At 46.6% G+C, this 72,089-nt stretch overlaps 1 protein-coding gene across 2 annotated transcripts; it reads left to right on the forward strand.

Moving 5' to 3' along the window:
• Positions 1-18,858: 18,858 nt before the first annotated feature.
• Positions 18,859-54,864, forward strand: CARNS1 (carnosine synthase 1). Of its 2 annotated transcripts, XR_008596495.1 has the most exons (11): positions 18,859-19,138; positions 30,108-30,127; positions 31,112-31,364; positions 32,261-32,350; positions 38,880-39,367; positions 39,559-39,760; positions 40,303-40,388; positions 40,927-41,158; positions 42,825-43,096; positions 45,151-47,003; positions 48,110-54,864. XR_008596495.1 is itself a non-coding variant. In XM_054970653.1 (10 exons), exons 2-10 carry the CDS (start codon positions 30,122-30,124, stop codon positions 46,381-46,383), a joined length of 2,862 nt encoding a protein of 953 aa, XP_054826628.1. In that variant the 5' UTR covers positions 18,859-19,138; positions 30,108-30,121; the 3' UTR covers positions 46,384-48,070. The 2 variants fall into 2 exon arrangements, 1 of the variants encoding a protein (XP_054826628.1); XM_054970653.1 differs by lacking the exon at positions 48,110-54,864 and having other exon boundaries at positions 45,151-48,070.
• The last annotated feature ends 17,225 nt before the right edge of the window (positions 54,865-72,089 follow it).

Genomic DNA, 72,089 nt, shown 5'->3' on the forward strand with positions numbered 1-72,089 from the left:
TTTACACTAGCAAAGTCTCTCTCCTTACAATGCCAAGTGACCACAAGTCCATTTCCATTCCATATGGGTTATTTGCCCAGGGTTCAATGCTCTGGGAAAGCAGAATTTTTCATGCTTCCATATAGCATTGTGGTATTTTTGTACTTTCCTTGGCTTTTCTCCAATCAGTCTCAAACCTGCTTTCCTGCAAAGTTTTGTGAAATATCACAGTAAGGCCTGGATGGCTGCCATGTGGGCAGGAAAGTTTGGATTTTCACACACACACATGGCAGCCATTTTTCTGACCATGTCCTTTTGTTGGCCATTTCCTTCTCCCGCCTCTAAGAGGCTTTCTCTAAAAATTGGCAATATTATTATATTTGTATAACATTATAACATTACATAACATTATAAGAACACGAGAAACAAGTTCTCTGAATTCTCACCATTCATTTTTTTAAAAAAGTAAGTCTCTGGCACTTTTCATTGGAGAGATGAAAGGGAAGAAACACAATGAAAGGGACAGAGACTTGCTTTGCTTTTAAAAAAAAATGAAAGCAGAGATTTCAGTGAACCTGATATACAGGTTGTTATAGCATTATATAAATTATATAGCATTATATAACAATACTCAATTGCCAATTTAAAAAAAATAATAAAGGAGAGGGTTGCCAGCCATTGTTTGGCACTCAGAGGGAGTCAAGGACATGGGGTAGGGCACCATTGATGCAATGTCATGATATCACTTCCAGGGAAACCCCAGATGTGATGTCATGATGCTCTAGGAATTTCTGGAAACTCTAAACGTGGAGTTTGTGGCAATTCCTACAGCAGTGTGATGTCACTTCCAGGCTTTCCTCCAAAGTGATGTCACTGTGTCACACTGCTGGCAGTTGTAAAATTTATTTTTCTCCTGCTGCCTGATGGAGCAGTGGCAGGAAGCAGGGGTTGCCGATCTCCCACCTATAGTGGGAGCTCTGTCAACCCTACTGAAGGGGATTGCCACTGCTGGGGGACTGGGACAGGGAAACTCCTGGGAAACCTACCTTGTGGAAGCCACATTGCTGCTGACCTGTATCAGAGGCCTCAGAACAACAGGAAAATCACATAATGCTGGGGATGCTTGGAATTACTAGAACAGGGAATGAAAATGAAACAGCCAATTTTATAATGCCCCTGTATGTATATATGGTGTGGTCTCATTTGGAATACTCTGTGCAGTTTTGCTCACTGTATCTCAAAAAGGACATTGCAGAGTTTGAAAAAGTACACAAGAGGGCAACCAAGTGGATTAAGGGGTTGGAACACCTTTCCTATAAGGAAAGGCTGGAGAGGCTGGGACTTTTCATTTTAGAAAAGATACAGCTAAAGGTGGGGGGATGTGATAGAGTTTTATAAAATTATGCATAGGGTATACAGAGTGGACCGAGATCCAGAACAGTTAGCTGTGTTAGTCTGTAGTTGCAAAATAGTAGAGTCAAGTAGCACCTTTAAGACTAAGCTTTCGAGAACTACAGCTCTCTTCATCGGATGCAGAGTGGACAGAGAGAACTTTTTCTCCCTCTCTCAAAATACTAGAACTCAAAGGCATCCAATGTAGTTGATGGGTAGTAGATTCAAGACAGTCTAAAGGAAACACTTCTTTACACAATGAGTGACTAAAATGGGGAAATTGCTGCCAAAGGATGCAGTAATGGCCACAGGCATAGGCAACTTTAAAAGGGGATTAGACAGAGTCATGGATGACAGATCTAACAGTGGCTTCTAGCCCTGTTGACTAAAGGGAACCTCCACATCGAGAGGTAATAAACCTCTGCATACCACTGCCACGAGGCAACTTCAGGGGAAGGCTGCAGCCTCTATGCCCCGTTGTTGGCTCTCCATAACAACTGGTTGGCTTCTGTGTGAGACCGGATGCTGGACAAGATGGACCACTGGTCTGATCCAGCAGGGCTCTTTTTAGGATCTTACATTCTTATATTCTTAAGCCTGTCCCATCCAAGTAAGGACTGGCTAAAAACCTTGTACGTGTACAAATTGGCCTTACTCTGCAGTGTGTTAGCCGACTGAGACCTAACCATGTATCACTATCACATACCCTGTTACATGCCTTGAGTGCATTCTCTGTAAGGAGCGGCAGTTAGAGGATGGTCCTTCATTTGGGCTGGGGATGAACCAGATGGGCTTTTGGTCCCTTCCAACTCTTACAATTCTATTATCATCATCATCATCCTATTTAGTGAAATAACCCCTATTTTAAACGAGCTCTGTCCAATGGGGATAACTAACAGAGTCACTGTAAGGATTAAAACAAATATATGGGAACTTCAATTACCTGTAACACTCTGGCTTTAAATACATGCTGTGCCTTATTGGAACTATTTCCCGCCAACTGAAGGTTTGGCCTCACCTCTCCAAGAGGACTGTGCCAATTGTGGAGTGTTTCTCTCTCACTGGGTGCATCACGGGAAGATGATGGGGCCATCCTCTGTTAGGGCTTCCTTTAATCCCTTTGCTTGTTTACAAAGTTAGAGAGGAGAGAGTGCACAAAGGAAAGAAAGGAACACAGGCTGTCAGAGCAGGGCCTGGTGTGTAATGAAACAAACGACAAGTGTTTCTTCAAACAAAGAATAAAGGCCATTCCCAGCCAATGGGGCCCACAGAGCTGCCTTTGTATGCAGGGCCTCAGGTGCCCCCGCTCTACACAGCTCGCTGCAGAGAGCAGCAGCACATGAATCCCAAGAACTGGAGGCAGGAGGGAATTACCCAGAGGAAGCCTGGCCTATAAAGGGCCCTGAAAATATTCAGGTATGTCGTTCCACTTCTGGCATAGAAAGAAACAGGAAGTTATTATCAAGTGAGCATGAAGAGTTTATTTTTGAAGCCCTAGTATACTTATTAAAGATCTGACTATTAACAACCATTAGCTTATCAGAGAGTACTTTCTCCAATATGCTATGAATAATAGAGGTGAATGATCAACATATGCAATGATCAGTTGATGCATAAAATATTGGTAACTTTGAAGAAGATGCTTTCCAGTCAGCATCTTCTCAATTGCTCTGAAGTGGCTCTGTACTGGTGAATACCAGAGAGCTTACAGTCTTCCACTTAGAGATGGTTGTGAAAGTTCTTGGTACCTCTTTAGTTCGTCCACAGATGCTCCAACTGAAATCCACTAGCCTATTCTTTACATGGATATTCTAAGCAGTTAGGCCAGGATAATCACTTCACGTTCTCAGCATCCCTAGTGAACTGGGCCATTTTCTGGCAAAGGTTGATAGCCATCTGGCATGCAGTGTTTGGAAGATTGCTATAGGCACATGGGTCTGTCTTCATCCTCTCACTTCTTAATCATGTGTTCTCTGCAGTGCGCTAAGGTAACCCCGTATCCACATGAAAGATTATTATTATTCATCAGCAGCACATCACTCAACTCTAGGGAATCTTGTTACCAAATCTCTCTGCTTTTACCTTGGTGCATCTTCTCATTTTGTTCCAATTTCCACACTGAAAGCAATCATTATTAGGGGAATGACAGGTGTGAAGTGAGGAATAAAGAGAACTCAGTACAGAGAAAAGGGATAGCCACAACAAGAGAATTGCTAGTCCTCTTGGCTAACATGAGCCTGTGCAGATGGATTAATTACTCTGAATCAGACCACTTGCCCAACACTGATAACTCTGCAAGTTCCCAGGCAGATTTTTTTCCTCACCTTATTCTTGTCAAGTATGGCAGGCTGTGGGACAGAGATAGAGCCAAGGGAGCTTCATGGCTGTGCAGGGATTTGAACCCATGTCTCCTTATTCCAAGTTCAAATTCTACTTGCTACCCTATACTGGTTCTTGAGGACCACCTCTACAAAGGGACAGTCCAGATTCATTGGGACTGTAAGGTATGAGGATAGCCAATAGGCTACCTCTGGCTCAATCACACAGTCTTCCCAAAGCATCAGATATAGCAGCACATGGATCTTCCTGGGCTTGTCAACATTTAACTAGCCAAAGAAGCTCAGCATGTGCCTTTGGCATGGAGAATCCAGTTTATGGCATAGTCTCTGTTTTCCCATGACATAAACTTATTTCTCCCTAACTCCACATACACAGAAATGCCTATGGGAGCTCATTACACTTGCAGGCAAGCAATGGTGATGAGGTTGCTAAGGACAGTAGCTGTTTGCCCTGATGGTGTTCCTAAGGTTACAATATCTCTAGGGTTGCTACTTTTTTTCTAACAGGGATCCAGTGCCTCTAACAGTTGTGTGCCTACAATTTCAACAGTGCATTCTTCCCTGGTCCGGAGGAGATGCTGCACCTCCTAAATGCTGGATGACCATGAAACAGCTAAAGGCTCAGGTCCCTTGCAATAAAAATATGGCAACCTAACACATCACACACGGTCCTCCTGTGCATGTTTACTCCTTCCTGGTGCCATTGATGGGACTTACTCCTAGGTATTTATTTATATCCTGCTTTTCGCCCTGAAGGGAGCCCAAAACAGCTTACAAAGCAGCTCCTTCCCTGTTAGTAAATTAGATTGAGTGACTGGACCAGTGTTACCCAGGGAGCTTCTATGTCAGAGTAGGGATTCAGATCTCCTAGTCCAACACTTTAATCACTTCACTGCAATAGTAAGTGTGCATGAGACGCCAACATTAGTCTGAAGCAACTGTTAATAGCCACATGAGTTACTTCATGTTGTAGAATCCTATGTGAGTATCATGCCCAATGAGTAAATTTCTCCGAGCTATTTCACCATGCTTTAATGTCCTCCAGGAAACAAGAATGAAATCTTTGGTACCCGATGGACCATTGTGATGCCTCATTAGTGTGATGTTTGTACACAGCTCAGAAGGTAGTGCTGTGCTAATTATTCTTAATAATCCCTTCTTCCCAAACAGGGAGGCAAGGCAAGATGGGTTGTAAAATCGTTTGATTTTGTTTTTTGTTTTTAAATAATTTATTTTTTAAATAAACCAACAACTACTGGGGCAACACATTTCAAAACAAGCAGAATCATGGCTCCTGAATATTACCATCCTATTTTAGAGACCTGATATAAATATAAGCTCAGTTAAGAAAAAGATAGTTCAGAGTTTTCAGGAACTCCATGTGACAATTTCATTTATTTCAAAGCAGACAGCAACCGTTACAATGCATGGACTGATCTTGTTCTTTTTATACATGTATTGTATAGGTCTGCATCCATAAAAGCAAAATTATTATATTAGTTAAAGAAAGGAATTCTTTTTGCCCATGCCATTTGCTTTCCTTAGGGACTTTATGGCTGCTCACTGACTAAAGTCGGACATACATTTGATTAAAACATGCATAGATTTGCACTCCAAATATAACGATGGGAGACAACTGCATTAGATATAGGAATTGGATACAGGAATACAGTCCATGTAGCTGTCCTTTTAACAGCCTTTGATCTGATGACAATGTTGACAGTAATACTATGAAAAGCTTCTCCTGCTGGTCTCTGCACAGCAAACCGCTTTTAAACGTATAGGAACAAGCAGGGCAGGTTTTATTTCTGGCTAGTTGCCAACTCAGCTGGAATCATTGTGTGGTTATGCCAGGTTATTTTTTCCCAAGAGGAACATGAAAGAAAGTGAGACCAGACAAAAGGAATTAATTTGGCTCTGTCTTGAAATCAGCATGGAAGCATCAATACATTCCCAGGTGCCAGCCAATGGTATTCTCCACAATATATCATGAAATCCTGTAAGTCTTGGATGAAAATCACACATGCATTGTAAAACACAGGAAGGTTGACATGGGATTGTAAATTAATCTTCCCGAATGGCCATCAATCGAGTTAGAAAACTGAGACGTGCATATTTAAAACTGCCTTTATGTTTTTCACATGTGCACATCAATGACAAGAGAGGGGATGAAAATTGCTAAAGATGCATGTGCAAATTTAGCCTAGGGAACCAAACTCTGTCTTAGAGAATCCTTGGAGATTTGGGGGTGGAGTTTGGGGGAGGAGCTTAGTAGGGTTGTGGTTCCATAACCCACCCTTCAAAGCTGCCATTTCCTCCAGAGAACTGATCTCTGTCTCTTGGAAATCAGCTGTAGTTGTAGGAAAGCTCAAAACTCCACCTGGAGGTTGGCAACCCTAACAGCCTTACTTGCCTTATTCTTTTGATATATCCACACTACAGGCTTAAGTTGGTTTAACAGACATCCCTTTTCCCCACAGAAATCTGGTGATTTTACTTTTATGAAGGGAACATTGGTTATCTAAGAGAATTCTCATAATCTCCACTCAACAAAAATTAGTTTCCTAGGATTGTGTGCAGAAAGCCATGACAACTATGCAGGTATAAGCTGGTGAAAGTATGAGAGGTAATTATGGGGGATAGTGCAATGTCATGGCTAGAGTATCAGGCGAGGTCCAGGGGGACTTGGGTTCAGATCTGCACTCTGCAATAAACTTCCCTGGGTGACCTTGGGCCAGTCACTCTTTTTTCACCTATCTTACTTCACAGGGTTGTTTTAAAGTTAAATTGGAGGTGCGGAGAACTGTGTATGCTACTCTGAGCTCCTCAGAGGAAGAGCAAGATAAAAATGCAAGATAGTTTCAGGTGGATAGCTGTGTTGGTCTTTAGCAGCACAGCAAGATTCAAGTCCAGTTGATCTCCAAGATGCAAGTGGGCTTGAATCGCCATCTTCTGGGCATGGAGCAGGGGTCACTGGGGCAGTTGGGGGGGGATAGTTGTGAAGTTCCTGCATTGTGGAGGAGGTTGGACTAGATAGCCCTAGAGGTCCCTTTCGACCCTATGATTCTATGAATAAAAATGCAAGAGGCAGATACACTGTTTTTTGTCTTTGCTGCTATTAATGGACACTGTTGAAATACTGGAATCGTACTCTGGATATTCATATTTCAGATCTATTTTTAATTTCCCAACTGTTACCACTCTGATATTACATAAATGCTTCATCAAAAAGGAGCCTTGTGGTACCTGGAAGACCAACAGATTGATCAAAGCATAACTTTTGAGGGCTAGTAAAGACTACTTTGTCAGTTACAGTAAACCAGAGGAAATGCAAGACATTAAACAAAACTAAACTAACTGAAGCTTCCTTTGACTCATTTAATCCATCACCAATCAGCACCACAACTCTCAACCATTTTCAAGCCTGTTGAAGCTGCCTAATATGGCACGTCCTCACTCAGGACTATCTACTTTGATGGGCAACACCTCCCAAGGGCCCATAAAATGGCCTTTCTTAGCATCTGCTGTTGGAGATGTTTTTATTTGGAGAATCTGGGCCCTTCAGCATAATAAAGCATGTGTTCCAGCCACAACCTCTCCCTTGTTTAAATGCCATGGCTGTTGGCCCAGGAACCTCTCGTGGGATGTAAAAAAAAGCTGCTTTTCTATGTGTACATAAAACAGTGGAGACTCGCGTTTGAATCCAAGTAGCCATGAAATTTAGTAGTTGACCTTGGGCCAGTCACTCTCTCTCATCCTACTTCACAAGTTTACCATTATGTAAGAATGGCTGGGGAGAACCAGCACACTGCCCTGGGCTCCTTAGAGCAGGTCTAGGATACAAATGTGCTAGATCATTAGCGTTAGGCTAATTTGGTTAAGGTATGGACAGATGTCCTCCGGCCCTTGACATTTCTGCTTTGACAAATGATTGATTGGTTTAGATCCATTTAGAAACAAAACGGTGTATCTCACCCTTGTAACACATACTAGGCTAAACTGTTCTTCACTTTTAGTATGCAAAGTGTTTTTATGAGCGTCATCTCATTTTTACAACAGCAACCTTGTGAGATGGTTATTACTCCCCCCCCCCTTTTTATGGATATAGCGTAAAGTGTTTTGTGTCAGGCTCGAGGCAAAGACTTTACTGCAGGTCTTCAGGGTTACTTAGAGCTCAACAGTTTCTTCATTGGACCACAATGATTCAGCTGGTATACAGTATACAGAAGGTAGTATACAAAATATAATCTGTGGAGAAAATGGGTAAGTTACTTGTTCAAGGTTGCCACTCAGCAAGACAGAAAAAGAGTCTTGTCTCCTGTGCCAGATACTGAAACTGAGATCCGAATTCCTTCCAGACCACCTCTCACTAAGAGAACCAGCCTCCACCACACTCCCACACCAGGAATAGAGCAGAGGAGTCTTGGCTTGTCATGATTCTGATATCATGAATCTCAAAGTAGAGCCATGTGCCCTCCCCCCTGTGTCTCCCACCCTCTCCCACACCCCTTCACTGGGTCCAGTTCAGTTCCCAGCAGTATCCCTTCTGATGCTGATGATGTTGAATTCAGGAACACACAGATTTATGATGGGAAGAAACTGTGCCTCAGTTGGTGACATTACTTTTCCTTTTGTCTGTATCCAAGACTGTCATTTGATAGCCAGCATAGCTGTATTCCAATCTTCCTAGCACACACAGGTGGCCTGGCTGGGCATCTCTTGCCAACATTCTGACCTATATGGAAACTGGAAACTTTTCCTAGGGGTCCTGTCCATCCGTGGTCCTCTAACAATTTTGTACAGGAAGCAAATACACATAAAAATAATAATTTAATATTTTTGTACAAGATGGGAGGAGTAGCTTCCCAATATACTTAGCTGCACTTGGTATTGGTTACTGCATTTTTCTTATGTCTCTTCTACAGCCAACAACTGCATTCTTGAAAATGCAGGTATTTGGGCCATAATCCTAAACTGCAGGGGCAGGGGAGAGACAAGAGCAGATGCAACCAGAGGTAATATGAAATTTATTGTTGATCCTGTGGCTGAGAGCTTAAGCCACTTTCCACATTCCCTTTTCCCATTCACCACAGAGCAAAGTGTGGCCTCAGTGTGTGTGTGGGGAGAGTATCTCATTTTATTCTTACATTTTTGTAAGAAAGGTTAGACTAAGAGATTAGGAGCAGAGCCAACCAGCGAGGGGGAATCAGCCTACCCAAAACCTATACTATTTATCCTGTACTCCACAACAGTCCTTTTAAAACCAGCTTGTAGGTTCAGCAGGGTGACTGCAGGGAGATCTCTTTAAACTCCTGCCTGAGCATATGGGACGAGGGAAGCAATCCTAAACAGGTCTTTTTGGAAGGAAGTTTCATTTTAACCAATGGGCCATACCCTCAGGGAAGTGTTCTTAGGATTGCAGCCTTAATCTTTAATTGAAAAAAATTAGGATTTCTCACACAAGCTGGAATTCATTTGGCTTCATTCCTGCCTTCTTTTCTGCTGGGGAAGTCAGGCCATCTTCCTGTCACAGTGCCAAGAACTTCTTACCTAGTAAACCATGCTTGCATTCTTGTCATAAAAGGGACCCAGACTCCTGCTGACCCAAAATTGATTAATTAAAAAGCAGTTTAATTCTGTCTCTGGTCAGACCAGAGTGCAGAATTACTATGGATGCAGATCTGCAGCTGTGCCCTGGCAGACATGCTCCACTCAAGAGGTCCAGTAGCAGAAAAAAAAAATCCTTGGCAGCTTAATCTCTCCTGCTTGCTTTCTAAAGGACCCGTTCCTACACACTTAAACAAGTAAGCTCTTAATAAATCTGAGGACTTTGGCCCAATGATTTGTCTTAATTTGGATCGTATTCTGTTTTGAGAAAACACTGCCCCCCATATTTTCCATTCACCTCACAAGAAGACTCATGTGATCACTGTATTAGTGTTTGTTCAGTCTGTGTAATAAATGAGCTCTAAAGCAAGTGTGGATAAAAGCACTGGTTGGATAGGAGAGGTTCCAACTTTGTGCAAAAGCAGGATGCAACTAGAAAGTACTGCAAATCCATAAGCCTTATTCCCATGGTCAATGTGATTCTCAGAAAGGATGTTATACAATGGTCTAAACTGTGAAAGCTGCCCAGCATCCTGTCTTCCACAGTGGCTAGTCTTTCATAACACAATTCAATTCTGAAATATAATTCATACATACAGTACTGTGTGACTGCCCGGGTCCAGGTCATTCGTGGCACTGTGGTCAAGATCAAGTCTCCTAGTCCTCAAAACCAACATAAATAAGCTTCCACTTGCTCTCCCCTGCATATTAGCACTCTGACCAGCTGGTACCAGAGGCAAGCAAGGTTTTCTTACAGTTTTCTCAGCATTGCATTTATTTTTCAGTAACTCACAGTGATGTCTGTTCTGAATTCAGAGATTCGTATATAAAAAATTTAGTCAAATACTGGCCATTTTCACACTGTCTATAAATCGTGTGAGACTCACGGAAAGCTGCCGGCTTCCTCACGCGATTTTTAACACCGATTTATAGACAGTGTGAAAACAGCCACACTCTGCCTCTTAAGTCAGAATCATCAGAGTGGATAAATTCACTTCAGTGTTCCATCTTTATAGGGACTTGTGACTCATGTAGAAGATGCCACGTTCATCCCCTGAAATCTCCAGTTAAAGGACCTCAGGTATTAATTTTTTTCAAAAATATATATATGCCACCTCTACAGAGTCCTGCTTGAGGGAGCACACAACATAAAACAAGAGAAAACCATAAATGAAAGCAGGGCCATTTCCACACAGCTTACCTTGTTGTGGAAAATAGCGAAATCTCACGCGAGAAGACGCTGTTATCGTGTCTTCTTTTGCAATAACAGCATCTTCTCGCGTGATAACAGCGTCTTCTCGCGAGATTTTGCTATTTTCCACAACAAGGTAAGCTGTGTGGAAACGGCCCAGGTATTAGGAAAGACTTTTCTCTGCCTGAAAACCAGAACAACTGCCAATGAGAGTACACAATATTAATGGCTTTTTTGCATGCTTGCTTACAGCAGGTTTTTTGGGTATTCAGCCTACAAGGGTCGGAACCGCTTTGAGCTTCTGTAATTCTGCATTTCAGAGTGTTGAACCAAATTGGTGTCTGGTTTTTATTTCTCCAATAAGAAAAACGCTGCATTTCTGCTGCAGGCTTTTGGAGGGAAGACATCATCAGTGGTTTCAACAATGTGTTTGCATGCCGGTTTTTTGCACATGCATTACAATGTTGTAATGTTTGGACATTAGAGGGGGTTGCAGTTATCCTCTACCTCACCTTGTACTTGTCCATCAATGACGGGACACTGTTATTTGAGCTCCAACTTTAACAAAATTCCTGTGCATTGATTGGCTGAGGTGTTCTGGGGGGAAACTTTAAAATATTAAGCGGAATTCAGGGCTCTTTGTAGATTTGTTTCTGTTAGCTATTGCATTTCCCTCCCCCCAAACATTGCAAGGATTTTTTTTTAAAAAGGAACTTTGCAATGTTGCAACATTGTTTTTTTAAAAAAAATTGGTCTAAAACTACAGGGAACACAGAGACTACTAGACAAGGATGTCGTCCTAAATAGCTTGTGTTGGTGAGAAGACAATTTACTTCATACAGCTGAGGTTAGCATGCACGCACAACACATAAAAACAATAACATTTTATTTTTAAAAAATGGCATGCACACAGAACACATAACAAATGATGATATTTTAATTTTTTTTTTAAAGGATGATGGCCGAGATTAGTGGGAGAATGGAGGGAAAGGTGTGGTACACGCTGCTGTTCAACCAATCAGGATGCAGGGGGATAAAGGGGAGGGCAAAATGCAGGGGCAGGGCTTACACCAAAGAAAACAGTCTGCATTTCAAAAACCCATTTTTAAACTTTGCTATAAAAATAAATGGGGTTATGTACACATAAAAAGATAAACTGAAGAAAACCCAGGGAAAAATCGATTCTGCAGTAGATGTAGCCTTTCACTGTGCAGAACTCAAGAATATGGAAGCAATTTGAAGACTGAACTAAGGTATTTTGACCAATTGTGCAGAACTCAGGGAATACATTGATGCTATACAGGGTCAGAACCGATGAAAAAACCACATGTGGAAAAGTCCTGAGCTACGTGCACCAGTGACCTGACTCAGTATAAAGCAGGTTTGTGTATATACACACCCCTTCATAGTAAGCCAATGAAGGTGTTTCTTAAGGATACTGATGCCTGAGGGGAAAATTGATAGAGATACAGAAAAATGGAACAGTTGCTCAGTAAACTGTCCACCCTGAGCCTGCTATTGGGAGGGTGGAATATAAATAAAAATAAATAAATAAATAAATGAACAAAAAATTACATGAGCAGCATTTCTATCTTATTGTTGACTGCTGGTTAAGGATGCTTTAGTTACTCTAGAATTCTTTTTCATCACCAAGGTACTCACCTAAGCATATACCCAGGGCTGGATCTAGGGTTCCTGGCACCCAGGACAACCCAAGTCCGGCCGCCCTCTTTGTGACGTCATCATGCAAGGAAGCACGCCGCCAGCGGAGTGGCAACAGCGCCGGCGGCTGGGAGGCCACCCGCGCCACTCGCCTGCCCGGCTGAGGGGGCAGCCAGCTTGCCACATGCTCCCTGTCCTGCTGGGCAAGTGAGTGGCAAGGAGGGCTGGGAGGCTGCCTGCGCCATTCGCCTGCCCCGCAGGACAGGGAGCACACAGCAAGCTGGGTGCCCCCTCAGCCGGGCAGGCGAGTGACGTGGGTGGCCTCCCAGAGCTCCATGTCTTTCACCTGCCCAGCTGAGGGGGCGGCCAGCTTGCTATGCCCTCCCTGTCCTGCTGGGCAAATGGCTCAGCCGCTCGTGCTGCTGCTGGCGCACTCCCGGTGGCTGGCAGCTGTGCCTGGCGCCTCTTTGGTGTCACCAGGGGCAGACTAAACCCTCTGCCCCCTTGATCTGGCCCTGCATATACCCTGGATACGCAAATTCTTTCTCTAATTGTTGTGTTTATTCCTAAACTTCCTAGTCCCTCCTTGAGTCAGAATGATAGTCTCTTTGTCTAAGAAATGTCTACTGTTACTATCTGTTCTTCACCCAACCAGCTCCATATAACACTTCCTTTGCTCCCCTCAAACATGTATTATGGTAAGTTGTGAGCATCAACTTTTCCCATTGATACAAAGACTTACTAGACAATGGAGGCAATCCTAAGCAGAGTTACTCCAGTCTAAGCCCATTGAAATCAATAGGCTTAGACTGGAGTAACTCTGTTTAGGATTGCACTGAATATCAATGAATAAAGTTGATACTTCCATCAGAACATCAAGTGTATTGAATCAGGGTTGACATGTGGGTGGAGATAGTCAAATCCAAGTAAGTAAGAGGGAGAAAACTGGATTAAATTAGATGCTGGTGATTTTTTGTTCAACTGGTGACAAATGCGTATGACTATGCACGTGGAGACGTTGTAGGAGAGATTAATCCACATTTTTACCCTTAAAATTTTCCAATTTTTTCAGAGGATTACCCCTGGTTTGTTGATCCTGCCACTGTGGATTGATTGTGATCCATATGGAAGGGCCATCCATCGATATTAATTGTATGTGACAGTATACCACCAGCATTTTAAATCCTGTCAGGAGTGCATATATGCTTATCTGCCCAGCAGCCCTTTTCAGAAGAAGCATATTACTGATTACCAGGCATTAGAGACAAATGACGGAGGATGTCTTCCTCCATCATGCCTTGCCTGTCAGAGGTACGCAGTGACCACTCCACACCATAACCCAAGAAGTTGGAGATGAACTCAATGGCTTCTGCGTGCCTAACAGGAAATTTTTCTTGGAGCAGTAAAACCTCCTCAAGTGTTGCAAACTTCTTCATGAAACTCTCCTGAGTTTGCTACGTATCATTGAAAGGGTGGGCAGAGACTATTGTTTGGAGAAGAAATGCCCAAAGCATCCCCGCTTTTACCTTAGCTAATCATGATCTGGATTTTGGCTCTGTGGAAAGGTCAGTCAGTAATGCTAGGAAAACTAGAAGGCAATAGGAAGAGAGGAAGACGTAAAACTAGATGGCTTGACTCAATAAAAGAAGTGACATCCTCCAGTTTGCAAGATCTGAGCAAGTCTGTTAATGACAGGATGTTTTGGAGGTCTTTCATTCATAGGGTCACCATAGGTCGGAGGCGACTTGACAGCACATACACACACACACAGAGGATCAGAAGGACCTTTGGTCTGATCCAGCAAGTCATAATGTTTTTATGAGGCCTGATAGACAAGTTTGTCTTGAAAGAAGACAAGTTTGACCTTTAATTATGCCTTTCATAGATGCTTATTTTTTAGCAGTGATGGAGTATAGAAATTTTAAATGTTCTACATAATTTTTGGGTGTATGTAACTGAATCCAGCAAAGGGGCTTACTTTGTTGGCAGCTGTGATTAAGTACCCATCCTCATGTATTTTATAGTCATGAAACAATGCTGGGGAGGTAGTGAAATGCCTCTGGTGAGATTAATTAATTTGTTTGGGTACAATTATTGTCATATATCCAGGCAAAAACTACACATCCTTTTCAAATAGGTTTACTGCTTACATGAGATTTTAGAAATAGTTCATGTTTTGCAAAGATAAGCAGTAGGTTTCTAATAAAAAAGGGAAAGATCTGACGTCACAGAATCACCTTATCAGACAAAGCAGAATGATTAAAGCATGCTTCTACTTACTTTCTATATTTATTGTGGACATACTAAACAAGAGTTGTCATATGTTTCCATATATGGCAGTGATTAGATTATATTTGGCATGGAACTCATTAAGAGGGCAATGGCTCCCCACAAAGAATTCTGGGAATTGTAGTTTGTAGGGGGAGCTAAGACATTTTTGTTCAAGATATTTAGCCTGCTCATAAAATTGCACTCATGTTTGAAGAAGGGAGCTTTGACTCTCGAAAGCTTATACTCTGAAAATCTTGTTGGCCACTGAATTCAAATCCTGTTCAGAAAACTGCAGTTTCTTAAGGGTGCACTGTGAGCCATAACATTTTATGTGAGCTAACAGAAATACTATTAGGCTGTATTTAAAAATTCCAATTTGCTGTGCTCATAGAAGTACATCTAAGAAACTACCTTGTGTGTTGGCAATATATTTTACACATGTATATGTCAAGAATCTTTAACAAATGCCAAAAAAGCAAGTGTCAGGGGTCACAATGGACTCTGCTGGGCAGGACATCGGCTTGCCTGGCTCTGTCTTCAGAGGGGTGTCAGGGATGCTGCAGGACCCTGCTCTGTGGAAGGAGGGGCGGTATACGTCACTCTGTCTCCCTCTCAGTCCACTCGCTGGCCTGCTCGACCTGTCCCAGCCAACCCTCTTACTCTCCATCTCCTTCTCCACCGTCAATCTTCCTCCTCGCATCATCCTCTCTCTTTTCTCCACTCCTACTCCACTCCATCACTCCTACACAACCCACCATGAACACGCTCCTGAGTCAGCTTTTATAGGGTTTCCTTTAGCTGCCCCCCTTCTTTCCAAGCTCCTTCCCTCTCCTGATGCTGCCCAGCTGTGTCTGCTCTCAGGTGTTCCTTCCCTTTCACTAACTCCTCCTGGCCTTCCTTGCCTCTCTAGCAGGGTGGGACTGAATGTGAATGTGTCCCAGCTGAGGCTTCCTCCAGGTGTGCCTCCTTTTCTTCCTCCTCCCTTCTCCTTCAGTCTTTCATGCAGGACTGGGCTGGCAGGGCCTTTCCAGGTGATGAGCCTTGGCCGTCTCTGCCTCTGCTCACGACGAGGTGCCACCCCAGCTGGCATCTGTCCATTGGGGCTGGGCGTGGCTACGCTTCCCTGGCCTTGCTCCTGAGGTGCTGCCCAGATCTGCATCTGGGCTGCCTGTCCATTGATGCTGGCCTGTCCACTGATGCTGGGCATGGCTGTCCTTCCCTGGCTGGCTTCCCCCTCTGGCTCTCCCCCTCCCACACTTGCTACTGGCTGTGTTGCCTTCTCTGGAGCCTCTGGGCACCCTCACTCTACCGCTGGGGTGCCGTGACTGCTCAACCCCGGACAACTGTCTGTTGAGGCAGCTGGGCAGTTGTCTCCCAGGGGTCTCCCATCCTTTTCTCCAGGTAAGTCTGGGGGCTGGACTGTGGACCCCGGACAGAAAGATATGTTATATGTTAAATCATCATCATCATCTGATGATGATACTTGGGACCTTCCTAAACTTTGTACTGTCAGAAATCCAGAGCAAGTATCCTCCTCTAACAGCTAATGTTAGAAACTATTAGCAATAGGATGCACAATACATTTCAACATTAGTAACACTGGAATAGCAACAATAGTGCACAGCAGTATCCTTATATAATAAAGTTTAAGGCATGGACCACCAATCATGGCCAGCCCCACTTGCCACACAGGGCCACTTTTTTAAATGTTGCTACTGTGATCAGGGCCCGGCCAACCCCGCCCAACAGAGACATCAGGCAGATATCAGCAGATATCTCAAGTCAAACTGAAAGTCAAGGGGGATGTAATTTCTCTCTCCTTGCTTGTTCTTATCCGAACCCTGCTCCAAACCTCAATCACTGGTAATAGCTTGGTCAGTAGTCATGGACACTAGCGCCTCTATTTAAGAAAAAACATGTCCCATGGCTTTTTGTTTCTGAGCCCACAGTGTAGCAGTTTTCTGCTATGCCACCAGGTTAAGCAGCCACCCTATGCCCACAATGTGTAATCAATCCTAAGTTCACCTTCCTTTCTTTTACTTCCTTATTCTTATATTTTAAAAAATGTTTCTACAGTTGACGGTTGTAGAGAGAAACTTTGAAAAGTGAATTATACATAGATTATTGAAGTAGTAACAGTATCAGACAATACCCTTGCATTAAATAAGTGCCTATTCTTTTTCACAGCTTTATTCCTCAAAAATGGGTCTACTGCTGAACTGATGAACTCAAGGCCAATGACGATTGCCAACATCTCCTGAGCAAGCCCAATTCAAATGTAAAATGGGACTTGCTTATGTAAGAGAAGATCCTGACAAGCCTATCAAGCCTAAGCGGAAAATTCAACAGGGATAAGTAGGGGGAGGCTACTACTCTGGGGTAAACCTTAAACCACTGGCCTTTTATGACTTCCAAACTTTATAAACTCACCTTCTAAAGTGATCAAAATAGAGAGCTCCAGAAACAGACACAGCTACAATCTTATACTCACTGAACTACATGGATCCTGTTTCTGAGTAGACCTGCACAGAACAGGGCTATATGGCTATCTGTATCCACTGACACAGAGTTAGTGTAGTAGAGAGGCTAAAAGACCAAGCTGTGAATCTGGATGTTCACTCCAAAACCTGCCTCTAATATGAACTCACCCAGTGTGGCCTTAGATGAGGGTCTCTTAGCCCCCTTCCCCCATGTCTCAAGGATAAAAATACTGACCTAATTTACAGGGTTGTTAAAAAGACTGATGTGTATAAGTGCTCTGAACGGTATCAAGTACTATGTGAATGTTTTTAGTACTATGCCACAATATACAATTCACAGTATGTTAGAATTAATTCTAACCCAAATGCAGAGCATCGCCCTTGCATTCGGTAGACCAGTATCCAAAACAGTGCAGAGTGCTTCCCAATGCAGAATCCTATTTTACAGTGCAATCTCTCATCCAGCACTACCTCAGCTCAGCCTGTCTATGCTTTCTCTTGATTCAATCACATTTGCCATAGCACTATCCCTCTCCCAACAGTTATGAGCTCCAAGTCCAGACTCTAGGGACACCCTGAGCCACTCTGCACATGTGTTACTCAGCCATGAAAAAGAAAAGCTACAGAGGGAACCTACAGGGGTCAGGCATGTAGCATTGCAGGAGAGATAATTTAGGCTACTTTATGCCCTAGCACACAAAAATAAAAATAAAATTTGGCACAATATGAGTACCATGTAGCCATGGACTCCAGCACCTACTCCATGATGCTATGAATAGTTTCCCAGCTTTACACCCTTATGTTAAAAAATAACTCTCAAACATAGTTACAGATACATATTGTTAGGTGTGGCATGTTTTGGGAAATGATGGTGCTATAGGCAAGGCACTGTGCAAGCACAAAGTGATGACAATCTTTGCACCACTCAATGTGTAAGAATGGGATGCAATTGTACAGTGAGGTACAATTTTTCTTTCCTGACAATGCAGCAATATCTACTTTTTTGTGTGTTCTAGGACTTTGGAAACGCTTAAATTGTTAGTAGTATTTCCCTAGTATATGGTTAGTAGGATCTGAGTCCCGTAGCACCTTAGAGATTAACAAGATTTTCAGAGTGTGAACTTCAGAGTTCCCTTCATCAGACTGGCATTTTGTTGATATTAAACAATGTTGAGCACTGTCATTGTACTAGGTGCTGGAGAAAAGTCATACACCCAAGAGGTATTTGAGGTAGACTCATAAAATATGAATGCCACTGATGGTATCCTGACAAGAATGTTGAGTTTAGTGTAGCGACTGGGGATGACAATTGCCAGGTGGGGCCTGGAGATCTCCTGGAGTTATATATATCTCCAGATGCTAGAGATCAGTTTCCCTGGAGAAAATGGCTGCTTTGGTAGCTGGACTCTGTGACATTATATCCTACCGAGGACCCTGAACAGGCACTTCCCCAAATCTCCAGGAATTTTCGAACCCGGAGTTGGCAACCAGCGGCAGTTCTGAAGGGCATTGGGTGACTAGGATTAGCTGCTACCTCGGGGCTTCACCTGCCGCACAGGGCTGTTACGAGGTTAAGCTGTTGCGTGGAGCAACTCAGAAGGCAGAGGGCTACAAGTGGAAATCAATAAACAGGGTTTTGTATAATTGTCGTGCTTGGCCCAGGGGTCGGTTGAAAGTGGTATTCTCCATTTCACTTCCTGATCTGTAAAATGGGAATCTGAATGACATCCAACTCACAGAAGAGACTCAGTAGGCGAAAATGAGACATAACCACCCTTTCCGTTTGTTGTCTAAAACGGGGGCGAAGAGTCCTTTCAACGCGCAACTGCTGCGCCCTCAAGCCCGCCCCCCCCGTAACTGCGGTGGAATCCCTCCCCCACCACCCACCCTTCGCATTCCGCTTCTCCAGCCCCCTTGCGCTCATTGCCGCTCCCGCACAGCCGCACGCACTCCGAGTAGGTCTCTCCCTTGGTCAATGGCTGTGGGTGTCTCTGGCGGCGACGAGCGCCTGCCCGCCTTGCCCCGATGGCCGATAAGCTGCCTCGCCTCACTGGGCATGCCCGCTCCGTTTCTATATAAAACCCGCTGGAGTTAATCCCTGGACATTCCCCGGCTCCTTCCACCCCGCCTTGCTGGCGGATTGTACCGGATCGCGCGGCTCGGCCTTGGCACCCTTCAGCTCCATTCAAGGGCTGCTGCTGCTGCGTTGCAACGAGGTAAGGGGTCGGGGTGGCGCACCTGGGGAGGGGAGAGCTTTCCTCGCTCTGCATCCGGTCGACACCCGAGGCGATGCCCGGGGGAAGGGGAACAGCGCTGGAGTCTGTGGCTCGGAAGCTCAGCCTGTTGCTCAAAGGCGGGGAGAGAAAGGGGGTCGGGAGGGCGCGGAGCCACGTGTGTGTACGCGTGTTGTGTGGGGATGGAGCGGGCGTCGTGCAGTTCCCATCATCAACGTGAGAACTCCTGTGGATTATAAAAGACGTGGGTTTTCACCCTGCTCTGTGCGTGCCTGCAAGTTGCGGGGATTCGGAGAACTCTGACGAAGGCCGCTAGGGTCGTTCTTGTGTGTGTGTGTGGGGGGGGGGGCAAAGCACAAAGCCCAGGGACCGGTGGGGGGGGGGCAAAGCACAAAGCCCAGGGACGTGCGGGAAGGCAGCGCGGCGTAGTGTGGGGGCAGGGAGAGGGGCTTCTCCAGGGCTTGCGGGGTCCTTGCGTGACCTGTAGCTCCGCCTACAAGGGCTGGTTCCGCTAGTCTCCCGGCACTGCCCCCTCGCTTATAGAACTGGCTGGGGCATAAAAGCACCAAGTTCCTATGGACAAAAAAGGATGGGTAAATCGAGGAGCCCAGCTGATGCAACTGAGCACGGGTTGCGACTGATGGATGGATGCTTTCTGCTGCCTTATACTACCACGAAGAGCATAGTCTTTATTTTTCTTCTAGCTTGCCTGCAGTATCTATATTCTCTCTCCCCCCCCCCCCCCCCGGATTCTGCCCTTATCTTTGCTCGCAGTGGAATTACACACACTGAAAGAAGGGAGGCAGGCAGGCACACTTCCATCTTTTCCTCCTCTGATTATGGTGTGTTGACAAGCGAGGGGATGGTGATGGTGGTGGCTGTAATGTGCCAAGGGGTAATGTAGGGCATGTTTGTAAAAATCCACTTTCTGCAAAGGCTTCCTTTGGATACCAACAATAGCAAGCTAGCTGGGCAAAATGTCCTGATTGCAAAGGGGTAGCTGTATTAGTTTGTGATAGCAAAATAAAAGTCCAGTAGCATTTTTAAGGGGCACTTTAGAGACTAACACTTCTTTCAGTCTGAGCATTTTTGAGTCACAGCTCACTTCCTCAATATATGCAAACTGTCCTGCATGCAGTGGTTACACCATCTTCCTCCTCGGTGATCAGCTGGTTGAGTGGGTTTAGGGTACCAGTGCATGCTGAAGCCACAGGTATAAGTGGGCTTGAGGGGGACCAAACATTGCAGGAGCCACGTGATTCCTGAGATAGGCGATGTAAGGACAGGTCTTGTCCAAGTCCAAGAACCTCAGAGGCGTGTCTTTGCCCTTAGAGATTAAGAATGTACCCGTATCTCTTTTCCTAATTCTTCTCATACTTACTGCTTACCATTCTCCAACCTGGATCAAACAGTTAAGTGAATGCCAGGTCAGGCACTGGAAAATGAGTTTTATATGTGGGTTTCTGGGCTGCATATATTAGTGGCTATTGGCACACTGAGAAAAGAGGTATTCCCGGCACATGTCCTAAAGCACAGCTAAATTTTATAGTTTTTTTTAAAGTCAAAGTGCTGAGTTGATCAGAGTGGCTATCCTACTCATTCTCCACACTACATAAACTGAAGTGACCAAACCAAGCCTAGACCAAACCACCTCAGATTCCAGATGTGGGTGGCTGTAGGGGGAATCACCTCATTTCTGAAAGCTCTTCACCTTAAAAGCTCCCTGCAGGGAGCACATTAGCATATTAGGCAGAGGGGCTGTGCTAAGCCTTTCTCTTGAATGGGCTAGTTGACTACATGCAGGAAGCTTTTTAGGGCAGCATTAAAAATATTTCCCACACCCTTGAAGACTACAGTGGTACAAAATTCTGTCACTTCAGGGCAGGGAAATATCCAGTTTTTTTATTTCCACAGCACGAACTGCAGCAGCGTGGTTCCTTCACTGTAAAGATAATGTTAGATGAAGCTTTGAAGTAGTCAAGACATCTAGCGCACAACAATAATGAAAAAGGCACCCTTTGCGTAATCCAAGAGCACAAGCTCTTAGTCTGGAGGTGGGGGTGAAAAGTAGGTACAGACTTCAAGTGTAAATGTCCTAGCTACAGCTGGAATGAACATCAAATGTTAGTCTTTTTCACTTTGATAAATACTAGGAGTCAGAGCAAATCTACATCACACATCACTCACTAACATCAGCTATCACCTGTCATTAGCCAAACAAGGTAAATCAAATCAGTTCCTGTTACCATCTTAGATAAATCACTCAAGCAGTGGAGCAAGTTGATAAGCCTGTGATTGCAGATCACAGTTAAAGGATCTGCAGTTAAAGTATCACTGGTAGCAGATGTTGACAGAGACCCTTCAGAGATCCTGCAATGCTGCTGCCTGTCAAAGTAAATAAAACTAGGCAGCTTTGTGCTCGCGCGCGCGTGCGCGTGCGCGCGCGCGCGTGTGTGTGTAAGTCTGTCATCGGAGGCATGTTGAGCAATATGAATCTCTATTATGCCATGTTTAGACCAATAGATAGACATACTTGTCTACGATCTGATGACCAAATTACTTGAGATATGGAAGATCCCTGATTGGATAGGAGACCATCTGTGTGGTGGTCCTAACATAGTGTGGGAAACTGCACTTTGGGAGGGATGTTTAACACTTTTGTCCTGCTCTGTTTCCTGATCTAAATTGTTCCCCTCCCAAGCTGCTGTTAGCATTGCATGGGGGAGGGATACTGGTAAAACACCTTCATCCCCAGACCTACTTCCCCAGTCAAATTAGCCCCATGAGGCTATTCTAAAGTAAAAATAAAACAGGACATTTGAATTGGGGATATCCATAATCTAGTTTACTCCTGGAACATATCAAAGAGACTTGTAAGTGGAGATGTTGGGGGTTAAACCCAGGTCTTTATTTGTGTAGATACTGTACCACTGAGCTGTGGGACCTCCCTATTGAGCAAGACGTCAGTAGGGACCTAATTTAAAAATATGATGTATTAGTAATTTTTGTGGCGTACTTCAAGGCTGATCCGTGAACATTCACCCCCAAACTATGTAGTACTCTCAGCTTCTGATCAGCAGAAGGCCTCTCTGTCCCTTTTAAGATTTGTGCCCCAACGCTTCTTCGGATATTGGCATTCCAGACTGTAATGCTGCAGCTGCCCAAGTTTGCCTGATATTCAGAGGAGGTTGAAGAGAAGTGGAGGAAAGTAAGCATCCTTTTTCAGGTACAGCAGACAAACCCCTGCTTCTACCATTCAGGATGCATACAATTTCAATGGGATTTGGTGGTGGTGGTGATTGCCCTCAAGTTATACTCACCTAATGGCACCCTCTGCTGGGTTTTTCAAGGGAAGAGACTAACAGAGGTGGTTTGCCATTGTCCGCCTCTGCACCCCTGGTCTTCCTTGGTGGTCTCCCATCCAATTACTAACCAAAGCCAACCCCTTGCTTAGCTTCTGAGATCTGACAAGATCCGGATCAGGGGGATTTACTTCTAAATAATAATAAAAAATAGGCTCAAACTGCACAATGAAAGGAGGCCTGTTTGTGAGGTCAGGTGTTTTGCCATTTCAGTCTTTATCCAGTTTCTACTTGGAATTCATTCCTCTTCAAGCAGACTGTTTGTTTCCATTGCCTTGCAGATGTGACATACATGCAGCCAGCCACCAAGTTATATAAACAAATTACGCAATCATCTATTAACTTATAATGTAAAGTTTTTGCGCTGTAGTGAGAGATCCACCTGCTGATTATTTTGAAGAGCACTTGATTATTCATTTTATATTTACTTTTGGGCTAAAAGCACCAGCTGCCCTTAGTGAAATATATGTATGGAATCACCTGAATTTCCATCCCTCATTTACAGTTGCCAATTGACAAGAGAAGCTGGACTTATTTGCTCTTAGACTCTTACTAGCCGCTTGAATGGGCAAAAATCATAGTGCAGAGATAAAGCAAGGGATAATGCCTGTAGAGCATGTTTTTATTAAAATTGCAGCAGTAGGACCCATTACAACAGTGGCACTTCATCCCCATGAAAGGTTGCAACTGGCCCCTTTTATTGTGCCTTATTCAAGAACACTGTACCATATACTATATCATTCACTGCATTGACCAGTGGTACATCTATCCAAAGGCTAACCCTTGCAAAAAGAACCAACTGTACACCCTCCCTTCATCTCAGCTATGTAAAGAGAAAGTGCTATATACTCTTGTGATTAACTCTCTAATTTCTAGGGATTGTTCTGAAGCCAATTCAAACAGAGTCTTTGCTGTTTTCCATGCAGGCAGTTTGAGAGTTTTGTAATGGATAGCAGATGATTTTACAAAACACTAGAAGCAAAATCATGTATTGTTCAGATTAACTTCAGCATGTGTATATTGATTACAATAATGCCATTGCTGCTTAATATCCATTTCACATTTCAGATTACAATCATACTTAAGATGCCCCATTAAAAATATAGCAGTGAATGAATTTATTAATTATACTGATAAATCAATTATCTTCTGCCCTAGCTATACTAAAATAAGATTTTGACAAGTCAGAGTGCAGATAGCAAGACTTCAAGCTTTAATTGAATACTGATTGAGATTAATCAACTAAATCTTAAATTACCAGTTTTATTTGATTATGGATTAATTGGTGGGGCTAGCAACAAGAGAAGATTCTGGGGCTTAGGACTTAAAAAACTTGTTGCCCTATAGAGCCTCCAGCTTGCAGGTGAATTGATGGGGGGTGGGGGAATCCATGAAGACACTTCCTTCCGCTTTGTATTAAAGTCATGTGTTGTTTCTCGGAACCGAACAGGAATGTGATGTTGAAATAAATGTTATTGTTCCTGTCACCTAAATTTACAGAACTCATTACTGTTTAGCTTGATTATGTGTAAGACTTGTTACATGCACATTTGATGAAGAAAACACTAAAGGTCACTTTCCTTTCAATAGTGGGTGATAATATTTCTGCATTAAACCCTGACGATCCAATCCAGTTTGTACAACAGGTCAAACAGGGATTGTGTCACAAGGGCAGAGATACAACCACTTCGAAGCAAGGTTGTACTTTTGTATACAGTCCTACTGCCTAACTGTGAGTGGGTCTGCAGCCCTCCCCCACCTATACTTATGGAAGGGTAGAATCCATCATCAGTGCTGCTGAGATACATTGATGATATTTTTATTCATAAAAATAATTATAGATGTTTGTAACTTTATTCCAGATTCAGACTCTTTCTCAGAGTACTTGTTCTGATTATACTGGAGAAGCAACCAATAGTAGATAGAGTAGAGAGAGAAAATGATGCTTTGCCAGTTAGTGGGAGAGTATGATGGGCTGAAAGCCAGCAGGCATTTCTCCTCTGCTTGCAGTTTCAACTCACACGTCCAGTGCCTCTCATATTACTTAAGGAGGCCCAGAAAAGGAATGGGGATCACTGGCCTCCATCTAACTAATAAAAATATAATTTCCTTAGATCATTTTCGATCATTTGGGACAAGTTTGGTTAATGCAACTCTTATCACAAATAAACAGAACTGAGTTTCAGTTATCATGTTGCCTCAACTGGGTGGGTCAGCCTTACATGTTTCAGTTTCCTTATCTATGTTAAATTCCTATGCGTCAAGCAGCAGAAGAGTATGGAGAGTACGACTCTATAGCCAGTATATTCCTTGGAAACAGAACTAAATACTAGAACATTGGTGCAGGAATCCTGTTCACCATTGTTCTTCTCTTGCATAGCACATAGCGTAACTCACTTTCAACAAGCTACATCCTTCCTCATTCTTTCTTACAGATGAGGCACCAATAGATTATCCACATAACTATGACTAAACAATTGTCTATGTATTTTAGATAATTTTAGCTCACTCACTGTATTGAACATAAAATGACCATGGCTTTCTAAGCCACTGAAGGCCTTAGTCTATTTCATCTCCAGCACACAGGATGAGTGCTACTACAGTGTCATTCTAAACAAGCAGAATCACACCCTTCTGAGTCCATTGAAGTCACTGGGCTTAGAAGAGTAAAACTCTGCTTAAGAACGCATTGTTAATGCATTAGTTTGGAGGAGTTCCATTGCAAGCCTGGTGACCTGAACTGGGGCTGATCAAGGCTTTCTTAGCCATGGAGGTGTGCACCTTTGAGAAATATCTCCCCTCCAACCACCCCCATCTGTAGACAACCCATCCCTGAGAAAAAATTGGGGCAAAATGGTTTTGGTGGAGAAAACAGGCATAACAAAACATTGTAAGGATGTTTATGCTCAGATTATTCCCAACATGGACAATTAATTTGCCTGTCTTTTCAGACGACAACAAGAAACAGAGAGACTTCACATTAAATGTAAATTTTTTATATACTTAAATGCAGCCATTAGCAGGAGAGAGAAGCTGTGACAGGTGGGGAAGTTGCGAAAAAGCAATATGATAACACATATGTGCAATCTTTTCTTTTTTTTTTGCACAATTGACAAGCTATGCAAACTGTTTGAATACAAACAAAACAATTTGTTGAACATTTGACTATGCTATTGAAACTTCCAGACAGCTTGGGAACTGAACTGCCCAGGTAATCAAGCATCTAGTGATTGTGCAGGAAGCAAACTGCAGTATTCTCTGGCATGTGGTGGATGGGGTAAGCTTACTTATCAGATCACACTTCTGCCCTGCTCAGTAGCCAGCACACAGGAGGCTCTGGTAGCTTCAATAATAGGTCTTCTTACTGTTTGCTTCCAACTTTGAGAGAACATTTACAGGTAGAGAATACTAATACCTATCCTAGAAGTCTGTAACCGATGCACACACAGAACGACCTCAGGACTTGATGGGGGGAAGCAGAAACAGAATATCTCACGTAAAGATATACATACATATATACATCACACAAATCTCTTTATTTTGAAATTGAAAACAGCTGATCTTGCATACCCCCACCGCAGCCATTTCGTGGTAGTACCTACTATTGTTTCTTTACTTGGAATTGCATTTTGGTCACACAGCCAGCCAGTGAGGTAAGTTAGGCTGAGAGTGACCCCTGGCCACCCTACAAACAGGGATTTGAATCTGGGTTGCTGACACCTAGGCCCTCCGCAGTGAAAACCATAACCGCTACACTATGTTATCTTTCAAAATTAGACAGGCCAGGCCTGCTGCTGAATTACAGTGTAGGAACAAAATGCAGATTCTGCATATAGCAAAATATATGCAGAATATGCTTTTTAAAATTAAAGTTTTAATTATTTACTGACCAGATTTAAGGCTGGGATAACAGCTGGGAAAAATCTTCTTAGTTAAATGCAATAAAAGGTAAACCATATTTTAGTTGGCTGTCATTCGTTTTGAAGACAAGTGCAGAATTGCTAGCTTCAGTAAGGTACCAAACTCTTGTGCTTTTCCTTGTAGTTAGTGTGTATTAGGATTCCAGCTGCCTGGAGAAAAAAATGCCCCTTTAAAAGAGGCTTCATGGAATGTTGTTTTCTAGGTGGTGTTATTTACCAGGAAAAGCTTCAGCTGCCCATTTCCATACATTATACCTTTATTAAGGAAACCCAACATTTTTATCCACCCCTGTGGACAACCCTACAGTATGTACATGTAAGAATTTTTAACAAAGTCACATCTCCCATCCCAATAGTGCCGCAGGAAGAGAATCAGCAATTGCAAAAATCTCCCCTTCTACTTAACTATTAAAGGCAAATATATTGAATGTGTCAACTCCAGGTTTCAACCAGTTCCCAGTGTCAGCTGGTGAAAACTATGAGAGGACTGTAAGTTTCAGGAAAATAATTGGATGACCTGATAGTAGTTTCTTGCTGAATAGCATCATTCTAGAAAGGAAAAGTAAATTTGCAGTCCTATAATAAACCAATCCAAATTCTACCACTGATGTACATTAAGTTAATAGAATTATTTGCGTAAATATACTTAATTTGCACACTTCATTTGGGATGCACATTTTGAGTTTAGATGTGGAATGAGGTTTTGACAGAATTTGCATTTTGTTTCCATTTTTGCCTCAGGACAGGAAAAGAGAATTGGAATGTATGGAACTTTTTTGAGAGGCAGGTATGTAGACAGATGGATAAGGAATGTAGCACTTCAAGGTTCAGTGCTATGTGAGACAGAGCCACTCCTTGAGTAGTGAAATTGCACCAAATCCCCCTAGTACTTTGTAAATAGTACAAAATAGCCACATCTTCCCAGATATTTATGTACAAGCATGTAGTTAGACAGTTACTGTCTGATTTAAGAAATAATTTTAATTTAATTTAATTTATTCAATGTGTAGTCCGCCCTCCTCATACCAGTGGGCTCAGGGCGGATCACAACAAAGCTTAAAAACACACTGCACAATAAACCAACAATTACCATTAAAAACATAAATAGTACATAACATTCATTTAAAAATATACTATATATATATAAAAACAGAGCATAGCAGCACGTTAGACGCTCACCTTTCACCATCTATAGAACATTTTTCAGCAAAATATGTGAGAGATGGGAGGTGACATTGAATGGGAGGGCATATAGTTTAACCCCCCACTAAGGGGGGGCACCGCCTAGCATCAACCATATGCCTGGCGGAACAGCTCCGTCTTGCAGGCCTGGTGAAATGCTAACAGGTCCTGCCGGGCCATGGTCTCGTAAGACGGAGCGTTCCACCAGGCTGGGGCCAGGGACGAAAAAGCCCTGGCCCTGGTTGATGCCAAGCGGGCCTCCCTAGGGCCAGGGATCTTTAATAGATGTTTATCGCTCGAGCGAAGGGTCCTCTGGGGCTCATATGGGGAGAGGCGGTCCCGCAGATACGTCAGTCCCAGTCCACATAGGGCTTTATAGGTTAATACCAAAACCTTGAACCTGATGCGGTACTCCACCAGTAACCAATGCAGCTGGCGCAATACCGGTGTTATGTGCTCCCATATTGGTGTTCTGGCGATAACCCGCGCTACTGCATTCTGTTCCAGCTGTAACCGCCGGATCAGGTTCAAGGGAAGCCCAGCATAGAGTGTGTTACAGTAGTCCAATCTAGAAGTGAAAATACATTCTCAGGATTTGCAAAAGCTTCCAAATTTTGCATTTTCAGCTATATTCTATGTGGGATGATCACAGCTGAGCACCTCCAAACATCTTTGCTTCATTGTTTGATTGCTAAGAGAAGAAGCTAGAAGTGAATCTGTAACCTCTTAGGTTGGAGATGACCTTTTTTAAGGATTGACATTTGTGTGATGGAGCCATGATTGCATATGGTGTGCATGCTTATTTATATTGTTCTGATGTCATCTCTGGTCAAAGATGACACAAGCCTGCAAAATCCATGGGCAGAGATGGTGATGGGATGAATGTGCCTATTGTTGGCAATGATGGGTGTATCACATCAGCCTTTTATCAGTGACTGTGACAGACAGAACTAGTTTCAGCTCCACCTATCCCAGGGAACATCCAATGGCAGAATGCTGGGGCTTCTGGTGTCGGTTGGAATCCATTAAGACAGTAAATGAGAGAGAGAGAGAAGGATTTGAAGTTGCTGAGGAGTAGCAGCCAATAGAGCTGACTGTGTGGACATCTGTTCTCATACATTTGTAACCATCCATAGTTATAAAAGTGTGAGATTTTAAGTTCAGTCTTAACAACAGAATATCTATGTATTTGAATAATTCACTCCAGTGTTTTATATATATATTGTAAATAGAAGTTGTTATTGTTTCTGTTTTAACCCTGGCTGGCTCGATGTTGTTGGCTGAAGGGTAATAGCACACACATGAACATCAAGCATTCTGGTCATGATCAATGGGCCTGATGAGTTAAATGGCGGCAGCATATAATGGAAGTAAACACTGAGTTCCTTGACTCCGATAGCCCTGGGCAGTAGATGGGTGAGAGGAAGTAAATATGTCTGCCTGTCTGGTAAAGTCCCTGGGAAGAAGAGAAAGAGGATCCTGTGTGGATTTGGGTCAGGACTCTCTGCATAACTAGACTAGATTCGTTGAGTGTTGTGATTGCCCTTAAATGCCTTTGAAGTCCCAAACCAATGATGGGGGGTTTAAGATGGTGGTCATGTGTAAAGGGATTGCAATGGAATTTCTCTAGAGATTCCTTAGGCCAAAGGGTAATTGTGATCTAATGGGACAGGAAAACCAATTGACAGATAAGAGAAATGGGGGAGCTTTTATGAACCATCTGAGCCAGCTGTAATAGACTGAGAATGGGGATAAGTGTGTAAGCATGTGAGTTTAATTCCTAACCTCGTTTTTTTTTTAAACCTAAATCTTGAATAACAGACATTTCACAGTTCATTGATTCCCAGGGAACTTCTCAGCAAACAGTGCAGCCTGAATACACAAAACAGGGCACTTGCCTGGCACCAAAATGCATCCAAAGGCCAGCACAGGGCCCTAGGCACATACCAGCCACAACTATTTTCTTACTCCCATTGCTGTTCCATCCTTGACTGGAATGGGGATTAATTGTAAAGCCCTGCTATGGCTTGCTATTATTGCTCTTAAAAAATTATCAACAACCCCTGTCATTCAACACACAGTTACAAATCCTGTTTTGCAGTGTCACTCCCAGTAGCATAACTTGGGTGAAGTTGCCATGGGTGCAGCCTGGAAAGAGATGCAAAACAGGCAACAAAGAACAGGTGATACATTGACTTCTGTTAGAATAACGTTTCTTTATACATTATTTCTATATGGAATAATTAAGCATGATTTTGAGATAGCTATCTGGATTGACAGGTTCTTTTCCAGAGGGCAATAAGCCAGACCATGTGGATGCACTGTAATTTTTCATTGGCCCTGTGTCTCCAGCCTAACACAATAACGTATATTATCTGTATAGTTAAGTGGTGTTTTCATTTAGGAGTCTCCAGAGTTGGACATGAAATGACAGGTTACAGCTTGAACAAAAAAAGACACGTATCTTTTTTTCTTCTTCTCTTGCAGCATCTTCATCCTGAATGATGGTGAGTCCAGCCCTTCTTTGGCTCTCCTCTCCTCCTGCCTTGTATGTCTCCCTTCTTCTAGCCAACTAATCTCCCACTTCTGTCTCTTGCTCACACCAACATATATCAATTTTCTGTCTTTATAAATTCCCTCTGAGATTCCTAGAGGGCTTAGCATTAAATAAAGTACCTTAGAAAACTCTTAAGGCAGTAGTGGTTCAGCAGTGCTGTAGATGGACTGAAGCAGATCTCCAGATACCACTTCTCTGCTGACTTCTGTCGACTGGGCAACCACCAAGTTCTTGTGTTTACCAAATAGCCACACACGTGCTACACTGTCTCAAGAAGTTGCACCGGGCCTGCACAGCAATAGGCTCAAATATCAGTTGATTAATTGCATTCTCACCTGCTGCTCCTTCCTTTGCCTCCCAGTCTCCCATGACACACAGGCATTTGCCATTGTATTAATCTGCTGTGTTTTCCTCTACCCTATCCTGGGCCCCGTATATTCTGCCACTGCTTCTTTCTTTTGCTGTTCAGTGACAGCATCCTTGGAAGTTTCAAAAGGACACGCACACTCTTGCCTCCTCTCCTGCACAATGGTCCTTTAATATCCTCTGTATCTGTTCCTTGATACTTCATTGGTTGATCATCCTTATATACTCATAACAATCTGGTCCATCCCATTAGAGAATAGAGGGATACTTTGGTCTGACTCTTATTAGGAGAGCAGGCTACAACAGAATTCAGATAGTCTCATCTGCTTCCTCTCTACCTGAGAAAGTTCCATTGGGTTGCTTGCCTCTTTAACCCTTAATGGTGTTACAGGCCAACCCCCTCCCCCACAACACAGACAGGCAATGGGGTTCTTTTCCTATGGAACTTCCATTGCCAGTTACTCAGAATTACCTTTTCCCCACTGCTCCAGTGAGATCTCCACTGCTGCTAAGTTTCTTCTCCTTTCTTGGACACACTTCCCAATCCCCTGCCTTTCTCTACCTTTAGCTGTCTCTGGACCAGATCCACACAGAGCCTTCTCCAACTCCCAAGGAACTGGACTGGGCAGAACAGGGGTTTCTACCTCCCCTGAGCCCTCTGCGCTGTGCCTGGCGCCGAGATGTGCCCCTGGATTGCAAGATCTGCCCCGAAGATGCGCAGGCACGGGCCTGGACTGCCTACTACTATGACCTGTTGCAGTGCACCTTGCAGCAGGAGGGGCTACCGGAGACCGTTGACCTCACCAAGGAGCCCCGAACAGGTGAGCGGGAGGATCCTGGTGGCTCACAGACAGTTCCTCCCCTACATCTGGCTGGAGTAATTATAGTTAGTGTTGTGATTTTATTTTACAGGATGGTTATTAACTTACATCTTAAATGATTAGTTGTACATAACTTAATTTTTTCAAGGTATTTCCTTAAGAGGGAAAGATATAGCCCAAACTGAACTGGAATTTTTGTTACTGTAGCTTTGAAATGAAATGCTTCTGGTTACCTGTCACATTCTTCTTTGTGTCTGGTTTTGATGCTCAAATCCTCAAATGATATATCAACGGTCAACCTATCAGAGAGACTGCAACCCTTCTTAACCAATCTTTGGATACTTGTTTGCAAAGGACCCTGTAGATTTGAAGAGGGAGAATGGGACTATTCAGCCAAATACGATCACAGTATTCAATTTGGAGGGAAATGGGGAACATAGCTGGCCTTCTTTGTTGTCATTTTCAGAACAAAGCATTAAAAACTGAAGATGTGGATTTTAGTACGAAATTTGAGTTAGGGCTTAAACAAGAATACTTAGCAATATAATGAGTAGGATGGATTCAGGGAATCAGTGATTTAACATGAATTTTCTGATACAGTAGTCTCTCTTGGCTTACTCTCACCTTTCCAAGGAAACCTGGGAGATGGGGAATTTCACCATGAGTATGTGATTCATCAGAGCATCCATGCCAGAGAAATTGCTCTTTTACCACTTTAGCTCACCTGTTCATCTGAATCCAATAGTATTATTCCAGGATATGAGAAGTGGCTAAGAAAGCAGAATCAGTTGTAGTATTTTCGAATCCCAGAATGTGAATTGCAGAACAGGGGTATTAATATCTCAAGCTTCAGTATAAAGAACATGCTACTGATTCTATTCTTTCTTTTTTTAAAGGATTTGGACCATCAGACATCACCATCTGTGTCTTGGGCTCCCCCACTTCATACCTGTCTGTGCTTTTGGAAGGTGGCAACCAATGTCCTGGTGAGTTCCATCCTGAAGTCGGGGTTTAGATCAAGTCCTTTTGCTTTTGCCTACTTGGGTGGTGAGCCCATTCTCAACAGTGACCCAGAGCTAAGGAATCTCCAAAGTGTCTTGCCAGTAACAGGCTACTAAAATTGCTTCCTACCCCAGGAGGGCAGGGGAAGAAGGGGTCAGCTTGCTGTTTCCTCTTAGAAATGAGTGGAGAATGTTCTCCCCAGATGAGTTTATAAAAGTCCCAGAGGTGTGACAAGTAACTAGAGCCAAATCTAAAGTGCTTGTCCACTTTGATAGACATCCAGAAATTACACTCCAAATTACATTTTTGTGGTGCATGTGTGCTATTGTGAATGGCATCTCACTTGTATATATTTTACTCAAGAGAAGGGGATTGAGCGATTTGTTCTTGTACAAGCAAGAGTAGATAAGTGATCTGTTTAGGAAAACTCCAAGAGGCAAAAGCTGAATTTCTGGATTATCAGAAAATTCTGCTTGAATCCTTTTGAGTCCTTTTAAAGTTTCAGTCTGCTGCTGATACTGACTGCTTTATTACTGGAACATACATTGGTCTGAACATATATTGGTCTGTTTTAATATGAACATCATTTTACACGGGTGAATGATTGCTGTTCCACGGTTAGCAAAAGCAAAACCATAGGTGTGGTTCTGTACTGCACTTAGGTTGCTTCCACACGGTGCTCTTTTTCCACAACCTCCCCTTGCCTGTGGTTTTGAATTGGCTTTCAACAACCTTTTGAGTTTTCCCTGGCTCTTACGTGGGTTTTCCCAAACCTGCTTTGCGATGAACTTTCTTGAAGGATAGTACTCAAAGCAGGTTTGGGGTAAGTGTGGACAGGAAGGTGCTGAGTTCTTCAGTCCCCTCCTGCATCTGGCATCACATCCATCCCCTCCTACACACCATTCCCATCATCTTCTGTGAGCTTTTTGCTATTTTTTAAAATTATATCTTGCTATAGTGTTAAAATGCTAAATTCCTGTTAAATATTGCAGTGATATTCCTACAACTGAAAGGAAAGAGCCCACTGGTGGCTAGCTAGGGTAGCAGATGACGGGCTGGAGGGGAAAGCACTGAGAAAATCTCCATGAGGAGGTTTTGTTGCTATTGCAAATGAAAAGGAATTTGCAACAGCAGTGTGAACAAAACAGGGACTTGGTACTGTGGGAAAGCAACCTGAATATAGCATAATATCCCAGTTAAACTACCACAGTGGCCCAAACAGTGAGCTTCTAGGAATGTTTACTCAAGAGTAAAGGCCATTGGGACTAGAGCTACTGACTATACTGCTGGTGACCCACACTTGCAAGGAATCCCCTCCCCCCAAGCGTACCCTTAATGTCATTGACCATTTAAGGAAGAATTTCCTGATCTGACTTCCTCTTTCCAATCCCACGATCTTTAAAAAATGATGGAAGTAACTATGCCATTTTCAAAGGGCAATGCATCCAGAAGCCTGACTACTGTTGCTGCCATGTTCATCGATAGTCTACATTTGATAACCTAGCACTGTGGCCATTTCCACACACGTTGGATAATGCACTTTCAATGCACTTTAGCAATCCTTTGGAAGTGGATTTTTTGTTCCACACATGGAAAAGCAGTTCCAAATGTTCACTAAAGCGTATTGAAAGTGGATTATCCAACGTGTGTGGAAGCAGCCTGTGATTCTCTCCAGAGCAAAAATATTGTCACAGACCACCTCTGCAAAAATACAGGAGGAGAAAATACTGGACAGCAAAGGTTGGGCAGCAAGGCATATTCTGAATTCTCCATAGTAAATAATGGCACAATGGCTGGTGTCGAAGCCACTTTATTCCAAATTAGTTGAGGAGTTGTATCTCAGGCAATGCATGTTAATTTTTTATTTTCCTTCAGAAACATTTCCAAGGATTCTTGGATTTCCAAGGATGGCGTGTATGCTCATCCCTATTTGCCAGCAGTGAATGTTTTACAGATGTGTCTGTTATTTCAGAAATCTACAAAATCTATTTCATCAGGGGTAACAGTAGATCAAAAGAAATATGAAAGAAATAAAGCCTCTTCCATGCAGAACCTACCATGTCTTTTGCTGCGGAAACAGCTGTAGGATCCAGTGCCAATGGTGTAGCACCCAGACAAGTTGCAGGGGCCGCTGAAACCCTGACATCATGTGCATGTACATTTATACATCTGGAATTATTTACTAGTTGTCAAATATGTTTACACTCAGTTGGACAAGAAAAAAAACAAGGCTATACAAACAGTTATTCATATCATTTATAATATGTGGTGGGCCCTTAGTCTTGCAATTTTTCCCCACATGCATAAGCCTTTCAAGCCGTTTCACCAAAGGATGGAAATTCAGCATCGTAATTCCTATACAAAATCAGGTGATTGGTGGATCCCCAAAAGCTATTGCCCTGTCATCCTTATTGACATGACATAGTAAACGTAAGCTGTTTGGCCTCTGATCAGCTAAATGGGACTTTTGTCATGACTAAGAGTAACTGGATTGGTTCCATCATCTATACACTTAACAAGATAATACTTTGGTTTTTTTTTCTGTATTTAAAAGTACATTGTAATAAACCACTCTCTTCTTGGTGCTTGAAATTTGTCAGTAAATTCTCCCTTGCTGCAATCCTGTCTGGACCAAGATATCCAATCATGCATGCTTCCCCAGACCTTTTTGGACAGCTGTTGTTCCATATTCCTGGCATTCCTCCCATGTCTTCTCAGAGGCTAAGACAGGGCTGGTGGTAACTAGAGCTCTTCTGGCAGCTGAGCTACTCAGATTTCTCTCTGGCTACAGTGCATATAAAAGCAGGGCTGGAATGAACAAGAAGGTCATCTCTCCCCCCTTCCTCATCCTGCACTAAAGCACAATCCTCCACTTATCCACTTCCCATAGGGCTCAAAATTGTTTATTCACAAATAATATCTCTTCTGCCTGTACCTCTGTTTTAGGATTCTGAAAACCAATTCACACTATATTGTAGAATTTAGAGACTAACAGTGCAGCAGTTTCAATGGTAGTGACCAAGTTTCTTTGTAATAATCACAGAAGCAGCTATTGCCAGAAGGGATAAGGCCCAATTTATTGCAAGGAAACCTAATTACTAAAATGCACATGCTGCATTGCAACTAACAGCATCATGCTATGATGGACCCCCCCCCCGTTCACTCCCCCACTACGAGGCAGATTTTCTGCCGAAATTCAAGTTTGCCTGTCTTGGCTGAGCAGCCCCAAGTACCGAGTCTCTACTTGTGGTTTGAAATCTGTTTGTCCTACCCTGATCAGCAGTTATAATTTTTGCCTTTTCAGCCTAGCCCAGAAACTTGATAGGGGAAAAGCAGGAGCCCTCTTCCTTTGTGTTGGAAATGGCATTGGAGACTGTATAACGTTCAAAAAGAAACAACAACTTTATTGAACAGGCAGGGATGGTTTAAGTGCAGTCAGGGAATGAAAATGCTTAGGTAAAAATTTGTTTGTAGTATAGATTATGCTATGAGTAATAGGCAAAATGTTTTCCTTGAAGCTAGTTTGTTATATTCCTGGTTCTTAACAGTGAGAAGTGTTTTACTTAATTCTTTACTTACAGCAACAAAGTTTCTTCACAGAGTTCCCTTTGACAACTCAGGTTTCCTGGAGTTAGTTTAAAACTATCCCTTCACAACAGACCTGGGGTCCTTCTCAGAACCAAACCCTTTTTAGAAACTGGGCAGGAATTAATCTTCTTCTCCTAAGAAGATATAACCCTTCTGCTTTTGGCTTGACAGGGAATCTCAACCCACTATCCTATCACTCTTGCCAGCACACACTCCCAGTTCTCTTGTGGCTGTATAAACTGGCTTCAGCTTGTGCTGACTCTTATACTTGGAATTCTTAGGACAATGATGTTACAGTTGAGGCAAATGATACTTCTATTCTCACTCCAGAGGGAAAACTGTCTGATCTTCCCTGTCAGACTCTCTCACACACTCTTCCAATGAAAACAAAATCCTGCCAGCAAGCAACTGTCAGCCTGAAGGTTGGTTCTCACAGGCCATGGGAGCAGCCTGTCAATCAAGCTCTCATTCTAGTCAATTGTTTACTCTTTCCCTTCCATATCTCTGATTGCTGCACTTAGGAAACCTTCTTTAAAGGCATTCCATCACACATGCATATGGTGATGGAGAGTGCTGTCAAGTCATAGCTAACTTATGGCAATCCCTAGTGGGATTTTCAAGGCAAGAGACTAACAGAGCTGGTTTGCTATTGTCTATCTCTGCAACCTTGGTCTTCATTGGAGGTCTTCCATCCAATTACAAACCAAGGTAGAACCTTGCTTAGCTTCTGAGGTCTGATGAGCTCAGGCTTGCCTGGGCTACCCAGGTCAGGGCATCATACATATTTGCTGCCATTTAAACTAGATTTTTTTTTTGTATCCTTGGTTTGAAAAACAAAACTCTGTATTACAAAGTGAGTCGGGGGTAATGAGAACATCCAGCCATAGGGACAATAAAAGTAAAGGTGTGGTTTTCGTGCAGGTCCTTATCCAAACAACTCTTTAAAGAAAGAATAGAAACCGCAAAGCACTGTAACTTCTTGAATATAATATGTTGCCCAGCCCATTAGTGTTTTCAGAAGGAAATGGGTCCAAACTTGTAGTCTCTTGAATGAGTTCCTCAATCACTTAATGACCTGCAAAAACAGGTACAAAAGCATCAAGGCTAGGAAATAAAGGAATAGCAGCAAGGACTGCAACCAAAAAGCGTCTGCCCTTGGAGTGGCTTTTTCTCAGTGTCTGCCACTTTCCCCTGTCATAGTGCAGTGAGAACTCCATCATGTCAAAAGCCTCCAGTTAGTGTTTTTTCAGACATGGAGTTGTTACAGGTACGAGAATCTAGAGTGCTCTGTGCAAATACAAGACCTTGTACATTCTCATTCATTGTATATGATAATTCAAAGTAGCACTGATTTTTTTAATACAAATTGTACTGTAGCAATTCCTAGTTGGCTGGCAAGATTCAAACAAAAGTGGGAATGAGAAACTGGCTTGACTGGGGGGCAAGTTTGTTTCTTTTTTAAATGGTTGTTGCTTCCACTGGAGGTGTTGCAGGGCGTTGCCGTGTGTCCCTACCAGCAGAACCTATAGCGTCAGTGCCAAAGTTTGGGGTAGAGGCCTTCCCTCGTTGGAGAAATTGTGAGCTGCTTCCCTCTTACAATACTGCTGGGGAAGAAGAGTGGGGACAGAGCTTTTGGAAAAGAGCAGAGAAGTATGAGTCCTGTGTCCCTTTAAATAAGGTCAGGTGTGAGGGACAGTAGATGGATATGCCTGGAGTCACTGCTGCCCAAGGTGACACATTACTGAGGAACAGGGCAGCTGTCTTCTAACAAGGTATTTTCTATGGTACCAGCCAAGATGGTGTCGCTTAAAAGCCAAGGAACTGATTAATAAGAACATAAGAGCAACCCTGCTGGATCAGACCAATGATCCATCAAAATCAGCATCCTGTTTCCCACAGTGACCTCCTAGATGACCCTGGCCCTCCCAGGAGGCGTACAAGCAGGGCAACATAACTACAACTGTAATTCTGAAGGAAGCAAAGAGACCTAAATGATTAGAGAACCAGAAGTGTTTTCTCCTTCCTCTCCCCTCAGTGGCTGTGGACCAGCATCCCAAAGTCTAAAACGTTTTCCCCAGACCAATATGAGAGAGTGGTGCTTAGAAAACAGTGGCAGATCAAAGTTTCCTCTGGCCCTGAGCATGGCTCTTGAGTGGAAAAATGCACCTCTGTCAATACTGGTAGCCTTACCAGCCAGTCTAAAAGGACATCAATGCCCACCATTTTGTGAACATTTCTGCTTCATTTCCTTTCCCCCCTCTCACTTATGGAACCCATGCTTCTTTTGTAACAAGACTTCCACCCCACCAAGAAGGGGAGGGTAGTCAGAGTGAGAGAGTATATTGATACACAGACATTACTGACAGATCCAGGACTTGCAGGCCAGTCTCTCAAAGGTTAAAATGCACTTTGGCTGTTCATCTGGATAAACTCCAAGAGTTTCCTGTCCAGCCTATCACCAGCCCTGAGTCAGTCCAGCTTGTGAGATTATAAACAGAGCATCAGGACTACTGGCTAATGCAAAACATGTTGAATAGGTGCTATTGATGTCATAACAGCTATTCCCTTTCCCTTTCCCTGCAGTCTCCCTTTCTGACTGAAGTCACATCTGATGGAAAAGCATGATAGACTAACACTTTCCTGAGAACAAGAATAGGATACAGTCCTGCCCTGATGACTCCATGGCAGTTGTCAGAGCAGATAATCAAGGTGTTAACGGCACTGAGAGCTTGTAAGGTGCCAGTTCACCCAGCTGCTACTTATTACTCTGTTGTATGCATTGTGTACAGCCGGCCTAAGGTTGGCAAAACCTTTAACACAATACATTTTTTGCCATCATAGAAAGTAAAGGCAAGCTTCTCTGGAGTTTGGGTCTACCTCTTATACACGCTCAGGAACTGGATTTGTTGTTTCCCTTCTCCCCAGGTAATATGCTGCTATGCTTATCGCCCGCCTGGCTCTCCAAGGCACCCTCAGAGTCTCATCCAGGAGAATCTTCTCTGCTGATCTTCAAGGCCGTGACATTTGATCTTGGTGGCCGCACAACACTGGAAGAATTTGCCCCCCCACGTCGTGTCACTTACTTCACTGGCTGCTTTGGGCCATGCAAGGTACAGGGCCAGTCAGCTGCAGAACTGGCCCGGGACCTTGACTGTCCCACAGGAGGCTCAGGAGAGCTGGCTCGCCTGCTGGAGGATAAACTGCTGACCCGTCAACTCATGGACCAGCAGGCACGGGTAGCAGTGCCCCCCACCCTGGCTTTCACTTTCAAGCGTCCACTACCCCTGCGGAGTGTGACAGAGGAGCAGCGTGTCCGCATGGTTGAGCTCAGCGGCCGTGAGGGACAGGACAATCTGCTACAGGAGGAAATCACAGCCTTCTTGCAAGGGGGTGCCATGGAGCCCTACAGCCAGGTGAGAAGCTCTGTAGGATTGAGGAGGATGTACTATGGACTTAGAATAGTGCTCTTCTTGTATCCAGCTTGGATATTGACAGAACAGGAAAACTGTTCATTCAGGCAATTTAGAAGTAGTGTTTTTTGGGGAGGGAATTTGATGCAGGATTGTTTTTCATGCCTAAGGCCTGTCTCTTGCTTTTCCTGCAGGTGGTGGTGAAGCCATCAGGCTGGCGCTGGAGTGGAGCTCAAGCAGTGTCGTTCCATGATAAGCGGGAACAGGGATGTGTCTTGCAAGCTGTTCTTGCATTTTTGGAGACCTTAGAGGAGGAGGAGAGCATCTTGCTAGAGGCCTTCATTCCTACTGCTCACGTGGTCCAGCCCGGTCCTTCTGACATGAACACCTCTCCATGTAAGGGAAATCTTTTATTCATCTCACACTAAGGTCAGTTCATGCAATGAACTGTCCTCATGCTCAGCTCCCACAATTAGGATTGGTTTACTCCTAAGCTGGATCCACATGATATCGGATACTGTGCTATGGTAATTTTCCTTTTGGAACAGGAAGAGCAAGGCAAATTATTATAATAGCAAAGTATTCAATGACATCTGGATCCTACTCTTGAGAAAGACACCATCCTTGACACTTTCCCTGCTTCATCTTGTTAAATCTTACTTTGAAAGAGATGGTATGCAGTCTGCTAAATGAGAAAAGCTGGACAATTAATGGCACTGGCAGGGTGGGAGGCTACCATGTTGGTATCTTCAATCCCTCAGGTGATTCTGCAGTGCACTGCTTATTTGATTCCAGACCAACATATTCATCTGCTTTTGCTCTCTGGTCCTCTTCTTTTTACTCTCCGCCACATGTTCCACTCCCTATCAGTTTGCTTCTCTGATATATTCTATTGCCTTTCCCTATTTTTCTTCCTGCCCTACACCTCTGATTCCTAGGCAACACATCTCCACGATCCAATCTGGCAGTTCGAATCTGTGCTGTAGTCTGCAGATCCCGGAAAGATCAGCCTCTACTGAGCAAGGTAACAGGAGCCTTGAGATTGTGAGCCACTTACAGCAGCCTTTTAGATGGAGGCTGGGAACCAAAGGCCCATGTAGTCATCACTGACAGAAAAGCTGTAGTGTTTCTAAATAGGACAACAGAGAGACAGGGGTCTTTTCTTTCAGCTCCCATTGGGGAGGGAACTGGCTGGCTGGCAGAGTATAGACATAGCAGTTTTCTCCTTCCATTTTGAACTGTTTTGTGGGGAATAGGCACAAATAAACAGAAGGTGCTTGGAACTTGGAGTGATCTTCTGACTCCATTTTTTGTTCGGAATAAGACTGGATTGACGTACCATCTGTCACCTCCCCCTGAATAGGGAATATGCCAGGCATTCCTATATCAGGATAGAACTGTATCTTTTTTCTTGTACAAATGCTGTGCATGCACAGCATAGACTGCTTTCAAAGTAAAGTGGACTGGCTCCTTGAGACTTAGAATGGGGTAGCTGAATGGAAGACGGGGCAGCTGGATGCTAGTGGCCTAAGAAGTTCTCACACTTTTTTGTTCTTTTCCAGGTAGTGTGTGGTGTGGGCCGGGCAGATAAACCACTGAAGCACCAGGCCACAGTGCCACAGACGCTGGAGAGCAGCTTACAGCAGTGGGGACTGAAGGATGAAGCCCAGATTGCAGCTATCCATGCCCAGATAAAACAGAAGGCTGAGGCAGCCATGAAGGCCTTCATGGATATGGAGGCTGGTCTATCAGCTGAGCAAAGAGGTGGTCGCCGAGCACAAACTGACATTATTGGTGAGATTCCCTGTCTGTGATGATGGAGCCTCTTTTTGGGATAACAGAGTACTGCAGTTTTGTTACCCAAAACAGCAACAATCTGAAAAAGCTTGTTGAAATGTAAGGAGCAAAGCCCCACAATAAGCTGCTTTGGAAAAGCCCTCTTCAAGCTCTGTATGCTAAGAAAAGGCTCAAACAGTATCTTGTTACACATTGACCCAGGGTTGAATGCCACTTCCTCGTCTCCCTCCACTGGGCTTCCACGAGCACAGGCATGCTGCCTTCTTCGAGTCAGCGCAAGTTACAACCCTGCTTCTTTGTAGAGCTGTGCTCTTTTCAGAGCCTGCATTTTAGTTCTCATGGGGAAATAAAATTTTCTTAACCTCTTCTGCCTAGAAAATGTGCTTGTGGCATGGTGAGCATCTGCAGCCCATTGCTGGTAGATGCTGACAGACTGATTTGGAAACCTGCTATAAATGTCTTACTGAACTCTGACCTAGCAGTATGTCTGAGTAATAGATTCCCATGGCAATAATTTTTCTTAAACAAACATCTCACAAAACAAACCTAGTTGCCACCCATCCATTACATTTTTATCTCACTGAATGTCCCGCTTTATCAGAAACACCCAGTCTCCTTTCCTTCACCCATTTGTTATTTAGATTTATTTTCTACTCATACTGTGGTGTACCAGTTCCATCTTCACTCACAGCCTTGTGGCAGTGGTCTGTGGAGGCACAAAACCTGCTTCCCACCCAACTCCACAGTGACCAGGAGTAGAAGTTGTTTCTTCTGCTTGGGTTGCACCAAGCAAGTTCTTAAGATGCCATTTTCAAGAGCTAGTCCTGATGCTGCTTTCTTTGTCATCAGCCTTTAGCTCAAAGGAAAGGGTAGAAATTCTGTTTACCCAAATCCTCCTCAGGAGTAGTGACCTATTAGCTATCAAAAGGCCTGGTTCAGGCATCCTTCTTTGACCTTTCCTCCACCCTTTGGGCAACCTATTACATAAAGCATAGTTGCCTCAAAGTCCAGCCCTAGCCCACTGATCTGATAAGAAAAAGTTGCATCTTTCACTTGAACCAACCAGCAGGTAGATGTTTCTTTTAAAAAACAATGGAGCCTCCAGAAAGGATGTATCTGTTGGTCTTCCTGTCCTATTTCTTCTACACACCCTTTCTCCAACTAGCTGTGGCAAATTTGACCTCACAACAGGCAAGTGAAGATGGCAAGCAATTTTATTAATGAATATATTTCTGTCTTAGGGGCATCAGGATGGGAAGCACAGCAGCTTCATCTGTTCTTGAGGTCTTCTCGTTCCAGTGAACAGCTCAGCTTTAAGAAAGTTATTTATTTACTTGGGATTCCAAGGGGGTCTTCTCCACCTACCTAGTACACTTTAATCCCACCCATCCATTAAAGTGCTGAGAGTGACACTCATGGTTCTCCTTCTTTTATCCTCACAACAACCCTATGAGGTACATAGAGCTGAAAGAAGGTGACAGGCCCGGGGCATGCCAAGTCTCCAGATCCTAGTCCCAGATCCTAGTCCGGTATGATAATCACTATATCACACTAGCTTCCCTACCTTGGGTCTATGATGAAGAAGTGCAATCTTTGATTATTAGTGATGCCTAGCTGGTATGCCCTTGATGACTGACTATATCTTGGTTTCTGTTCTCCGCAGGAGTAGATTTCCTACTGAGCTCTGAAGAGCAGGTTCTACAGCTGGTGGCCCTGGAGATGAACTCACAACTATGCCTGGAAACCTGCTCAGTCTTTGAGTCCATGGGCCGGGTGGTGGGAGCGCCAGCGGGTGAGGCGGCACGGCCCCTAGTGGAGACGATGCTGCGTCGTGCGCAGTGCCATCTGATGGAGGGCAAGCACGTGTTGGTGATTGGGGCCGGCGGAGTCAGCAAAAAATTCGTCTGGGAGGCAGCCAGGGACTACGGGCTAAAAGTAAGATGCGGAAACCGGACTTATGCAGCCCCCCACAGGCTGCAGGATCGACTAGCTAGAGCAGCACCACCCCCCACAATCCCTGTCCATATGGCATAAACTTCATGGGTGCGGTTTAAGCCCAGAGAGGAGAGGAAGCCATGGATTTCCCCACCTGCCCCCACCACCAGAGGGAGGATTTCACTCATTCTAGTGGAACTTGCCACCCCATTTCTGGCATTGGCTCCTCCCCATTCTTGAGTCACAGCTATTCTTGGGGCTTGAATTCTCATCAGAATTACTTCAACTGGGGCATTGGAAAGCCCAGCCCAGAAGCAGGTTTATGTTGAAAGAGTCACTGAGGATAGAGAGGAGTTTTGGTCAGTTCTTGTGGGAGTTAAGGCTTAGCTGGAGCTGCCATTGCCCACATCATGTATCCATTAGCAGTTTTAAGAAGCAGAACCGTGTCAAGACCTGGATCCCCTGGATTCCTGGCTAAGGATCTAGCCATTGTGGGATGCAGCAACCGCTGCCAACTGCATTGCTTTATATTTTGGCAAGGCTCCTGTGTCTTTAATAGCTGCCTGGTAGGCCAACATTGAAACTTTTTCCATCGCTGCATCTCCACCATGTCATGCAACTGTTTGAAGGCACAGAAAAAGGGTTGAGATCCCTATTGCCAGGGCAGCAAGAAAACACCCAAACAACTTGCTCAATAAAATCCTCTGACCTCATTCATTTCAGAGGCTCACATAAGAACCATTACATTTCTTCTGGCTTCTCCAAGCCCAAGACAAAATGATTCCCCCATCAGTACTAAGCAATTGCTGTGCCAGTTGTTTCCTCCTTTACAGGAGATGAAAATATAGTACCATTTCAAGAATGATGTCTCTGAGGTCAGCTAGCCTAGAGATGCCATTTCCAAGACCTACGTACCCCCTGGGCTCTCCAGCCAAGGATGTGAATCTGGGTCCCACTCAGTAAATGGGAGGCCAGATGAGGCAAGATGTGTGTGGTGGTGGTAGTCTGGGGAAAAGGACAAGAATGACATGGGTGAAAGCAGACAGAGGAAGGAGCTGATGGTTTAGCCAGTAATTAATTCATTTGATTGTTCTTGAAGGGTACAAGTGACTTGATGCCAGTTTATTCCTCTGTGACTGAGGGTTGAGTTTGTCCCTGTGGAAGTCTATGGAAAGTCTTGCCTCCATACTCCAGCACATACCCTGAACAGAGCTCATGTTAGCTACATGTGTCAGAGTTTATGTCAGCTGCTGCATCCTTCACAATGGGACAGTCTTATGTGTTTCCCCCCAATCTCTTGGAAAATGGCTGGGCTGTTACAGGAAACAAACAATCAAAAGGTCTACATGCCAGTCTTCAGATCCCTGAAGTTGTTGGATGTTCCTGGTTTTAAAGTGCCAGCTGTGAAATAGTTAATGCTACCCTGCCCATCTGCTCCCTGCTTTAGGCTCACATAGCCCAGTGAGCTGAATGGAGACACCTCCCTGATCTAATCTGAGTCCAGATAAGGAGGCCCAGAGCAGATGGAGAGAGGAAGTGTGACTCCCTGTACATTCTCCATGCAGCCGGCTGGCACAGCTTTGTCTTTCAAGACTCCAACCCTTTCCTCCCCACCCTGCCAGCCTGGATTTTGCCCTGATAAATCATTCATCACCTCCCAAACCTGGAGGCCAATGGACTTCCTCATTTCTAAACTCAGATTGCTGCAGAAACAGGGATCCAGAGAAAGCTCAGATTCTACCTCCCTCCCCTCAGACTTAGGGATGTCGGAGGAATGGTGATCTTCCCCACCAAGACTATGAATGGAATGCTCCATTCGATTCCTGCACTGTGGGGAGCAGCTGCCCATGGACGGTGCCTCCTTCCCAGGAGGCTGCTATATCTGGTCCAGAGGAGTTGGCCTTCTCTGATACTGCCAGTAGTGATGCATCTCTGATTTTTCTCCCACCTTCTCTGCATCTTTGCCCTCCTGTGTCGTCCCTTCCCTTTTCCCCACCCCTACTTCCATCCCTGCCTCTCTCTGTCTCTCTCTTTCTCCTCTTTCCCATCCCCAGATCCACCTGGTGGAGTCCGACCCCAACCACTTTGCCTCCCAGCTGGTGCAGACCTTCATCCACTATGACACCACGGACCACAAGAGAGATGAGGAGCATGCCCAACGGCTGGTGGGGCTCGTGCGGGAGCGGGGCCTACACCTGGATGGCTGCCTGTCCTACTGGGATGACTGCATGGTCCTGACGGCACTTGTGTGCGAAGGGCTGGGCCTGCGCTGCAGCTCCCCCACTGCCATGCGGGTGGCCAAGCAGAAGAGCCGCACTCATCTGCACCTGCTGCGGCGGCGCAAGGAGGGGGCTCGCTGGCCCTCAGCTGCGCTGTATGCTGTACCTTGCTGCCACCTGGAGAGCCATGCTGATGTGGAGCGAGCTGCCAGCCACCTCAGCTTCCCTGGTGTCATGAAGCTAGAGTATGGGGCAGGGGCTGTGGGGGTAAAGCTGGTGGAGGATGCACAGCAATGTCACCTGCACTTCGACAAGATCTCCAGGGACCTGCGCGATGACTCTGACCATCCAGGCATCGGGTTGGGCTGGGGCAACACCATGCTATTGATGGAGTATGTGTCTGGCACTGAACATGATGTGGATCTGGTGGTATATGAAGGGCGCATGCTGGGGGCATTTGTGTCTGATAACGGGCCCACTCGGGTGCCCAACTTCACTGAGACGGCAGCCTGCATGCCAACCTGTCTGTCCCCTGACCGTGAAGCACAGCTCATCCGTGCTGCCTACCAGTGCTGCTTAGGGTGCGGCCTGACTGATGGTGTCTTCAATGTGGAGCTCAAGTTGACAGCAGCTGGCCCCAAGCTCATTGAGATCAACCCCCGCATGGGTGGCTTCTATCTGCGCGACTGGATTCAGGAGATCTATGGAGCAGATATCATGCTGGCTTCGGTCATGGTGGCCTGTGGGGTGGCCCCTCTGTTGCCTGCCCGATCTCATCCCCGCACACACCTGGTGGGAGTGATGTGCTTGGTGTCGCAACACCTGCAAGCCCTCAAGTCCACAGCCAGCCTGGAGACGCTCCAGGCCCTACATGAGCGCGGTGTAGTCCGCCTCAACCTGCTTGACGACGAGCTAGTGTCCACTGAGTATGAGGAGCCCTACTGCAATGTGGCTTGTGCCAGCTCTAGCCGCCGTGAGGCCTGCCTCAAGCTGCTAGGCATCTGCCAGGTGCTCGGCATTGATTCACCACACTACCCTGTCACTCACTTCCTCTCTCATTTCAAATAGCCTCGGAGATACGGCCCCCTCAGTCTGGAGCCAACCTTGGGCCTGCTCCAGAGAGGGAGCCTTGCCTATCCCTCCTAAATTATCCTTCCCTTGCTCCCAACCCATCACTGGGGTTTGCATTACACAGACACCCTATTTCCTACAGTCTTCTCAAGTGGTTGCTGTGTCCCTCAGGAAGGAGTGTGGCACCATCTGGTGCTATCTCTGGTAAGTGCCATGCCCAAATCACCCACACAGTTGCATGGGCTCACTCCCTCCTTTCTTAGGGGACCCTGTTAACTACGGAGCCCCTCCTTTTCCTTCGCTTGCCATTCTGGGTAACCCCACACCTTGGTTCCCATACTGTTCCTCCCCACTACCATGAAAAGAGGCATGTTCCAGCCTCCTCACCTTGCCTTTCTTCCACTGGAGAAAGGCTGCTAGCTTCTGAGCCAGGCGGCTTCTGGACAGAACCTACCTCATGCTTCCAGAATCAGTGGAGGAGAGGGCTGAGGTCAGTTTTGTTTGTTTTTTGCAGTTTCCAGCAGCCAATGCTTGACCAGTGATGCTACACTAACAAAATAGACTCTGAGCACTAGCTTTTCTGTACCGAACCTCTGTATGCAAACTCCATGCTCCGGGTAAGGATCTACTTACAGACAAGCCCTTTATTCCTGAACAAACCTAAACCTACAGTAACAGAAGGACCACATGCAAGCCTACAGAAACAGACATCTACAGAGCAGTAGAATGTAAGATATTTAACAAGCTAGTTCTGCTGGCTCAGCACTTGCAAGGATCGCAATAACATCCTAGCACCACAACATCCTTTTAGAAGCTAATTAGCATGCACAAGTCTGTGCTTGTAAATGACCATAGGATAATACAGGGCAGTGACTCCGGTAATTCCTGGCATGCATACCCAATGCTGTGAGAATCTAAGTGAATGGTCAGTGCTCATAAAAGCATCTGCTACAACACCTCCCCTCAGCAAGCCCCCAAGAGACCCTATAGTACTAAACCACTGTGATGGCACTTCCAAGCACTCCACAGTAATCATTAGTGTACGCCTCTGAAGTGAAAAATTGCAACACCAGCACCCCTGAATTACCTTAAAATAATATGAGTTCAGATGTAGCCCCTTTAAGACCCTACTCAACTAACAAACTATAGTGCTAGCATTCCTGTTCTGCAATAACCACGTCACAACCTTGCCACCATGCTGAATTATGATGAAGTAGCAAATCTTTGTGCATAGTCCTAGCATCTCCAGACATATTATTACCTAGAGTACCAGCATCCTTAAAAATGCCTATAACCAGCATAAAGAGCCAGAAGCAAAGCAGACTTCCAATCGGCATAGCAAAATGGAGTCTCTGTCTTTTTACTAGCTCACAGGCTTCCTGTAGTTTCCCATGGCTCAAGGAAGAAAATTTATGAGAAGGGCAACTTGAAGGAGCTGGGAGGACATTCCAGAGCCTGTGATGCTTAAAATGACAGACACCTCGATCCCATGTGGGGAGAGAGGAGGCAGGAATCAGGAATATCATGGTGCCCATGAGTGGGTGACTTAACAACAGGACCATTAGTTAAATGTGCCCCTCCTAACATGGGTTGGTGACCCTGCCTGCCTTCCTGCCTATCCTTCCACCACTTGTGTAACAAGGCAGGCAATAGTCCCTCCCCAATAAAATGCCGTGTAAAAATATCCAGACTGCTGAGGTGTTATTTGCACCTTGCTCCACAGCTCAGCTTCTGGCACCCAACTGCTTATTGGGGGTGAAGGAAAATCTCATGGAGAAGACTTGCAGAGAAGCAAACGGATTTTGCAGGACTTCAGTACATGGAGAAGAAGCTTTCCGATTCCAGTGGATGTATTCAATTCTGGGAGGCCTCCAAGAGCTCCCTGTGTTCTTGAAGGGGGAGATAGTGTGCATACATCTAACCTGAAGAACCAGACAGGCTTCTTTTAATGTTAATTCCAGAAGCCCTTCTCAGCTTTTGTGCTACCATGAGCATAGGCCCTTCTAAGTTCTTTCTATCTAGAAAAATTTAGAGCAGATCTACTGGAATTTATTTTCTCTCACATACTTTCATTCCCCCTCCTGAGGTGACAAGTAGCTTTTCCTCACAACTTGTAGCTTAAAACATTCTGTGTTCTCAGGGAAATTCAATTCTTATTACTACCTCGTGATTAGGGCTGACATCCTGGAGCACAGAAACTAAAGCAGGCATAGTTTCCCTTCTGGGCACTGGATTTGTCTGGTTCTTAATTAGTCCCTCACCTGCCCTGCATATGATCAATCCATTTTCCTGGCTTCTTTGGATGAAGCCTGATGTTTGAAGGACTTGCCATCAGAACCGGAGTGTCATTCACTGGATCCACACCACGTTTCTTGCTTTTTTCCACAACAAGCTTTGTACAGAGCTCCCACAAATTCTAAACATACAGAATGCAGAAAGAAGAGCCAAATTGTGTGAGCAGAATATATGAGGCATGTTGAAGAAAAGTAGGCAAACTTTTCATTTGCATAGCTTTTCTTCATGAGGCAATTCCATAATATGTAACTGGCAATACTTTGGCAAAGATGGGTGTGCTAAGTAGTGTGAGAGAAGCACTTGAGCAGAGAATTTGTGGGAGGGAAAAAAAGACAGTAGCCATAGCAAGGGTCCTGTTGACTGAGAAAATGGACCACTTGAAAAGGGAGAAGTGCCAAGTTACTTCTGCTTGACTATGGAGACTGCATGACCCTAGGTACTTAATATTCTATAGCCCTGAAACGGATTCCTGGTGTATCTCGAGAGTTTTGGATTTTGCGTTCCAGTCAACAATAGGCCTCTCTCTAACATGAGTATGAGGCTTGATGGTCCTTTGCTGATGTTGCATATGGACAATATTCACAATTTTGGGGAGGGGCACTTCACATACCTGAACTGTGTAGCCCCTAATACTTCATATACAGATTGTTAGCTGCAGAATATGGACACGGTTGTGGTGAGACCCGAGTTGATCTAGTTAAATTCATTCTATTCTGCCTAGCCCCTTAGATTGTTTGCAAGCCTATATTGTGCAGAAATAAGGGGAATCTTCACACTGGTCCGTATTCTGTGGTTTTTGTTCCCACCCTATCCATTACTTAACTGAATTAGGTAAAATTTTAATGTACAATCAGGGAGGCACTACTCTGGTTAGTCAGACCAAAACTGTATTGCTCCAGGAGTACAAAGACTGCCCAAGTTTCTCAGATCAACTTTCTGCCATGATCAAAGTCATGGATGAAAAGGAGGGTTTATGGAGGACTACTTTAGAAAGAAGTAAAAGAAGGTAGGCCAGTGCCCCCCCCCCCCCCAACCACCTGAAGTGCCTTGTCAACATGGCTTGTTACCTTACAGGCACTTTCTTTGCAGATCTTTTGTCTTCAGAATGGCAAGTGAAGGAGATAGGTGATTTCTCAGAAAGTGCTGGGTTCACCATGTTGCCATAAATTACGTAATGTTAGACTAAATAGAACATAGTAGGAAACACCAGAATGTGGTTTTAAATATTTAGAACTGATGAAATCTTAGGAATAACAAACCACCAGTGCAACTTGCTCAAAGTACTGCAATTGTACATGCAAACTTCCTTCAGGCAGCCAAGTAATATTGCTTGCAGCGAAGAGCAGTGTGGTGGGAGCAGCTGGAGGAGTGGTCAGAAGAATGGTTTCCTCTGAGCCCAATTTCCCCTGAGATTTTTCAGCAGCTCCTATTGGTTACATTGTTCATGTCACATGACGAATATACAGTGGAGCTTCCATGAAAAACTAAAAAGTTTCCAAATGCTCAAGAGCCAGTGGATCATACTGGTTAAGTGGCAGATACACTGCATGTGCAGTCTTTGTTTCTCTCTTAAGAGGCTAAGGAACAGGTTCTGCAAAGCTGTCACAACCTTGGGAGTGAACAGCAGTTACTCCTTCATATAGGGGAAGTAAACGGAGTGTACTCGGGAACATTGCTAGCATGGGGACAGGCCTCTTGAGAGCTAGCTTGGTGTGGTTTGATGGCTGGACTTGCATAGGAAACTGAGCTGGAATGCCTGCTTGCTGCAATGAGTGACCAGTCATACAATCTCAGCCCACACTTAGAGGACGAATCGGATATAAATATTCTAGTTGTGTCAACAAACTGAGGGAGCAGAACAAAATGGGCATGCTTGTCTACTAACTCCAAGCATTTATATGCTACTGTTCCTGTGCTCAAAGCACACAAACAATGGAACATCATTCTAAAGTAAAAATAAAATAGCTAATTTTTAAAATAAACCAAACAATTAGCCTATAAGACAACAACTACCAGTCAAAAACAACACAGCCTGCCATTGAATTGGCATTCAGTAGCTAAATGCTAGCCTTAAGGGCCTTTGTGAAAAGCAGAGAGGGCCACTCTGTGACCGCAACAGGAAGACCGTGCCTCTGGGCAGCTTGAGTAAAGGCAGCTGCTGATGTTCTGACTTGGCTCTTAAGAAGGCACTCAGGTTGATGCAGGGAGAGGCAGGCCCCAGAGGCTCTCAGGTACAAAGAAGATAAGCAGCTTGAACTGGGCCTGGAGCCTAACACAGCTAGTACAGTTGCCTCGACATTTCACAGTATTTATCAGGATGCCAGCAGAGGCATTTTGCACCTGCTGCTGCTTTACCTTCAAGGGCAACTCCACCTAAACAGCAAAGAAGCTGATACTGTAAATGTGGTGAGGTTATGTAATATACCACATGTAAAACATACTCCTGGCTTCTGAGGCTATGTGCTAGCTACTCGTCCAGAAGCAGGGCTGAACCCAAGCTCTTAACTCATTCAGATGGGGAAACTATCACAGGCAAACTAACTCCCTGGAAAGTCCAGTGATTCTCTTCCAGTATTGCCTCCATCCTGTCTGGAATCACATTTACCTTATTAACCCTTGTCCACTGAATGTCCAATCACAGGTTTAAAGCAAAACTGCCATTCATGGGTCCTTAGCAAAACAGAGGATTGAGTGCTGCCTGCATATTGACAGCACCAAGCCCTCAACTTCCTGATAATACCTCCCAGTGGCTTCATGGAGAAGTTGAAATGTGTTGGTAAAATACTGATTATGGAACTGTAAACACCAGTTTCTGCGGGGCCAAGATAGCATCACCTTTTGATCAGCGTTTGCGTGCAGGCATACAACATATGAAACCATAAAAGAGCCACCCCATGCACCCTAACTATTTGTTCAAGCCTCAGGAGATGACTACAAAACCAGCCCCCCCCAGTTAATTGTCATCTTCAAATGGCATTCAATGCTGACAGAATAACTGTTAGTTTAGATGTCTTTCATATGCAATTGTGAGCAGTCACCTGTCCATGTCAGGATCCCAGTGGACCAGGGGCTTCATGCGAATGACCCAGCCATGTGGGCAGAGCAGATTGGATAGGTCTTTCCTCTACATTTGGCAGGATCCCACATGACTGTGCAGTTACATCATTCATATAGAGCCTTGTGGGGTTGTATCACAGAGAAGAAGCTCCCATGTAGAATTCTGCCAAAATTCCGTGAAAGCAGATGGCAGGAATATCTCATCACGTGACATTAGATCACAATCAAACATCATTAAAACATGCTGTTGGTGCTTTCCCATTACAAATGAAGGCACTGGGTTGCAAGCATGGGCTTTCACCCAGTTCCCAATTCTACTCCTCCAGCCCAGCAGGACCCTCCGCAGAAGCATGATTCAAGAATTTCCAACCTCTCTCTAAACTTATTTGATCTTTGTATGTACTCAAATGCACAACTGAAAACATTCTCACTGATGCCTGCCCAGTTCCTATGGATGGCTGCATTCATTCCTGTGCAAAATCCAGGTTTTTCTATGCTTTCCAAAAATGCTTTGAACAGAAGAGGATTTTAAAGCATGGTTACCATTTATTTTAGGAAGGCTCTAAGATAGCCATAGATCATGGTAATGCACACAATTGGATTTTTTGAATCACAAACATGAAATAAGTCAAAATAAGGAATGGAGTGATTCCCTCCCCCCAAGGGCATGCATATTGTAAAGAAAAAGGTGGTGGACTTCCACAAAGAGGCAACTGTGCACTCTAGAACTGGCAATAATCGCCAGTTTAAAAGCCAACCTGTCCTGGCCTAGCCACACAAGTGTTTTTTAAAACTGAGCCCTAAAGAAATGACTATTACTTTACTCTTTATTTCCATGAAATCTTGCCAGTCAGGATGCAATCTTAAGCACCTTTACTCAGGAGAAGTCCCATCCAATTCAGGGACTTGCATTCAAGTAAACGTCTAGGATCAGGCTGCAGAATTTCTAACAGCTCAACCGTCAGTCATACTCAGATCTGATGTTGACATTAGTTTGTCACAGATCCTTTCTCCTATTATTCCTTTATCTGTACTCAGTTATATTGAGAAATGAAGAAGAAGCCATAAATCTCTGATGTGGGCTGTTTTGTTTGTTTTTTTTGGTTTTGTTTTGTTTGGCCCAGGACAGTTACGCCCTGCACTGAATACGTTACTGGGTTACAGGCTGTCGGGGTCTAAGGAGAAAGATGTCATCTACAGATTTTTTTTCTTTCCAGATAGTTTTGCTTGCCATCAGTCTACACCTGTGGCGATAGTTTTTAAAAGTACAAGGGGAACAATTACAATTCAAATCCTGAAAATAGCAACCATGTGGTTTTAGATAATACCATTCTGGTCACTGTGTCTCAAAAAGATATAAAAATGGGAAAAGTATAGAAAGGAGAAACAAAAATTATCTTGGAATTGGAGCACCTGCACTATGAGTTGAGGCTAAAGCATCTGGTGCTTTTTAGTTTAGAAAAAAAGGCGACTGATGTGTGAAATGAGAAAATGGATAAAGAAACTTGCCTCCTCCCATAATACTAGGATTTGGGGTCACTCAATGAAACAGATTGATCATAGATTCAAAACAGACAAAAGGAAGCTCTATACATGACGAAGTTGACGTGTGGTGTTCTCTGACATGAGATGAGATTATGGCCACCGACTTAGATGGATTTACAAGGGGGTTGGACAGATTAATGAAGAATAGGTTGATCACTGGCTTTTAGCCACCAGGGCCAAACAGGGCCTGTAATTGTCAGGTGCTGTGGAGTAGTCAGTAGGTGATGGTTCCTGTCTGTGCACCCCACTTGAGGACTTCTCTGGTATTTTACTGGCCACTGTTAGAAACAGAATGCTGGATGAGATGGACTACTAGTCAGATCCAGCATGGCTACTCTTATGTTCTTAGATATAAAAACTATAATTACATAGGACCATTGGCGTAAAATACTAAATACAGGGGTGGGGGCCTGCGATATTCCCAGGGGAGGATTCCAGGGAGCCATGAGCGATGGTGGGTGCAGGGGGAGTGGGGGGGGGAACTCACAGGGAGGTACTTTCCATTCCCCCTGCATTTGTTACCCCCTCCCTCCAAACATCCTTACCTGTTTGTTTCCCCCTCCTAATCACCCTTTCCTCTTCACCCCCCCCCTTTAACTGCTGCCTCCCAGGTGGATCTTGGGAGACTTGGAGCAGTAGCACGCAGGTCCAGAATGGCTCACAGGCATAGCAGTCAGAAGTGGGGCAACTTTTAGCTGCATTGCCCAAGCCAGGGAGAGATGAAGCCTGCTTGCAGCCCCCAAAATCTAGTCATCACTGGCTTTTAAAGGTGCTGGCATGTGGTATGGACCCCACTCCACCACCAGCAGCGGCACACTAAACACGGGTGAGCCTTTTGGAGCAAGTGTTGCCAGGTTCCCACTGTAGCAGGGTGATCTCACAGCAATTAAAGCCTCTGCCTGCAGAGCAATGGTAAAAAGCAGGAGGAGGCAGGCTGCCTAGAGATTGCCCACTATCTGTGGAGGCTGAGAGGCAGGCTGGGGATATGAGTGCAAACTATGAATGTGTCCACGGTGCCTACTGATGACATGTTGTACTGCTGGGGGGGGCAATGATTGGGCCCTGGGGGGAGGTTTGTCCACTGCTGGAGACAGAGGCTATTGTTTGTGGCTATAGTTGGCATCCAGCACTCTGCCAAGGTTTTTGAGTGGGCTGTGTTGGGGGAGGGGGATACTTGGCCTTTTCTGTTGCATGTGCGCATATGAGCTACAGTTTCCTTTGTTGGAAGAAGTTTCTGCCAGTGTAGGGGGGCATTCCCACGCTGGAGTGGCTTAGGGAGCCGACTAACTCCAACCATGCTCCTGGGTCTGGCCCTTCCTTTGCAGGGGCCTAAGCTGGTGAGTTGCTGGTGGGTGGCCATGGCAGTTGTGCAGTGACAAGTAGTCCCTGTGCACTCCCTCCCCGTAGGATTATGCTGAAAGTCTCTCTCTTCAAAGTCCTTTATTTCATATCTAGTCTATTAATTTGCATCCTACAGAGGTCTCCAATTTCATTCTTCCTGCCTCAAGCAGATTCCATTAGCTTCTTTCAATGTTGGCAACTATTGTTAATCTTAATTCAAATAAAGTCTCTTGATTTTTATTCAGAATTAGTTGGAGTGACTCCATAATTCAATGCTATTGCCACATGTTCTGAAGCATTGCCTCTCTGATTTCATGACTCACTTCTGTTACTAAGTAGAGGGGCCATTAAGTGCTGAGAAAATAATGCTCTCTTGCTGCATGAAACATGTCATCTATGATGGTTCCCCCCTTCACTTCCCCACTCTGAGGCAGATTTTCCTGGCAAAATCTAAGTTTGCCTGCTTTGGCTGAACGACCTCAAGTAGTGTGTCTCTAGTTGTGATTTTAAAGTTCTTTTTGTGTACCACCCAGAAAAACAGTTATATTTTGGGCTTTTTAGTCCAGCCTAGACACTTGATAGGGGGAAAGCAGGAGCCTCTTCTGTATATAAAATGGCAGTGAAGGCTGAATAATGTTTAAAATGGCAATGGAGGCTAAATAAACTTTATTGTACATGCAGGGATGGAATAAGGGCAGTCAGGGAATGAAACTGCTGAGGTAAAATTTGCTGATAGAACAGAGTACTCGTTACGTTTCAGGCAAAACAGTTTCCTTTAAGCTTAGTTTCTATGTTCTTATTAATGACAGGTGTTTGGTTCAATACTTTGATTTCAGTAACAATGTTTCTTCACAGAGTTCCATTTTTAAACTTAGGTTTCCAGATATTAGTTCAACACAGTTCTCCCTTTACAACAGACCCAGCGTCCTCCTTAGAGCCAAACCTCCTTTTTAGACACTGGGCAGGAATTATTATTCTACACCTAAGAAGACATAATCCTATCTACTTTGCTTGAATGAGACTCTGCACATACTACCCACTCACTTTGCCAATAACACACATCCAGTTCTATCTTGGCTGTGTAAATGGGTTTCAGTTTGTGCTGGCTTTGACACTTGGAATTTCTTTACTAGAATTATTCCTTAAAATGAAGGTGTTACAGTTAGGGCAACTGGTATCTTTCCCTCACTTCAGACTCTCTTACACACTTAACTATCAGCACCAACTATCATCCTGGTCCTGTCAGCTCCAACTATCATCCTGAAGCTGATTCTGACTAGCCAATCAGTGGGGGTTGGAGGAGCAGACTTTCAATCAAGCTCTCATTTCAGGCAGTTATTAACTCCTTCCATCTCGAGTGCTGCCCTGTGAAAACCTTTCTTTAAATTGCATTCCCTCACATCTTCATATTCAGATTGTCAGTTTTGGCATACCTGACAACTATTTCTGGCAGTCAGCAACATTGCTGATTTGCACATGAATTATAAGGGTTCCCATTGCCACCCACTACCCTTGCATTTTCCCTGATTTTCTCTTTATGTTCCTGCCTGTGTGTCTTTCCCACGATGGCTGCTAGAAGCCATTGTGGTGCTAGTCACCAACATAACCATGGCTATTTCCACACACTTTATTTCTCCTAGGTTGGGAAAACTGCTGTTGGGAAGCAGTTTTTTTTCCTATTTCCCAACAACATCATGGTACATTCATGCATATCCCAGGATTTCCCTGATCTTTCCCAAACCTAATTTGCTGTGAAGTTTTGAGAAAGATTGCAGCAAAACCTGGCTGTCTGCTGTGTGGATGGAAAAGTTTAGATTTCCCCAATCCTACCTACACAGTAGTCATTTTCCCCACTATGGTCATTTACTTACCCTGCCACTGAGGGGCGGGGTTTGTTTTTTTAATTGGCAACTGAATATAATTATGATATGACTAGAAACAAAGCCCGTTGTGGGGAAAAATACAACGGGCTCTAGAAAGGTGAGAGTGGGCAGGCAGGCATTTCCTCCTCCTGTGTCACTGATCCTGGCCAGTGATTACAGCTGGGTGAAGGGGGGCAGGCATTGCTGGGTGAAGGGAGCAAGGGGGCAGGCATTGTTGCCTGCTCCAAGCCTGATCCCAAATGGGTGAAGGGGGGTGGGCATTGCCACCTGTTCCCTGCTGGGTGAAGGGAGGAGCGAGCATTACCTTCTTCTCCTCACCTGATCCTGACAGGCAAAGGCGGGCGGTGGGTTTTGCTACGTGCTCCACTCCTGATCCCAACTGGGTGAAGGGGTGCGGGCCACCTTCTCTGCTCCTGATTCTGGCAGGTTGAAGGGGGGGGGGCGGAGATTGCTGCCTCCTTGGCACCTGATTCTGACAGGGTGAAGATGGGGTGGGCGTTGTCGCCTGCTCAGTGCCTTATTCCAGTAGGTTGAAGGGGGCGGGCATTGCCACCTGCACCACTTCTTATCCTGGCTGGGTGAAGGGAAGAAAGGGAATTGCCTCCTGCTCTGTGCCTGATCCTGTCCAGGTGAAGGCACTGGGTGGGCATTGGCACCTGATCCACTACTGATCCTACCTGGGTGAAGGGGGGTGGGCATTGCCACCTGCTCTGCTCCTAATACCAGCTGGGTTAAGGCGGAGAGTGGGCATAGCCACCTGCCCCACTCCTGATCGCAGCTGGTTGAAGGGGGTGGGCATTGCCACCTGCTTCACTGCTAATACCAGCTGGGTTAAGGTGGGGGTTGGCATTGCCACTTGCTCCGTTCCTAATACCAGCTTAGTTAAGGCGGGGTGTGTGCATTGCCACTTGCTCTGCTTCTAATACCAGCCGGGTTAAGGCAGGGGCAGGCATTGCCACCTGCTGCACTCCTGATCCCAGCTGGCTTAAGGGGTGTGTGGGCATTGCCACCTGCTCTGCTCCTAATACAGTTGTGATAAGGTGAGGGTGGGCATTGCCACCAGCTTCGCTCCTAATACCAGCTGGATTAAGGTGGGGGTGGGCATTGCTACCTGCTCTGCTTGTAATACCAGCTGGGTTAAGGCAGGGGAGGGCATGATCACCTGCTGCGCTCCTGATCCCAGCTGGCTGAAGGGGGGCGGGCATTGCCACCGGCTCCACTCCTGATATCAGCTGGGTTAATGCTGGGGGCGGGCATTGACACCTGTTCTGCTCCTAATACCAGCTGGGTTAAGGCAGGGTGCGGTCATTGCCATCTTCTCCGCTCCTAATACCAGCTGGCTGAATGGGGGCAGACATTGCCACCTGCTCCGCTACTAATACCAGCTGGGTTAAGGTGGGGGTGGGCATTGCAACCTGCTCCACACCTAATAGCAGCTGGGTTAAGGCGCGGGGAGGGCATTGCCACTTGCTCCGCTCCTGTTCCTGGCCTGGGCTTCCCACCACGGCATGTTTTCTGGACCGATATGGTGAGTTACCTGGGCTTTCCTCTGTGGCAGCGCCCTCTGGTGGTACACCAGGGTATCAAGTGAGTCGTCTGAAACACGCTTACTCAATTATATAGTAAGGTGCTGTAACGATATGTGTTAGAGGTTCTTTGAATACACAGCTTTCACTTAAAAAAACAAGTCTAGCACCTTCTGTGGCAGAGATGTAAGGAGAATGGCATATCTCCACAACAAAAGAGGATAGAGACTTAGATTTTTTTTAAATGAATGTTGGGGATTCAGAGAACCTGATACTCATATTGTTATAACATTATATCAATATACTGTAACAATATTCAATTACTGATATCTTTTAACTGAAAACGCCTTGGTAGTGTGGAGTGGGGGCACTGCTGGGGGACTGGGGCAGGGAAATTATGGGGAAACCTGCCATGTGGAAGCCCCGTTGCTGCTGAACTGCATTGGCAGCCACAGTAGCAGTGGAGAAATTGCACATGCCTGTCTCCATGTGGAAAATATCTGTGAAAAACCTTCAAAGCAAGTTAGAATGCATAGTTGTTAAAGGATTGTGGATACACTTAATGTAAGTGTAAGCCTTCGACAATACACTTAATGTATTTTCTACTTCCTGAAGCAGCAAGAAATTCAAGGAGTGGTGCTATCTGGGTTTGCTTTCCTTTGGATGTGAGAACATTAGAGTTAGAGTTGCCAACCCCAAAATGGGACCTAGAGATCTCCTGAAATTACAGCTGATCTCCAGACAACAAAAATCAATTTCTCTGGAGAAATTGCTTTGGAGGTTTCTCTGGAGAAATTGCTTTGGAGGTTGAACTCTATGGCATTACAGTCCCACTCCTTCCCAAAGCTCCTCAGAAGCCATCCACAAATCTCCAGGAATTTCTCAACTGGGGTTGGGAACCCTGATTGAAATTTGTGTGCTGTTATATGTCCTTTAATTACCAATATACAAGTAAAGTGCAGGTGAAGGTGAAGAGGCACCCCTACAAGGCAGTAAATCTGTGAATGCACATTACATTCCAAGAAAGAGGGATATACCATACTTCATCACTTTCTTCTCAACTCACAGCTCTGCCTGCTTATTAAGTCATTATTTAAGCATTTATACCCCACCTTTCCACATAGTTCACAGCAGCTTACAAAACAAAACATTTCCTAATTAAAACCAAGATAAACTCTCTCCCTTCCTCCACCTTAATGCCTGCCCTTCATATCCCCTCCAAAGCCACAGCAAACAAGTTAGCCTTGTAGTGCCTCCAGAGTATCTCCCAAGTAGGGGCTCCCTTTACCTCCTCAGGGGGCCCATTCCAGACAGCAGGGGACACAATGGAAAATGCCAGGGTTCTGGTCAGAGCCAAACAGCCAACAAATGGCTGCCTGAGGATCATAACTGGCACACTGGGACATATGGAAGGAGATAGTACTACTTCTCTCCTTCTGTCTTGATCTCCAAACTTGCTGATTCTCCACACATACCCCCATACCTGGCCACACCACCCCAGTTGAAAGGAGTCATCCAGCGCTGGTTTCAAGTTTTGGGACGTCGGGGTAAGATCTCCAATGCCCCTTCAACAAAGCATGCCATCCCCTTCTTGCTTGCATGCATACATGCACATCCCTGGTAATTACTTGATCATGATGGCCCTGAGGTCACTTTGCTCAGAAAGGGGTGGTGTGTGTGTGTGTGTGCGCGCGCACACGCGCGCATGCACACACCTCTGTTTAGAGTTTCACTGTACAGGCCAGTTGCTGGGGGTGCAAACATCAGGGGAGGGTTATCTACATGCCTCTCTGGTACAATCATCTAGCTGTTCACTGAGGAAAACAGGATGCAAGACAAGCTTATTCCACTGATCAACTGATCCTTGTTTCTGAACATTCCTTTCCTACACAATAGACATCTCAGGCTCCAGAAAGCCCAAACTGATCATCTACTTATTTGTGGGCAGCAGTTGCAAAGCTGGGGTCCCTGGAGCCCAGATACAGATATATGTTCCTATGTTCATCAAAAAATGCACCCAGTCAATTCAATTCAATGAAGTCCATCCTAGATGTCATCAGCTTGCCCTTTGCAGATCTTCTAAACAATTTCTATCTACTAAAGCATTCAAAATTTCATAGTCAGTACATCTTAGCAGAAATCTGAGTCCTCTGCTTCCACAACAGTTTAACAGTGCATTTTGTTGGAAATTGCAATGTCTGGGGCACTGCAGCAGCAAGAAGGGAAGAAGTGCCTTCTTTGCAGGGGGCAGCAAGGATCACTTGCTTAGGACAGTGAGAGCAGCATCTCTCTTGTTTCCTGGGGGTTGTTTCCTTGTCTCCTATTGGGCTAAACAGGGCAATATCCTGCTTCTCTCATCTGCTTCATTCATTCTCTCTACAAGATGTAGTCAGATAGCAAGGAATCTATTCCTGTCTCTCTTTCTTCACTATCAAGTATGTATTTCCTCAAATAAACTTTTTGCCTCTTTAATCAGCACAATGTAACTTCTCTGCTCTGTTTGCACTGAGCTAACACTAGGGATGTGCATTTCGGCTTTCTGAAAGCCAAAAGAAAGCCGAAACAAAAGTGTTTCGGCTTCTTTCAGGTTAGCCGAAACGTTTCGGGCTAAGCCGAAACGTTTCGGCTAGCCGAAAGAAAAAAAGCCGAAACGTTTCGGCTTTAGGCTTTTTCAATGGGAAAATGCCTCCGGTGTCTTCCCGGACGTCTGGGGGAGGCATTTTCCCACCGAATCAGCCCAAAATTGGTGGGGACCTTCCACTAACCCCTCTCTACAAACCCCCCAAGTTTCAGACCGATTGGACTTTGGGGGGCCATGTTATGGCCCCCCAAATCAGGTCCCCCTATCCTCCCATAAGAAAGCGAAGGAGCAGCATATTGTTAGCATGCTGCTGCTCATCTTCTTCATTATTTCCTATGGGGAAAAATGAAGAGGCAGGCTTCCTTTGCCAGAGGTGGCATTTTGCATGCAAAATGCCCCCTCACCCTCAGGGGCCCTTCTCCCACCCCTCCTCCCACCCCCCACCAAGGCTCAGCCTGCTCCCACTTGGGGGGGCCATTTCATGGTCTCCCCAAGTAGGTGCTCTAATCTCATTCTCTACCACTGACAGCTGGGGGAGGCTTGTCTTGCCAGGGGTGGCATTTTGCATGCAAAATGCCCCCCAACCCTCTAGGGCCCTTCTCCCACCCCCCACCAAGGCTCAGACTGCTCCCACTTGGGGGGGCATTTCATGGCCTCCCCAAGTAGGTGCTCTCATCTCTACCACTGACAGCTGGGGAAGGCTTGTCTTGCCAGGGGTGGCATTTTGCATGCAAAATGCCCCCCAGCCCTCTGGGGCCCTTCTCCCACCCTTCCTCCCACCCCCCACCAAGGCTCAGACTGCTCCCACTTGGGGGGACCATTTCATGGCCTCCCCAAGTAGGTGCTCTCAGCCCCCAAAGTCCACCCCCTACAGCCCCACACAAACCCAATTCCCCCCCAGCTGCCACACACAGACCCAAATCCCCACATTAGCCCCTCACAGACCCAAATCCACCCCCAGCAGCCCCACACCCATAACCCCAGGAACAGGCTGGCAAAGGCCAGCCCTCTCCCTTTGTTCCCTATGCTGGGAACTTCTAAACTCTCTTTCCCTGGGCAATTCTGCACAGCCCAGGGGTGCCACAATGGTGGGCACACTTCTGAGTGCCAGCTGGTCCCTGTGAAAGAGCACCTGAACCACAGACACCCTCCCTCAAATTCCCCCACCACCTACAGAGATGGCTGGCCAGCCAGCCCCATTGTTCCCTATGATGGGAACCAACTGCACAACAAAGAATAAAACAAGAACAACACAAAATAAAGTTTTTAAAAAATTATTTTCTCCCTTCCAAAGTACAAGTAGGCAAAGCATAATGACACATTACACCAGCAGTCCCCCACACAGAAAAATAACACAACTCACTTAACATCAGAGAATCACAAAGCACGATTCCTGTCAAAAACACTTTATTTCTTGAACAGCTTTAGGTTACACAGCAGGGGGGAACACCAAAGGGCATGGCAGCACTATCTTACACAAAAATAACACAACTCACTTAACATCAGAGAATCACAAAAGCACAATTCCTGTCAAAAACACTTTATTTCTTGAACAGCTTTAGGTTACACAGCAGGAGGGGGGACACCAAAGGGCATGGAAGCAGTATCTTAAACAAAAATAACACAACTCACTTCACATTAAAGAATCACCCCAAAAAATTGCTGTCAAAAGCACTTTATTTCTGTAACTGCTTTAGGTTACACAGTAGGAAGGCAGAACAGAGCAGGAAAGCAGTGTACTACACAAAAATAACACAACTCACTTCACATCAGAGAATCACACAAAAACAATTGCTGTCAAAAACGGTGAAGTGGGTTGTATTATTTTTTGTAGTACATTGCTATCATGCCCTGTTGTGCTCTCCTACTGTGTAACCTAAAGCTGTTCAAGAAATAAAGTGTTTTTGCCAGGAATTGTGTTTTTGTGATTCTCTGATGTTAAGTGAGTTGTGTTATTTTTGTGTAAGATAGTGCTGCCATGCCCTCCCATTGTTTCCCATTGAAAAAGCTGAAAGCCGAAAGTAAGCCGAAAGCCGAAACGGCTGGCCGTTTCGGCTTTCGGCTTATATGAAAGAGAATCCTCTTTCGGCTTTCTGCTTTAGCCGAAAATTTTTGGCTTGCACACCCCTAGCTAACACATTTAACTAGTCACATTGGAAGAGTTAGCAGGTAAAAGTTACAACAGCAGCCTACACACAGAGTGGAAACAAGGGTCAAAAGATTTTATGTATTCTTTCTGGCATTCTCACTCTCCACAACAAACCTACCAAGCACTTAGGCAAATAGACAACTACATGCAGATACGTCAACTCCCTCTTCATTTCCTTGTGATTTGATCCTCAAGATTTGCATTAATAGCCTCAGGCAAATAGTTGTGTTCTAGCTAGACAGATTAGTTTCAGAAATGGAGGGAACATTATAATACCCACAACTATCACAAAAGGTTCCTACTGAATCACCTCTTCCACAAAGGAGAAAGATGGTTTGGTATGCATAGATAAACTTTCTTCTGTAGTGTTGTACTGAGTACCATAGAGAGAGAAAGACTAGTGTTACATACAAGTCCCCCAGCAGCAGCATTTCATGGAGATGTTAGGCTGTAGCTGCCAGAGCAGTAGAGAGGAAGGTCTGCTCTGCTGACAGAAATGCCTGTCAGTGCTACTCAGAAAATCCACCCCCATTCTGCAGTCACTCTACTGGCTACTCATCAGTTACCAGACTCAATTCAAGATAATAACTATTACATTCAAAGCCATGGCCTAGGCCCCTCATATCTACAAAACTGCCTCTCTCCTTATGTTCTGCCAAGGCAAATTTGATCATATGAACTGATATCATCCTGCAGTTGAGCTAAATCAACAACTGCCCATACACATGCTTTCCCTATGGTAGCCCCCACCTTATGGAATGGCCTGCCAGAGGAGGTCAGGAAAGCTCTTACTTTCCTGGCTTTCCACAAACTATGCCAGACTGAATTATTTAGGAGGGCTTTCTATTCAGATTATAGGGCTGTATCATAAAGAATAGCTCAGAGATATACCTTAGTAAGGGATAGACTAGCCTATTGGGTACTGTCTGCTGATGCAGATACGTTCCTACTGAATAGTTCAACTTTGCTAAAAATGTTATGTTAATTATTTTTACTTTAAATTCAGTTCTATCTATGTGTTCTGGGAACAGGTGGAGAACAGGCTGTCATGGGCGGGGCCAGCCCCAGTTGGATTGCCACAGTCTGGTCCAAGGTTGTACACAAATTGGGTCATCCACTAGTCAGCAGGCAGGGGTGCCGCCCGAAGTCAGGCCAAAACCAGAAGTCGAGAGTGCAGTGCTGAGAGGGGCAGGTGAGGGGGAGAGTCCAGTGAACAAGCCGAGGTCTGAGTCCCAAGTCCAGAATCCAAAAGCCAAGTCAAGAGGTCCATCTGTCAGTTACCAGTCAGAGCAAGGGGCTATCTAGAAGCAGTGTCAGGGCATGGTTCGGCGGTGGTGTGGCAAGGCGAGGCTCAGTGGCGTGATCACAGCAGAAACAGGATTCCAATGCATTGCTTCCATGCCTCCTGGCTATCTGTGACTGGGTTTTAAAGACAGGCTGGGCTTGCGGCCAGCTGCTTGGGAGCTATCCTGTGCTCACTCATCACTCTCAACGAGCAGCTGGCGTCTGGCCAGGAGGCGTGCACTTTGCCTCCTTGCCTGCCGTTCAGTTCTCAGCTTTCAGCTTCCGTCTACAGTGCTCAAAGGGTGGAGGTGAGCCTGGAGGGCTGGGGTCAGCTAACGGTTTCAACCTGCTGGATCAGAGCTAGAGGGTGTTGGTCCTGCCTCAGCTGTTGGTGGTGCTGGCTGATCAGCAGGTATGCGCTGCTGGTCAGCTTCTGTTAGCTCTCCTTCCTCTGAGGAATCCTTAGCTTCTGGCAGTTCAAGGTTGGCTGCACAGAGCTCCTCTTCACCTGAGGAGTCCTCACTATCACTCAGCCCTGGCTGACTCATGACACAGGTGGCAATGCCTATCCCCTGCCATCACCCAACTGGGATCAGGAGTGGAGAAGGTGGCAATGCCTGCCCCCCACCGCCACCCAACTGGGATCAGAAGTGGAGCAGATGGCAAAGCCCACCTCTTCCTTCACGCAGCTGGGATCAGGAGCAGAGCAGGTGGAAATGCCCCCCCTTCACCCTGCCTGTATCAGGAGCAGAGCAGGAGGCACAATGCCCACACCCCCTTCACCCAGCCTAGATCAATAGCAGAGCAGGTGGCAATGCCCACCTCCCCTTCACCCAGCCTGGATCAGGTGCGGAGCAGGTGGCAATGCCCGCCCCGCCCCTCACCTAGCTGCAATCAGGAGGGGAGAAGGTGGCAATACCTGCCCCCTGCCTTTACCCAGCTGGTATCAGGAGTGGAGCAGATGGCAATGCCCACCTCTTCCTTCACGCAGCTGGGATCAGGAGCAGAGCAGGTGGAAATGCCCACCCACCCCCACATTCACCCAGCTGGGATCAGGCATGGAGCAGGTGGCAATGCCTGCCCCCCGCCTTCACCCAGCTGGGATCAGGAGCAGAGCAGGTGGCAATGCCCGCCCCCCCCCACATCACCCAGCTGGCATCAGGAGTGGAGCAGGTGGCAATGCCCACCCCCGCCTTCTCCCAGCTGGGATCAGGAGCAGAGTATGTGGCATTATCCGCCCCCCACCTTCACCCAGCTGGGATCAGGAGCAAAGCAGATAGAAATGCCCATCCTCCACCTTCACCCAGTTGGAATCAGAAGCAGAGCAGGAGGTGCAATGCCCACACCCCCTTCACCCAGCCTAGATCAATAGCAGTACTCAAAACGGGGCTCACCGGTTACAAAACTGTCAACAAAACAAAGTAGATACCGGTGTACAAGAACTACACGGTTCAATTCATTTTTAAATAAATTATAATATTTATATCCCTTCAAAGTGCAAAAGTGCTCAGTGATATATGAAGCATAAATAATTCATATGACAATAATACGACTAGTAACAAGCATATGTGGCAAAGTCCTCAGGCATAGAAGTTCATGAGTCAATGAGAAACTATATCTTCAAATATATTGCACAATGGCCCAGAGGTGGCTTCCAAATTCAGAAGACAACGTAAATGCTGTAGCTGAACTCGTTCTTCAGCTACGGGTTTTCGCCAGCATTTTTCCAGTACCCGTTTCATAATTATTACTTCATCAGTGTCCGGGGTCTGAGCCCCAGCCCCCAGACTTGACAAGAGGGAACAGCAGGGGACAAAAGGGTGGCAGCAACCCCACCCCCCAAGCCGGCAACCAGGGCCAGAACCTACCTACTCCAGGGGGAAGGGGTAAAAGGCCAGAACCTCAGAGGGGTGGAGGGGGCAAGGAGAGACCAGCCAGTCCCACCTTCCAGGGGGAAGAAAGGGGGCTAAGCAGGCCAGAGGGAAAGGGCCACAGCAGGGGGAATGTGGGACCAGCAGCAGCAGCAGCAGCAGCAGCAGCAGCAACCCAAGCAGAGCCCTTACCTGGCAGGGAGAGGAAGCAGCCTCTACAGCCCAGAGCCACACCATGGCTAGAAGACAGCAGCCTGGCTCAGGAGTTGCTAGAAGCCAAGCCTCTCCAGGGGGGGCTGCCACAGGCATTCTGGGGGAGGAGATGGGTAGCCCCGCCCAGCATTGCTGAGCTGGCAGCGCAGAAGCTGGCTAAGGCAGCACCTCATGAGCAAGGCCAGGCAAGCCCTATAGCACGGAGGCTGGCTGGGGCAGCTCCTCGTGAGCAAGGCCAGGCAAGCTCAATAGCACAGAGGCTGGCTGGGGCAGCTCCTCGTGAGCAAGGCCAAGGAGCCCTCAGCTGGGGATGGCTTGCACTCAACCCCACCCTACCAGCAAAGCAAAGGAGCCCAGGAGGGATTAGTGGTTGGGGGGAAACACCTGGAGGGACGCACAGCTGGGCCCGGTCAGGAGAAGGAACAAGCCTAGAAGGAGGGCGGGGCAGAGAGAGGAAACCCTATAAAGGGTGGCTGGGAAGAGCTCTGGGGTGTGGGTGTGAGTGAGGAGTGATGATGTGGAGTGAGAGCAGTAGAATGCAAGGGTGGAGGCTTGGAGGAGAGTTCTGGAAGGAGGAGATGAAGGAGGACGCAGAGGGTAAGCAGGCCAGGTTGAGCAGGCCAGCGAGTGGACTGAGAGGGAGTCTGGGTGAGGTATACCGCCCCTCCTTCCACAGAGCAGGGTCCTGCAGAGTCCCTGGCCCCCCTGTGACGTCAGGAGCAGACCGCCCAGTGCCACGCCCAGCGGCAGCCGCGGCAAGCCCTGACAAGTTGGTGGCCCGTACGGGGAAAGTCGTTCCGACGCAGGCGCCAGTTGAAGGGATGTATCCCGACGCCGACGCCCCAGCAGACCTCAGACTGTGGCTGGAGGAACGCTTGGACAGGATACGGGGGAAGCTGGAGGCGGCCTTCCAAACAGCTCAGGCAGAGCTAATGCAAGCCATAGAGCAGCGGATGCAAGCCTGCGCCCCCACAGCCTCCTCGCCCATGGTATGTGCGTTGGCTTGGGAAATTAACCCGCCAGCTGGCAAGAGGGTACAGAGTCTGTGCGCCACCGTGAGGATAGGCCGGCAGAGCCTGCAGGCCCTGTTGGACTCAGGGAGTGCAGTCTCGGCGATCCACACCCAACTCGTCCCAGCTGCCACCCCAGTGCACCGCTGGATCCCGGTGACGGATGTGATGGGCCGCACCCTGCCGTATCCTGCGGTCTGGGTGATGGTGGAATACCTGGGGGCGATCCGTCGCATAGAGGTCGTCAAGGTAGCCCACTTACCCCACCCAATGCTGCTGGGAAGAGATGCCCCGGAGTTCTACAGGCTGCTCAGAGAGGCAGCAGGGGGGTTGGCAGGCCCACGAGTCGCCCCAGTTCTGCAAGTGGAGGAGGCCGCCGACCCAGACGAGGGTCCCTCTGTCAGACCAGGGGCAGAACCACGGGCTGAAGACCCAGCTGGACCCCCGGCAGACCGCCCATTCCGCGATGCCCAAGGGGCAGATGAGTCCTTGCAGCACTTACGAGAGACAGCAGCTCGGGAGGAGGAGCAGGTGCGGGATGAGCGGAGAGCCCAACGGCTCCCTCGCATCGAGAAGCAAGGAGGGGTTTGGGTTCGCATAGCTCGCGCCCCAAATGGCCAGGGGGAGGTCCGCCAGCTATTGGTGCCAGCAGCCTACCGGGCCGAAGTCCTCCGCACGGCCCATGAGCATGCATGGGCCGGGCATCTGGGGCACCACAAGACCCTGAGGAAGATCCTCGAGCGTTTCTTCTGGCCCTCAGTGAACGCAGACGTGAAGGCACACTGCCGCTCCTGCCCCACCTGCCAGAGGGTGGCAGCGAGACGCCCGCCAAAGGCCCCTCTTTCCCCGCTGCCAGTGATGGGGGTGCCCTTCCAGCGGATAGCGATGGACTTCATCGGCCCACTGCCGCGCACACCCCGGGGATACCGTTTTGCCCTGGTGATCGTGGACTATGCCACACGTTTCCCAGAGGTCATTCCTTTAAAAACTATGCAGACCCCGGGGGTGGTCCGGGCGCTGTCCAAGCTGTTCGCGATGGTGGGGCTGCCCAGCGAAATCTTGACGGACCGGGGAGGGCCCTTCCGAGCAAAGGCCATGCGTCAGCTCTGTCAGAACTTGGGGATCCGGCAGGTGTTCACCTCTGCCTACCACCCCCAAACAGATGGATTGGCAGAGCGCCTGAATCAGACGGTTAAGGAGGCCCTGAAAAAGATGACGCATGACAAACCTCACCAGTGGGACCTGTATATCGATCCCCTGATGTTTGCCCTCCGAGAGACCCCCCAGGCCTCCACTGGCTTTAGCCCATTTGAACTGCTGTACGGGCGGAAGCCACGGGGAATGCTCTCCCGCCTGGTGGAGCAATGGGGTCCCCAAGCCAGCCCCCCAGCTCCCCCAGTCCAGGAGTATGTGAGCCAACTCCGCGAGCGGGTGCAGCAGTTTCAAGCGGAAGCAGGCCGACAGCTGGCCCATGCCCAGACACAACAGAAGGCTGCGTACGACCGGGGTACGCGACAGAGAACCTTCCAGCTAGGGGAGAAGGTCCTCGTCCACCGCACCGTTTTCCCCAGGGAGGAGGGGGACCCCTGGCGAGGCCCCTATGTGGTGACAAAAGTATTAGGGCCCACAACCTATGAGGTCCAGTGTGGGCCTCGTCGACGTCAGAGGAAGACGCTCCACGTGAACCTGCTGAAGAGGTGGTATGAGCGGGACAGCCAGGAGTGCCGGCTGGCTGAGGACCCCCTGGAGCTTCCTGACAGTGAGCTGCCATGGACTGCCGAGGCCCCAGAGTTCGAGGAACCACAGGTGGACCCTCAGCTCGACCCTGCCCAAAAGGCCCAGCTGCAGGACCTGTGGAAGCGAGTGCCCGGGGTCTTTTCAAGACGCCCCGGGGTTACAAAATTAGTGCACCATGCCATCCCAACCCAGCCGGGGCAGTCTGCCCGGTCGACCTGGCGCCCCATTCCCCGGAAGCAGTGGGAGGCAGTGAACCAGGAGACGGAGGAGATGCTGCGCATGGGGGTCATTGAACCCTCCCAGAGTGAGTGGCGCAGCCCTATAGTGTTGGTGCCGAAGCCGGATGGGACGACCCGCTTCTGCATCGACTACCGGGAACTGAACAAAGTGGCCAAGTTCGATGCCTACCCCATGCCCAGGGCGGACGTCCTGGTCGGGCAGCTGGGGCTAGCCCGGTACCTGTCGGCCCTCGACCTGACGAAGGGGTATTGGCAGGTACCAGTGCGCCCTGAGGATAGGGAGAAAACCGCCTTTGCCACCCCCCGGGGCCTCTTCCAGTTCCGCCGCATGCCCTTCGGCCTCCACGGGGCGGCAGCTACCTTCCAGCGGTTGGTGGACCAAGTCCTGGGGGACTGTCGGGACTTCGCGATGGCCTATATCGATGACATCGTCATCTTCAGCCCTGACTGGCCCACCCACCTACGGCACCTGGAAAGGGTCCTCAAGGCACTACAGAAAGCGGGTCTGAAGGCCAATCCCAAGAAAAGCCACTTGGGGTTCCAGGAACTCAGGTACCTGGGCTTTGTGATAGGGGGAGGGCAGGTCCGGCCACCACCTGAAAAGGTGGCCTTCATCGCAGACGTGCCCCAACCACAAACCAAGCGGCAGCTCAGGCGGTTTCTGGGGCTCATGGGGTATTATGGGCGCTTCATCCCACATTTTGCGGCCCGCTCAGCCCCCCTGACTGACTGTCTGAAGAAGGGCAGCCCCAATCGTCTCAGCTGGACCCCGGAACAGGTGGCTGCCTTCACTGACCTGCGCACCGCCCTGTCCGACACAACAAAGCTGTGGAACCCGGACTTTGAGCGGCCTTTCATATTGGCAACCGATGCGTCGGCCTCAGGCCTTGGGGCAGTCCTAATGCAGGAGCAAGAAGGAATAAAGGTACCCATCCTGTTCATAAGCCGCAAGCTCCAGCCCGCGGAGCAGAAGTATGCCACCGTAGAACGGGAAGCCCTCGCCATCAAATGGGCCATAGGAGCACTACGGTATTACCTAGCCAACAACCCGTTCACGCTAATGACGGACCACGCGCCACTCCAGTGGATGCACAGGATGAAGGAGCACAACCCCCGCATCCTGCGGTGGTACCTTTCCCTTCTGCCATTCCAATTCTCCGTAGTGTACCGCCGGGGGGCCAACCACCTGGATGCGGATTTCATGTCCCGCCTCTTCGAGCCGGGCCCCTCCGAGCCAACGTCCAGGCTAAGAGGGGGTGTGTGTCCGGGGTCTGAGCCCCAGCCCCCAGACTTGACAAGAGGGAACAGCAGGGGACAAAAGGGTGGCAGCAACCCCACCCCCCAAGCCGGCAACCAGGGCCAGAACCTACCTACTCCAGGGGGAAGGGGTAAAAGGCCAGAACCTCAGAGGGGTGGAGGGGGCAAGGAGAGACCAGCCAGTCCCACCTTCCAGGGGGAAGAAAGGGGGCTAAGCAGGCCAGAGGGAAAGGGCCACAGCAGGGGGAATGTGGGACCAGCAGCAGCAGCAGCAGCAGCAGCAGCAGCAGCAACCCAAGCAGAGCCCTTACCTGGCAGGGAGAGGAAGCAGCCTCTACAGCCCAGAGCCACACCATGGCTAGAAGACAGCAGCCTGGCTCAGGAGTTGCTAGAAGCCAAGCCTCTCCAGGGGGGGCTGCCACAGGCATTCTGGGGGAGGAGATGGGTAGCCCCGCCCAGCATTGCTGAGCTGGCAGCGCAGAAGCTGGCTAAGGCAGCACCTCATGAGCAAGGCCAGGCAAGCCCAATAGCACGGAGGCTGGCTGGGGCAGCTCCTCGTGAGCAAGGCCAGGCAAGCTCAATAGCACAGAGGCTGGCTGGGGCAGCTCCTCGTGAGCAAGGCCAAGGAGCCCTCAGCTGGGGATGGCTTGCACTCAACCCCACCCTACCAGCAAAGCAAAGGAGCCCAGGAGGGATTAGTGGTTGGGGGGAAACACCTGGAGGGACGCACAGCTGGGCCCGGTCAGGAGAAGGAACAAGCCTAGAAGGAGGGCGGGGCAGAGAGAGGAAACCCTATAAAGGGTGGCTGGGAAGAGCTCTGGGGTGTGGGTGTGAGTGAGGAGTGATGATGTGGAGTGAGAGCAGTAGAATGCAAGGGTGGAGGCTTGGAGGAGAGTTCTGGAAGGAGGAGATGAAGGAGGACGCAGAGGGTAAGCAGGCCAGGTTGAGCAGGCCAGCGAGTGGACTGAGAGGGAGTCTGGGTGAGGTATACCGCCCCTCCTTCCACAGAGCAGGGTCCTGCAGAGTCCCTGGCCCCCCTGTGACGTCAGGAGCAGACCGCCCAGTGCCACGCCCAGCGGCAGCCGCGGCAAGCCCTGACAAGTTGGTGGCCCGTACGGGGAAAGTCGTTCCGACGCAGGCGCCAGTTGAAGGGATGTATCCCGACGCCGACGCCCCAGCAGACCTCAGACTGTGGCTGGAGGAACGCTTGGACAGGATACGGGGGAAGCTGGAGGCGGCCTTCCAAACAGCTCAGGCAGAGCTAATGCAAGCCATAGAGCAGCGGATGCAAGCCTGCGCCCCCACAGCCTCCTCGCCCATGGTATGTGCGTTGGCTTGGGAAATTAACCCGCCAGCTGGCAAGAGGGTACAGAGTCTGTGCGCCACCGTGAGGATAGGCCGGCAGAGCCTGCAGGCCCTGTTGGACTCAGGGAGTGCAGTCTCGGCGATCCACACCCAACTCGTCCCAGCTGCCACCCCAGTGCACCGCTGGATCCCGGTGACGGATGTGATGGGCCGCACCCTGCCGTATCCTGCGGTCTGGGTGATGGTGGAATACCTGGGGGCGATCCGTCGCATAGAGGTCGTCAAGGTAGCCCACTTACCCCACCCAATGCTGCTGGGAAGAGATGCCCCGGAGTTCTACAGGCTGCTCAGAGAGGCAGCAGGGGGGTTGGCAGGCCCACGAGTCGCCCCAGTTCTGCAAGTGGAGGAGG

The sequence above is a fragment of the Eublepharis macularius genome, chromosome 2 (assembly GCF_028583425.1).
Source record: "Eublepharis macularius isolate TG4126 chromosome 2, MPM_Emac_v1.0, whole genome shotgun sequence".
Classification (NCBI taxonomy): Eukaryota; Metazoa; Chordata; class Lepidosauria; order Squamata; family Eublepharidae; genus Eublepharis; species Eublepharis macularius.

Coding starts and splice junctions, on each gene's coding strand:
- CARNS1 (XM_054970653.1), top strand. Junction 32,351..38,879: donor AGGTGGCAACCAATGTCCTG/GTGAGTTCCATC, acceptor CCTTCTCCCCAG/GTAATATGCTGCTATGCTTA. Junction 41,159..42,824: donor AGCACAAACTGACATTATTG/GTGAGATTCCCT, acceptor TGTTCTCCGCAG/GAGTAGATTTCCTACTGAGC.